The 72,089-nt window shown below is 33.7% G+C and overlaps 2 protein-coding genes, 2 long non-coding RNA genes and 1 other non-coding gene across 6 annotated transcripts; all 5 read right to left on the bottom strand.

The window, feature by feature from the left end:
- Positions 1–16,286: 16,286 nt before the first annotated feature.
- On the bottom strand, positions 16,287–24,995 carry LOC116109851. Its single transcript, XM_031396094.1, has 2 exons — positions 24,377–24,995; positions 16,287–16,701 (listed from the first exon to the last, which is right to left on the bottom strand). The coding sequence occupies exons 1-2, from the start codon at positions 24,882–24,884 to the stop codon at positions 16,622–16,624; spliced, it is 588 nt and encodes a 195-aa protein (XP_031251954.1). The 5' UTR covers positions 24,885–24,995; the 3' UTR covers positions 16,287–16,621.
- Positions 17,344–17,607, bottom strand: LOC116109852. The gene is made up of 2 exons (XR_004124805.1): positions 17,500–17,607; positions 17,344–17,418 (listed from the first exon to the last, which is right to left on the bottom strand). It is a non-coding gene; the product is annotated as an uncharacterized LOC116109852 (long non-coding RNA).
- A 5,026-nt stretch (positions 24,996–30,021) lies between the features above and the next one.
- On the bottom strand, positions 30,022–31,253 carry LOC116109831. Of its 2 annotated transcripts, none has more exons than XM_031396068.1 (2): positions 31,062–31,253; positions 30,022–30,970 (listed from the first exon to the last, which is right to left on the bottom strand). In XM_031396068.1, exon 2 carries the CDS (start codon positions 30,959–30,961, stop codon positions 30,128–30,130), a length of 834 nt encoding a protein of 277 aa, XP_031251928.1. In that variant the 5' UTR covers positions 30,962–30,970; positions 31,062–31,253; the 3' UTR covers positions 30,022–30,127. The 2 variants fall into 2 exon arrangements, with proteins under 2 accessions (XP_031251928.1, XP_031251927.1); XM_031396067.1 differs by having other exon boundaries at positions 30,022–30,962; positions 31,062–31,249.
- A 1,019-nt stretch (positions 31,254–32,272) lies between these two features.
- LOC116109832 lies at positions 32,273–33,727 on the bottom strand. Its single transcript, XR_004124804.1, has 2 exons — positions 33,575–33,727; positions 32,273–33,472 (listed from the first exon to the last, which is right to left on the bottom strand). It is a non-coding gene; the product is annotated as an uncharacterized LOC116109832 (long non-coding RNA).
- A 20,508-nt stretch (positions 33,728–54,235) lies between these two features.
- TRNAN-GUU lies at positions 54,236–54,309 on the bottom strand. The gene has a single exon. It is a non-coding gene; the product is annotated as a tRNA-Asn (tRNA).
- Positions 54,310–72,089: the final 17,780 nt, after the last annotated feature.

The raw sequence follows: 72,089 nt of genomic DNA, 5'->3' as shown, positions 1-72,089 counted from the left end.
CTTAAAAAACGGGTGTCAGATGAAATTAATTATATTTTAATTTCTACTGCTTTTTGAACCTTTCGCCTCCGGCTATCAAAATTGCTATTATCTGGTTCTATGCTGTAGGGTCTCCATCTCCACGGATCCAACAATCTGTTGAGAATGAGTTTCTGCCTAGTACTTAGAGTCTGAAATAACAACATGAAGGTTACACTAACACAGGTCTCACACAAGAAAACGTTTTCGGTCTTCGATAATCTGTGCAAAAGATCCAACATGAATATTACTGTACTGCAATTGGACTAGAAACCGGAAAATTTCTAAAAATTAAGCACCTCTTCAATCTCGTAACTCTGTTAATGCCATATGGAAGCATGCTCCAGTTATTTGCCAGGCTGCAACATCATAATCTCTAATATCTAAGAAGCTAATCCATCATCTCCACTATCTCTAAACCAGTCGTGTCGCTGTAGGCCTCCCGTTTAAACAGATGACATAACACGTATATCAAACAGGAAATTAAAGAAATTGATTATCTGTATAAAGTTACAAGCAATATCAGAACTCAGTGTTAGCAGATAACTGTAAATCCCATTAAGAAATCAAAAATCCTTGCATTTTTCTGATGGTTGTTTAATCCGGGAAGTATCAAGGCTATCAAGAAGTACTCTCAAAGTAGTATATAATAAATAAAAATTATCCCACAGAAATTTGAAATAACCCAAGCATACAGAATATAATGATATTCAAGTAGCTATAATTTTGCACCTTTAAGAACATTGTTTGAAGGAAAGAAATCTACCTAGACCCCAGGCTCAGTACTGAAATCATTTTCTGCAGAGTTTTTCTTTGACAGGACATCAATTTATTTGCTAATTATTCAACAATGTTCCCTGTCACCGAAAACCATGAATTAACGAAAATTCTAGATTATAGTATGGAACAATTACATTTTTACATAAATTCTATGAGTAAAATGAGAGAATTGAATTTAATTATCCTGATTATTTAAATTTTTAATTAATTAATATATAATAAATGACTTTTTCATGAAAAAAAAGTACCATTAGACGTATAATGTCTTAGGCCCTTTGGCCATCATGTAATTGCGCTGGCCCGGCTCACCAGGATTCTGAAAAGGTGGGAGATATAAAAATCATTACTTTAACTCCTGATTAACGGCTAAAAATAATTTGAAACAAGCTCCAAAAAAAAAAAAAAAAAAAAAAAAAAAAAAAAACCTGAAGACAAGAATTTGTGTTTGTGCCACTTTGTAGGCAGGAACAAATGAGTAATACTACAGTTACTGAAGGACACATCGAATTCATACACTGAATGAAGTGGCGAAATCCTGACTGTCGATTATATTATTCTAATTAATCGACGGTTAGAATTACGTACGTCATTTGTGCATGAATTCGGTGCGCTTCTTTCGGTAACTGTGTTTTTCTGGAACAATTATGGCTCATGAACTTATTATGTTTCTTTCTATATACTTTGAGAAAGTTGTGGAAAATGCTTTTTTCTCTTGCGATTGATGAGCTCTCTTATAGACCTTAAAGATATTCTCTGTTGTGCTAGTAATATATTATATTATTTGTTTACTATAATTATCTTGCTTTTGCTTTTGTGGTATTCTGGCTATTTCAACTTTTTGCCTGCTTGTAATTTGTATAGCACTTAGACTGCTTAAAGGATAATCAAGGCTTGTTATGTGTTAAATTTGTATTTGTCTCATATCAATAAGTTTGTTGTTGTATGGTATATATATTTGGTTAGACTCTTTCTTTTTTTGAGTTGTTTTTGGGGTAAGTTTTACCTAAACCCATTTATCATGTATCAGAGTAATGTTTATTAAAATAGCCCCAACCCTACACTCCGAATGTGGTGGGTTGTAGAAAATCATAACTTATAAATTGCTATAGATAAAAATAAATATAAATTGATATTATTTTACTCTTTTTTTTTTAATCTTATTATTCATTCTCATTATTGAGTACTTATTGAATTGATAATATATATATATAAATTGATGTTATTTTACTCTTTTTTTTTAATCTTATTATTCATTCTCATTTATTGAGTACTTATTGATTGATACACACACACACAGATTTTATGTTATACTAGTAGTTTTTGGATCCTAGATTATTTTTAAGAGGGTTGTGTCAAAAGAATCGACCTAATTGGAATCTGAACTGACAGGTACCTAAGGTTTGGTTCCAATTCCACCCTATAGGAATCAAGAACCAGGAATCGAAATTGAACCCAGAATTAAACCGAGATCTAGGTACTCAGGTAGGACTGAGACTGAATTTGTAATTTTGTAGTATTGGGTGTGTATTATAATTTTTAGAGAGTTTATTTATTATTTAAAAACATAGGGGTAGTTAAAATTAATTGGATACCCGAATTGGAACCTATTTTTCAAGTTTTGGTTCAATGAATTTGGGCGGCTACTCGACTTGCCCACTCCTACAGTTTTTAAGTTCAATTAACTTTTGTCCAATCAAGTCATATCTTTGTCTTGTTCCAATTTTAAAGTAATGGTTCCAAAGAAATTATTAGAAAAAGGACAATATTTCAGTTCAAACTACTTTAAGGTCACTAACTATGGATCTTTTATTAAAGTGTGAATGGCTCAAAGAATGATGATGACCTATTTCTTCATGAAACTAATCTTGACTTATCCATAGGATGATTTGCGAAGATTCACCAAATATTCAGAGAACTTTTGATACAAAGATGCGGTAATATTTAGTGGGTTGACTGGAATTTCTTATTATAGGAAATTCTCTCTATCATGGAATATTGTGATCTTGGACAACTGTCTCACTTATTTTTTATATGGTTTGCTGGAATTCCGTAGTTAAAAATTCTGAAACTAAGTGTCGTATATATGCTCAAATTGTCAATTAATCATTGAAGGTAAACTGTTTTATCATCTTTAAATTTATTGAAGCTTTGTTGTCTTGTTTAGAGTACTCTTTAATAGTGCTGAGACAATTGTGAGAGTTTATTGTGGAAAGAAAATATTTGTAATAATTTAGAATTTTCTGAGCTAGAGGTGGAATTAATGAACAATGGTCATGAAATTTCTATTTTCTGAATTTATCAATCAATGTTGCAATCCCATATTTTAGAGGACTTCTCCTTGGTAGAACCTGAAGCTATTTTTTTTTCTTCAGGATGCTGAATGATTCGAGCAGATTCGGTCTTTTTATTCTTAAGAGGATTCTCACTTTCAAACTCTTATTATTATTTTTTTGTCTAGAATCCTTACATTGCTTCACAAGTCCAACAGGGGGAGCACGGTAGCGGGTAGAATTGGAACCTACAGGTAAATCGAACCGGAACCTACCCAGAATCGACACTGTGCAGATAGGTTCCGGTTACAATTTTTTGGAACTAACATTGTGTGAGTCGGTTTCGATTCCTACATGTAGAGGAACTGGAATCAGAATCGAATCGGAACCTGAGATGAGAACTGAAGCGGGTACTCGGTTTGGAACCTGCTTGGAACCAAGGTCAAGTACCCGATATGGAACCTATTTGAACCTAGGACTGAAACAAATATTTGTAAACAATGGGGTCTAGTAATTTACATATAAAAATTATAAATGGGACTGACACGTGTTTTTCATGTTAGATAAAAAATTAAAATTTTTACAATAACGTATTAATATATATATAATTATACATATAACTTCACCAAAATTTTTTTAATATATTTAATAACCTAATCAATATAAAGTAATATATACTTCACTATATATTATATTAAAATTTTTACATATAAAACTTTAATATATTATAATATTAAAGTTCTGATTAATTAAGTATATAATTAGAATTATGATCCTTAAAAGTGTTTAATGTTATTAAAAGAATTATTTTTTTAATAATAGTATATTTTGATAATAATATTTAGTTATTTAGTTCAATTATCAAGTTTCAGTATTCTACAATTAATTGATATGATAATTGATAAACATTAATACATATTAGTTAATGAGAGGATTTTAATTCTTGTGTCAAATTGAGTGACAACCAGATTACAAAAGGATTTCAAACAAGGACGCGCATCAGATTTATTTTTCAGAATATACACCCAAGTGCAGCAAGAGAGGTCGTCAACAATTGTGAGAAAAAAACGAGAACCATTGTGGTCTGAAATGTTGTGTGGTCCCCATAAATCACAGTGAACAAGATCAAAGCAATTAGAAGTAGAGTTGGTGCGAGAAGGAAATGGGAGCCTTCTTTGTTTGGCAAGAGGACACGTAAGACAAGGTAAATTTTCATTGATATTCATAAGAGTGGTTACATTGGTATCTTGTATGTGTAATATGCGAGAATAGGAAAGGTGACCCAATCGACAATGCCATAAATAATGCGCACTATCGAGAGGTTGTACAGAGGCTGAAATGGGATTTTGAAGAGCAAAATGCTGTGAAAAAGTATGGACTAAAGCTTGAGGTGAGACATCTTCTGTGTGTAAGTGATAGAGACCATGTAGCAGGCTACCCTTCCCAATCGTTGTCCAGGGAGAAAGGCCCTGTAAAAAACAAACATCAGAGAAAAACATGAGACAACAATTCAGTTGGCTGGCAAGTTTAGCTGCAGATAACAAATTAAAATGGAAATTGGGAACACATAAAACGTCATGGAGGAGAAGAGTTGTTGTCACTTTCACGGTACCAATGTGAGTGATAGTAGCTACTTCTCCATTTGGGAGTCTAACAAAATTAGAGGTGGTGGTGTTATTTTGGTGAAGAGGAGGGGCTCCAGATCATATGATCTGTAGCTCCCGTGTCAATGATCCAAGGTTGAGAAGAAGAGAAAAAAGAAGACAAACACAAAGAGGTACCAATAGCCGATGAAATATGGGGTTGAGTTGGAGGAACAGTTTGGAGTTGGTTTGCAGATGGAGAAGCAGTTGAGTTTGTCTTGTGCAGCAAGGCTATAATTTCTTGATATTGCTCTTTAGTTAACACCAGGTTTGGGTCATTGTTGGTTGCCAAAGAAGGGGCTTCCATGGAGACGGCATTGAGGCGTGGCTTGTGATACTTGTGTCTAGAGGGATAGCCATGAAGCTTGTAGCAACGCTCGGCAGTGTGGCCAGTCATCTTACAATGAGCACAAACAGGGGCTATGGCATTTCCAAATTTGAAGCATTGGGCCAAAGTATGGCCTGTGATTTTACAATGAGAGCAATACAGCTTGTCTCACTTGGGAGAAGATTGAGATAGTCGACGAGCAGCCAACGCAATAGTGTCAACTGGAGGGGCAGCAGAGGTGATGAGATGATGTCGTTCTTGTTGTTGAATGTAGGAAAATACCTTGTTGACAGGTGGTAGAGGATCAAGCAACATAATCTGGTCACGAACATTTGTAAACGAGTCATGGAGACCCATCAGAAATTGGATCACACAGTCTCATTGGTATCGGTCGGAGATGACTTTTGTTGAGTCACAAGAGCAAACGGTTAAGGGGTCATAGATAGAGAGTTCATCCCAGATGGATTTAAGTTTGCCATAGTAGGTGCTTGCCGTATCTGTTTCTTATGACAGATTGGCAAGGGTTTTCTTCAATTCACAGATACGGGGACCATTTTGAGGGGAAAACTGGTCCTGTAAGTCAAGCCACAATACGCGAGCATCATTAACAAACACAACCGATGGACGAAGAGAAAGGCTAATAGCGTTTTGAAGCCAGGACACAAGCATATCATTGCATCGTTCCCACAATGGGAGGAGTACGGAGGGAAAGGTGGGTTTGTCGATAGTTCCATCAAGAAATCTGAGTTTATTCTTTGCCCGCAGTGCTCGTTGAATGGATCTAGATCAAGTGGAGTAATTCTCGGTTATGAGATATTCGGTGACCAGAAAGGTACCAGGATTATCAGAGGTTTCAAAACGGTATGGGTTGTTTGGGTTGCTGAGGTCGGTAAGGTTGAGAGTGGGAGTTTCGACACCTGCTTCTAATGCCATGACAGTTAATGTAGAGGTCTGGTTTTCTGGAAGAAAAGAGAAACAGAGCAACGAAAGTAATAAAGAATTACTCTGAAATTTCTTTCTCAAAAAGTTGATGGAAAGGTGTACAGTGGCTTATTAATACAAGTGAAATAAAATAATCTTTACATGAGAAAACAGAAAAATGAATATACAATATTGCCCCCAAGCATATGTACAGCTCAACATGTCATGATCAAATCTGTTGAGAATNAAGGTGTACAGTGGCTTATTAATACAAGTGAAATAAAATAATCTTTACATGAGAAAACAAAAAAATGAATATACAATATTGCCCCCAAGCATATGTATAGCTCAACATGTCATGATCAAATATGTTGAGAATTCTGTTAAGAATTTGTTGGGCATGTAATGGTGTTGCTCTCTCGGTTTTGCTCTTTTTGTGTGGCAGTTGACTGATCATTCTTTAATACTCTCAGGCAGAGCAAAACTGATGTGTCATTATCCTCGCGAGACAGGTGTCTGACACCTACATGGATGAATTTGTATTTTTCTTCATGTTTTTCTATCGCTTCTGGGTTGAACAATTGAATTGGCTGTTGCCCGTGGGGTAGTAAAATGGTATCCTCAATAGTTTTGAAGGAATGATCTTTTTTGAAATTAAAAATGGTTTTTGTTTCATAAATTTCTTGTTTTGAAACTTTTGGAAGGTCCTAATCCTTTCCTTTCATGTAACCTGACATGTTATATTCTTCACTAGCAAGGAAAGGATATATATATATAGCAGGAAATAATATAAATATTTGCCTAAAGTGAAAAAGATCAAGAAAGCTTACAAGGAAACTCTTGTTTCAGATGATCGGAGAAAGATTTGATGCTGGTTTTCCTTGATGTTGGGTAAAAGCAGAACAGATTTTTGAAGGAATATGCTTGGATGCAGAAATTTTAAGTGTCTTCCTTTTGATTGAGGAGCTCTTTTTAAAGGCACTCGGTCTTCCCTGTTGACTGTAGTGCTTGTGATATTTTTCATATATTTTTTTAATTTAATAATCTTTTGCTTTCATAATTGTTCTTGGTCGCTTTAGTTTTTTGTTGTGTTCTGAGAGGAGAGGACTGTGGTTAAATTATCATTTTTATCATTTATAATAAATTAGATTGATAGTAAATACTCAGGATAATGGATGATTTGAACAGATAAGCCAAAATATTCAGGGAACTTTTGGTACATATTTTAAGGCAAAATATTCAGACGTTTGCACTGGAATTTTTATGAACATAAAAGTTGCTGTAAATAGGTGCGTTTGGTTTCCTATTTCTATCCATATTCCCAATCCTATTCTCAAAAAAATGTTTGGCACATTGTTTGAAAAATATTAGTCTATTTTTTAATTACTTTTAGACCCCTTAAGTTTATTAATTTCATAAATACCCCAAAAAAAGTTTAAAAATTAACAAAAACACCTCCACCCACCCATACTTACTAGATTCCGGCAACCACTATCGGAATCTGTCACAACCGCCTACACCACCACTAGAAATGGCTGGTAATTCATCGATCTGGTTGTTAGCGGTGGCCAAAGACTGTCAACAACGACCATATCTTTACTTTTCCGGCCGTAGATTTGACCTTTTTCGGCCAAATAGGCCATATCGACATGTTACGACACAGATCCGACCAGTCTATGTCATAATGCAATTTTTTGGCCAGATTTCGGTGGTGGTGGCCAGAATCTGGCACTATGGGTGGTGGGGGTGTTTTTGTTATTTTACAAAATTTTTATATATTGGGGTGTTTAATTAAAGTCACAAACCTAGGGGGTTTTTATAAATTTTTAAATTTTACCTCGTGATACTCTCCTATTCAACTACCCAATATTATTCCCAAAATCCTATCTAAAATAATAAAACAAACGAACCCTTAGCTTTTCCGGAGGATTCTCATCTTGGACTTTCCACTCCTCAGGAAATTGGATAACATCTTTACACTGCAGTTCTTCTCTCAGGATTCTTCAACATTTTAGACCATAATAGACCAAACGCAAAGATAACAGGCCAAAACTGATATTTTGATAGTATCAGCTTGTGCAGAATTAACAGTTGTGAAAACACACTGACAGATTGCACAAATAGACCCCACGGTATCCTTGAAGGTACCAAAAGGCTTGTAATTTTGTGATGCATTATAAAACCAAGGGAGACAACCCCTCCATCTGCAGATAATTTTTTCCTTTCGACCTTTATAAATGAGCTCAGTGATGCATATAAACAAGGCTGAAAATGATATTAGCATAGCAAATAGTGTGTATTGAGGTTTAAGCGCTGATGAAAGTTGATCGAGTACTACTGAGGGAAGCTCCAGAATGAAATTGGAGATTGCAAAGATCCACTCTAAAGAAACCTGTACAGAAACGAAAAAGGGAATTAATGATTATCTTGCTGGATTAGATACTAAAACAATAGCTTGAAGAAATACATAGCTTCATAAAAAAAATGTAATTCTAGTATATATTTTTTGAGGGATATTTGATAGAATCCTTTAAGAATCGTCCGATTCATCAAAATTTCCTTAAAAGAGTATCAAAACCCTGCTGAAAATATAGTTGTAATACTTTCTGAAAACAACGGGTGTCAGATGAAATTAATTGATATTTTAATTTCTACAACTTTTTGAACCTTTCGCCTCCGGCTATCAAAATTGCTATTATCTGGTTCTATGCGGTAGGAGTCTCCAATTTCCAGGGATCCAACAATCTGTTGAGAATGAGTATTCTACCTAGTAAGAGTCTGAAATAAAACAAAATGAAGGTTAGCACTAACAGAGATCTCACTACAAGAAAATGTTTTCTGTCTTGCGATAATTCTGTTGCAAAAGATCCAACATGAATATTACTGTACTGCATTGGACTAGAAACCGGAAAATTTCTAAAAATTAAGCACCTCTTCAATCTCATAACTGCTGTTAATGCCATATGGAAAGGCATGGCTCCAGTTATTTTCCAGAGCTGCAACATCATAATCTCTAATGTCAAAGAAGTCATATCCATCATCTCCACTATCTCTAAACCAGTCGTGTAGCTGTAGGCCTCCAGTTTAAACAGATGACATAATACGTATATCAATTAGGAAATTAAAGAAATTGATTAAAGTCCAGAGAAGTTATCAAGGCTAAGGCTATCAAGAAGTAGTCTCAAAGTAACATATAATAAATAAAAATTATCCCACAGAAATTTGAAATAATCCAAGCATACAGAATATAATGATATTTCAAGTAGCTATAATTTTTGCACCTTTAAGAACATTGTTTGAAGGAAAGAAAACCTACCTAGAGACACAGGCTCAGTACTGAAATGCATTTTCTGCAGAGTTTTCTTTGACAGGACATCAATTTATTTGCTAATTATTCAATTCAGTGATTCCCTGTCACCGAAAACCATGAATTAACAAAAATTCTATGATATATAGCATTGGAATAATTACATTTTTAACATAAATTCTATGAGTAAAATGAGAGAATAGAATTTAATTATCCTAATTATTTAAATATTTTAATTAATTATATATCATATAAATGACTTTTCATGAGAAAAAGGTACCATTAGACGTATTATATATGTCTTAGGCCCATTGGGCCTATCATGTAATTGCGCTGGCCCGGCTCACTAGGATTCTAAAAAGGCGGGAGTTGACTAAAAATCAGTTGACTTTAACCCCTGATTAATGGCTAAAAATAAATATGGCTAATGAACTTATTATGTTTCTTTCTTTATATCTTTGAGAAAGTTGTGTTAAAAATGCCTTTTCTCTCTGTGATTGATAAACTCTCTTATAGACACTTTAAAGAATATTCTCTGTTGTGCTAGTAATATATTATTATTATGATTATTTGTTGAATGTAATTATCTTGCTTTTGCTTTTGTGGTATTCTGGCTATTTCAACTTTTTGCNGGTGTTTAAAAGAGGTTAACTGAATTTTCGGTTTGGAAAGTTTCTCGAATCGAAATCTACGAAATCTAACCAGTTTTAGAGAAAACCGGTTTTTCAGTTAACCGTTTTAAAAAAAGTGGTTAACCGGTTTTCCCTTTTTTTTGATAAAACTTTTTTTTTTTTTTACATTTTGTCCTAAATTAAATTGTAAATATAGACAATACATTGGGAACTAAGAAAAAAATTTTGAGTTGGGATTTTAGATTGAGTGAATTAGGGATTTATTTTAGTTTAGGTTATTATTTATATATATATATATGAAAAACCGGTTTAGAAAACCAGTTTTCTGTTAACCGTTTCTAATTTTTCCCGAACCGGTAACCGAACCTAAAATTCGGTTTTTTGAATTTTTCGAATAGTAACCGAACCGTTTTTTCGGTTAACCGGTTTTTCGGTTCGGTTTGGTTTTTGTATTTTTTTGAACACCCCTACCTATTAGACGCTTTTTGGATTTCTAGCATGGTTTTAAAACTCGGCTCGACTTGACCGATTGAATTGATTCAATCAGGAATCGATGGCTAGATCGGGTCAATTTATATAAAACATCGGAAATAGCAATTGACCCGCTTTCACTCGCAGTTGGATCAGTTTTTTTGCAATGAACCATTGGTCAAACCGGTATAAACTAGGTATGCTACAGTAAAATATAAAAAAATTAAAAGTAACCCTTTTCAGTTTTTCTCTTCTCCCTTCCCCAATTTTATTCGACAAAACCCAACACCAACAGTGAAGAAAAATTAAAAAACCCATTACCAAAAACGAAATCAACTTCTACGGTCTTGTGCTTCTTTGATTCTGATTTCAATCATCAATATCTTCAACTAATCTTCAATCTTCAGGCCTTGAACGACTTCTAAATCTCTAATCTTCCATATTTGGTTTTGAAAGCTTCTTCTTCTTTGATCTTCGATCTTTGGCAGCTCCCACAAGATATGTGTATTTCATTGTTGTTAACTTGTTATTGTTATTGTTCTTTACAACTTTGGTTTTTATTTTGCAAAAATGGGTGTGAAAAAATGGGTGTGCAAAAATGCGTGTGAAAAAATGGGTGTGCAAATACACACTGCAATTTCGCACACTAGTTTAAAATGGGTGCAATTTTTTGTAGGTTCTAACTTCTAACTAATAACTTTCATTTATATTATTTAATTTAACTTACATTATTTAATTTAGTTTGTTAAATTTTATATTACATTAGTCAACTTAGTTTACAATCAAAACATTTAACTAATACTTTATTTTTGCTTGCAATTTTTTTGTAGATGCTAGTTATGTTGATGATGACAATGACAAAGACATCGACGAAGATGATTTTGATGTAAATAATTTTGCTTTTGGATCTGGTGCCCAAAGTCGCCTTGATTTGAATTAAATGGAAATGTAATAGAAATGTAGGATGTCGATTTCATTTTGATTATGTTGTTTTAATTTAATTTTAAACTACTTGTTACTTTATAATTTATAGTTTATAACTTGGTATGTTGTAGACTTGTAGTTTTAATTTCATTTCAGATTTGAATATATTTGTTACAGGGACATTTTTATTATCACTATTAAAAATTAAAAATTGCATTTTTTTATTTTTTTTGTTTTTTGCTAACGTCAGCATGATGATGTTACGGTCTGACCCGTTGGTCGGACCGTTCGACTCGTCAAACCCGTGACCCAGTGGCTTGGCCAGGTTGGCCCCCAAGTCGGGTTTTAAACCTTGATTTCTGGTGATTGTTTTATAAAAAAAGCCTTTTTCATAATATTATATAATTAAATATTATATTATTATACTATATATTATAATAATATTAATATATTATTAATTAAGGGTAAAATCGTAACAAAATTAAGATTATAATCTTAGAATACCAATTTCTTAGGTGGTATTTAGATTGCTTTTATACGATCTATTACTTTGATATTAAAAGATTACAGAAATATTTTATTCCCTCTTAACCAAATATGGTAATGACAATAATATAAAATGACATTATTGAGATAATAAATATTATTTCTAATTAGGGGTGCATACGAGTTGAGTCAAACACCACAGTGTTTAAAGCTTAGCTTGTGAAAATTTAGCGAGCTCAAGCTTGGCTCGTTTAAGTGTCACATTTTGGCATTTTCACAATTTTATATGCAAAATGGTAAATACAAGACCCCTAGAAATTTCAAAACTTGCATATACCCCCTCTCGAGCTTGGTTAAGTTCGCAAGCCACTCGAGCTGAGCATCAAGGAGCTTGAGCTCGGCTTGACTAAGGACTTGAGACGCTTGAGCTCTATTCGAGCCCGAATTACTCGCAAACAGTTCTGCTCGGCTACACCCCTACCCTTAATCAAACGCACCCTAAAAAGTCATTTAATTAGTTTGAAATTTCCCATTCTAACTATCCTAGCCGCTAGCACTTTCTCATCATGTGTGATATCGAGGCTCTGGTCAGACAGCTTCAATTCTGTCTGGTTGAATCACGATTAGTGCAAACTAATATTATATTGATACAAATGGTTGCCTGATCAACTTCTAATATATATTGAAGTTTGCTCCTGTTCTACTATAATAATATTCTTCTGAAGTTGAGAACCAAAGGCTCTAACTAATTAGATGAGGAAACTTGCATATTCAGGTTCCTAATACAAAAAATTTAGATGATTATGTCACTTTCTTTATTACGTAGCTTTCTGAAGTCTTTTGCTTATGATTGTCCTTTCCCAGGCCAGCTGGTCTAGTCTTTTGTTTATTACTGGGATTAGGTCATTGGCTTTTGTATTTGGAGGAGTGTTTTAACTTATATCGATGGAGATAGATTCCATTTCAGTCATCAATTTTCTTTAACAATATCTGCTCCTCAGAAAGGGCTTGGCTTGAATCCCTTTCACAAGGCATTTGGAAAAAAAATTATCATTATCTTCGTCAAGGCATAATATAATAAACAGCAAAAATACTTTCATAAAAGAGAAACCTGAGCAAGCTTACAGGCTAACACAGTAGGGAACATCTGATACAACATACAAGGTTTATACAGAAAATATTTACAGATTTTTTTCTGCAGAGGATTTTTACTGCTTTTTGTGCAGAGATTTTTGATTTCACCCTGGACTGTCGAAACGCTTCCCTTTTATTCCAAATGGTTATGTGCTTGAGTTGAAAACCGAAAACAAATCCGAGAAATTCCCGGGACAGAATCCATGATAAGATGAGTAAAGCTACATATCCCAAGTTTGTATCCCAGATTTTGCATGGTGAGACACATTATTTACAATGCAAAAATTAGTATACAATCTTGAAATGTATAGCAGTACTCTGATGTTTCAGAACTGCGGCCGGAAGCCACCCTGAAACTCCATTTTTGGAGGAGATGTATATTCTTGTGACTCTAGAGGGTTTTCATCTCAGAGTTTCCATTCCTCAGGAAATTGGACATCACTCCATTTAATGACCAAGGATTTCAAATTATTATTTTCACAATAATTTTTTCTTGTAACAACTGTTCGACCACAATAGGATTGTCTCCATGTCATGGTTGTGATTCTGGAAATATTTGGACTTCTAACCTTTGTTTGATGAAAAAGGGTTTCTCCCATACGGCTAGATTTTTTCGCCGCAGGGTTAATTGGGTTCGGCATACATTTGTAATGAACTCTATACATCAGAACAAATGGAAAAGAAGTCCCTTGTATTTCCAAATTGTTAAACTTGATATAGAGTGACAGGACATGCAAAATATTTTGATCTTCAAGAGAAAGCATGATGTTTGGATAATAATTAAAATGGACCGGTCCATCTGCAAGAGGATATTCAAGAACGCTCAATATGGAAGAATAGAAATCAAGCATTCTCTTGTCTCTCAAGCAAAGTAAAATCGATGTGTCATTTACCTCATGAGAGAGCGATTTGACACCAACCTGGACTAATCCAATATGCAAAAATTTGTACTTTTTCCTGTGTTTTTGTATGGCTTGTGGATTGAATAATTGAATGGGTTGTTGGCTGTGAGGAAGTAAGATGGTATCTTCAGTAGTTTTGATGGAATGGTCTTTTTTGAAATTGAAAATGCTTGTTTTTGTTTCATAAATTTCTTGTTTTGAAACCTTTGGAAGGTCCCAATTTTCTGCCAAAGAACTCGTCATGTAGCAAGAAATAACACAAAAATATACGCGTAAAAGTAATAAAGACCAAGGAAACTTACAAGGAAGACTCTTGTTTGAGATGATAAGAGAACGCTTTGAGGCAATTTTGCTTTGATTTTTAAAGGAATATGCAGATATTTTAAGTGTCTTCCTTTTGATTGAGGAGCTCTTTTTAAAGCACTTGATCTTCTCTGTTGACTGTAGTGCTTGTGATCTTTTTCATATTTTTTTTTCCTGTTTTTTTTTCTTTTCAATTTGGTAATAATCTTGCTATTGCCAGTCTTTTGCTTTTACTTTCATGATTGTCCTTGGCTGCTTTAGTTTTTTGTCGTATTGCTTGAGAGGATTATGTGGATTTGTTAGTGGTTATCATTCGAAGTTCAAAACCATGCATTTTATCATATTTTAGATAAATTAGGTTGATTATAAATACTCAGGATAATGGATGATTTTGAGCAGCTTCGCTAAAATATTCAGGGAATTTTGGCACATATTTTAAGGCAAAACATTCAGACGTTTTCAGCAGAATTTATAGGCAGAGCAGAGAATATTTACTGTTATGCTCGAGAACCATTTCTTTGTAGCTTGTTTGCGAGGAGATTTTGCCTCTCCAGCTTGAAGGACAGTCTACATTCATCTTGATTGATTTGAAGAAAATTAGTTGACATGGCCTCATGAGAATTTAAAGAGTAATATTACGCCTACAATATTTTCTCATAAATTTTCTCTCACAACTCTGATGTGGGAGCTCGTGATTGATTAACTTATAAATGAATCCCGTTTGCTCACTCTGGGTCCCATCCACCCATCCATTTGTGAACTGACAAATTTCGAGTTATCAAGTCAAGGTTGTGAGAGAAAGTTTGTGAGAAGAGATTGTTAACGTAATATTTTTGTAATTTAAATTGTCATGCTAAATTTGAGGTATCATTCATTTTTATGTATATACAAGTTCATATCACAAAAACCAGGCTGAAGCTTTTACATTGAATTAAAATTTGCTGTAAAATAATTTAGAATTTTCTGAGCTAGAGGTGGAATTAATGAACAAATGGTCATGAAATTTCTATTTTCTGAATTTATCGATCAATGTTAGCAATCCCTATATTGTAGAGGACTTTTTCTTGGTGGAACCTGAAGCCATTTTTTTTTTCTTCAGGATGCTGAATGATTCGAGCAGATTCAACCTTTTTATTCTCAAGAGGGCTCTCATTTTCTGACTTTTATTATTATTTTTATGTCTAGAAATCCCGTACATTTGCTTCACAAGTCCGAAACTGGAGTCTCCAACAAACCCTGCCATTGCTAGGAAGCAGTTAAATATGGTTTTATTGGTTACATAGATGTCCATGAGAAGGCTTGAACCCGAGACCCTGTGGAAGCAAATTATCTGATCATCCGGCTAATTCCTCACGGGTGTCACTCTTGGACTTTCCGTTCCTCAAGAAATTGGATCACATCTTTACACCGCAGTTCTTCTCTGATATAATTTGAGGTGGGCCTGACTCCTCACCCAATAAGGCCTTGTTGAATGGGAGGATTACCCTCTCCTATAAATCAGTAGGCTTAAGCGTGCCTAGTCGATGTGGGACTCCAACACTCCCCCTCACGGTCAAGCCCATATGTTGGGTCATGCCTGTTATTGGAGGTAGTTGCTGGCTTTAACTCCTCACCCACTGGTCAAGTGCTCAGGTCAACTGAACCTGGGCTCTGATACCATGATAGAATTTGAGGTGGGCCTAACTCCTCACCCAATAAGGCCTTATTGTTTTTGATGGAGAACCTTTAGGCTCTAATAAATTAGATGAGGAAAATTACATATTTTAACTTCTTAATTCAGAAATCATATGATGATTGTGTGACTTCTTTTTCATGTTGCTTTTTGAAGTCTTTTGCTTGTGACTGTCCTTTCCCAGGCCAGCTGCTTTAGTCTTTTGTTTATTACTGTAGTAATTAGTTCATTGGTTTCTGCTTTTGGAGGAGTGGTTGGACTTGTATTAATGGATATAGATTCCATTTGAGACTTGACTCATCTTCAAAGCATAGTATTGCCAGCACATTTTCTGCATTATCATCGTTGGCGACATTGTAGTTGAAATAAAGATTTCTTCTATCCTTTTCTTATCATAACTATTACTAAGAAAGGGCCTACATTGAATTCCTTTTTAAAGGCATTTGGGAAAAAAATTGAGCAAACTAATAACAGAAATCTTATATATAGTACATGGAAAAACAGAAAAAAAATACTTTCATAACATAGAAATTTGAGCAAACTTACAGGCAAACACACTACGAAACTTATGATACAGATAGTTTCTGATACATGATTAAGACACAAAATATAAGCAAACTGTGATTCAATTCATTATTGTCAGACAACATACTCTCTTAATACTGCTACATCCTTCCTCTTTCTGTTACAGATGATCTTCACTGTCAGGCCTGTGAACCAATTCCATTTTGCTTGTTTGTGCATAGATTTTTGCTTTATAGACTGACAACATTATTTAGGAAGCAAAAATTAGGACACAAAGTTGAAATGTATAGCATTACTCGGATCTTTTAGAACTGTGGGCGAAAGCCACCCTGAAACTCGATCCTTGGAGGAGATGTATACTCTTGTGACTCTGGAGGATTTTCATCTCGGAGTTTCCATTCCTCAGGGAATTGGACATCACTCCATTTAATTGTGGATTCCATATTTTGCATAACTGTTTGTGATGGTACACAAATACCGGAACCACGCAACATAACGAAGCTGACTGTTCTTCTACCCTTGTGCCGAAAACAGGTTTCACCAGTGCGGCTAGATTTTTTGGCTGCGGAGTTGATTGGGTTTTGCATACATTTGTAATGAACTCTATACATCAGCACAAATGGAAAGGTAGTCCCTTGTATTTCCAAATTGTTAAACTTAATATAGAGGGACAGAACTTGCAAAATTTTTGGATCTTCAAGAGAAACGATCATGTTTGGATAATAATCAAAATGAACGGGACCATCAGCTAGAGTATATTCAAGAACACTTAATATGGAAGAATCAAAATCAAGTATTCTCTTATCTCTCAGGCAGAGCAAAACTGATGAATCGTGATCCTCACGAGAGAGGGATCTGACACCAACCTGGACTAATCCAATATGCAAGAATTTGTATTTTTTTTTATGTTTTTTTATGGCTTCTGGATTGAACAATTGAACTGGTTGTTGCCCGTGGGGTAGTAAAATGCTATCCTCAGTAGTTTTGAAGGAGTGATCTTTTTTGAAATTGAAAATGCTGGTTTTTGTTTCATAAATTTCTTGTTTTGAAACTTTTGGAAGCTCCCAATCCTTTCCATGCAAGTAATTTGTCATGTTATGTTCTTTACTAGCAATGAAAGAAAATATATGGTTAGAAATAATATAAATATTTGCCTAAAGTGAAAAAGATCAAGAAAACTTACAAGGAAACTCTGTTTTCAGATGATTGGAGAAAGATCTGATGCTGGTTTTTTTTTGATGTTGGGTAAAAACAACAGAACAGATTTTTGAAGGAATATGCTTGGATGCAGAAATTTTCTGTGTCTTCCTTTTGATTGAGAAGCTCTTTTTAAAGGCACCCAATCTTCCTTGTTGACTTCAGTGACTATGATATTTTTCATATATTTTTTTAATTTAATAATACTCTTGCTATCGTCAGTCTTTTGCTTTCGCTTTTACTTTCATGATTGTCCTTGGGCCCTTGGCTGCTTTAATTTTTTGTTGCGTTATGAGAGGACTGTGTGGACTTGTTAGTGGTTATATTATCATTTTAAGTTCAAAATCATGCATTTTATCATTTCTAAATAAATTAGATTGATAGTAAATGCTGGGGATAATGGATGATTTGAGCAGATTAGCCAAAATATTCAGGGAACTTTTGGTACATATTTTAAGGCAAAATATTCAGACGTTTGCACTGGAGATTTTTATGAACAAAAAAATTAACATTACAAAAACCAGGCTGAAGATTTCACATGGAAGTATAATTGCAGTAAGGGCATCTCCAACCCACGCCAAAATGGTGCAAAAAACACCAAATTGGCGTGGGTTGGCAGTCCAACCCACGCTAAACACTGCGCCAAAATGGCGCAGTGCTACAGTGCTGCGCCAAATTTGGCGCAGCACTGTAGCACTGTGCCAAAATGGCGCGGTACTGTAGCAAAAAAATAATTTTTTTTTAATTTTAGTTTTTTTGTTTTTTTTTTAATTTTGTTAAATTAATTTGAGTATTAAATTTTACACCAAAAATCACACCAAATTTGAGTATTTGTACTTAATTTAATTTGATTATTATTTATAATAATAAATTTATAATAATGATATAATTTAAAAAATGATGAAAAATTAAAAATAGAACTTTATTCAATGCAAATATTAAACTACAATAACTCAAAATAAAAATTAACACTAATTTAAAAACACTAAAATTAAAAGAAAATATAACATAAACTAAAATAACAATTTAGTATTCCGGTAGATTAGTTCCGGATCCAGTAAGATCATCAAAATATTGAAAAAAACTTGAATAGACAACACATCTTTTTTTTTTTGTATCATTTTATATTAGATGTAATGTTTTTCTATATTAAATGTAATGTTTATTTGATTAAATAAATGCTTAATTCTATTAAATTAGTATAATTTTCAAAATAATTATTATTTAATAAAAATATCATTCCCAATATTTAATTAATATATACAAAAATAATGAGTGAAATAAATTAATTGTTGATTATTACAATAAAAGAAAAAAAGAATATTCTAAAGAATATTCTAGGGAATATTCTTTTTAGTGCAATATTTGGTGTTGTGGGTTGGAGATGGAATAGTGTTTTGCACCAAATTTTGCACAAATTTGGTGCAAAATTGCACCAAATTGGTGCAATGGGTTGGAGATGGTAAGTAGCTTAGGTTTTCCGGAGGATTCTCATCTTGGACTTTCCACTCCTCAGGAAATTGGATCACATCTTTACAACTATATATTCAGAGGGGTTTTGATACTTTTTACGGGAATTTTGATAAATCAGACTATTCTTAAAGGATTCTATCTAATATCCCTCAAAAAATATAAAATAGCATTACATTTTTTTTATGAAGCTATATATTCTTTAAGTTATTGTTTTAGTATCTAATACAACAAGACAATCATTAATTTCCTTTTTCATCTCTGTACAGGTTTCTTTAGAGTGGATCTTTGCAATCTCTGAGAAAATAAGTTGACATGGCCTCATGATAATTGAAAAAGTAATACTACACCCACAACCTTTTCTCTCAAACTTTTTCTTATAACTCCGATGTGAGAGCTCGCGATTGGTCAGCTCACAAATAGGTTCGTTTGCTCACTATAGGTCCCACCTACCAATTTGCGAACTAACCAATCATAAGTTGTCACGTCAAGGTTATAAGAGAAAGTTTGTGACAAGAGATTGTTAACGTAATATTTTTGAAATTTAAATTGTCATGCTAGATTTGGGGTATCATTTATTTTTATGAATATAAAAGTTCATATCACAAAAACCGGCTGAAGCTTTTACATTGAATTAAAATTTGCAGTAAAATAATTTAGAATTTTCTGACCTAGAGGTGGAATTAATGAACAAATGGTCATGAAATTTCTATTTTCTGAATTTATCGATCAATGTTAGCAATCCCTATATTGTAGAGGACTTTTTCTTGGTGGAACCTGAAGCCATTTTTTTTCTTTAGGATGCTGAATGATTCGGGCAGATTCAGTCTTTTTATTCTCAAGAGGGTTCTCACTTTCAGACTTTTATTATTATTTTTATGTCTAGAAATCCCTTACATTTGCTTCACAAGTCCAACAAGGGTGAGCACGGGTAGCGGGTAGAATTGGAACCTGCGAGTAAAACCGAAACCTATATGGAATCGACACTGTGCGGGTAGGTTCTGGTTCTAATTTTTTTGGAACTGACATTGTGCAGGTTCGGTTCTAGTTCTTATATGTGAAGGAACTAGAATCAGAATCGGAATCAGAACCTTGGATGAGAACTAGAAGCGGGTACCCGGTTTGTAACCTGCTTGGAATTGAGGGCGGGTACCCGAATTGAAACTTGCCTTGGAACCGAGGTCAGGTACTCGGTATGGAACCTGTATTTTAACCTGGGACTGAAACAAAATATGTGTAAATAGTGGGGGGTCTATGTAATTTTACATATAAAAAATTATAATATGGGACTGACATGTGTTTTCATGTTAGATAAAAAATTTAAATTAACATAATTAAATATATATACAATTATACATATAAACTTCACCATATAAAAAACTTTAATATATTATAATAACCTAATCAAATATAAAGTACTATATACTTCACTATATATATTAAAGTTTTTACATATAAAAAACTTTAATATATTATAATATTAAAGTTTTGATTAATTAAGTGTATAATTGGAATTAGGATCCAATTAAAAGTGTTTTAATGTTATTAAAAGAATTATTTTTGAATAAAATAGTATATTTGAATGAATAATATTTAGTTATTTACTTCAATTATCAAGTTCTAAGTATATCTACAATTAATTGTATATGGTAAATTAATAAACATTAGTACATTACTAGTTAAATGATTACTTAATTAATTATAACATTATATTATAGTTAAATATTTACTTAATTAATTATAACATTATATTATAGTTAAATGATTAGTTAATTAATTATAAGTTTATAATATTACATTATAAACATTAGTAATCTATTACATTAGTAGTTTAGTAAATTACTTAATTAAATGATTAGAAATTTAATTAATTATAATATTACATTATAGATTTATGATCTGATTACTTAATTAATTCTAACATTACATAATAAACATTAGTAATTTACTACATTAGTACATTATTTAATTAAATGATTATAAATTTAATTAATTATAACATTACAATATAAAGATTAGTAATTTACTATATTAGTACATTACTTAATTTAATGATTATAAATTTAATTAATTATAACATTACATTATAAACATTAATAACTTACTACATCAGTACATTACTTAATTAAATGATTAGAAATTTAATTAATTATAACATTACATTATAAACATTAGTAATTACTTAATTAAATGATTACAAAGTTAATTAATTATAACATTACATTATAAATTATGATGAATTGATTGAATTCAAGTGTTGCCTAGAGATTAGGGGATATATGAGTCACATTGGACACAAATGAATGAGTAGTCAAAAGTTGAAAACTACTAAATGCATGTTTTGTTAATTTGTTAAGGGTGTATTTATAAACTTTTAAGGTATTTTTGTCATTTTTTAAACTAACAGGGGATAATTATTTTTATAGGGTACCCAGGTAAGGAACCCGAACTTGCATTTTAGGTTCCGATTTCATGAATTTAAGAACTGGAACTGACAACTTTCGGTTCCTTTTGCTTAGAACCTGCATTGTGCGGTTTTAGTTCTAGTTCCCCCAAAAATTGCAAGATACCTAGAACTACTTACCTCTACAAATACGAAACTGGAGCCTCCAACAAACCTTGCCATTGCTGGGAAGTAGTTAAATATGGTTTTATTGGCTACACCGATGTCCATGAGAAGGCTTGAACCCAAGACCTTATGGGAGCAAATCATCTGATCATCCGACTAATCCCTCATGAGTCTTACTCTTGGACTTTCTGTTCCTTAGGAAATTGGATCACATCTTTACAATGTAGTTCTTCTCTAAGGATTCCCCAACATTTTAGAACACAATGGATCAAAAGCAAAGATAACAGGCCAAACTGATATTTTAATAGTATCAACTTGTGCATAATGCCATAATTAACTATTGTGAAAACACACTGACAGAGAGCACAAAAAGAGTCAATAGTATCTTTCAGGGCATGTTTGGTTGGGGGTAATTCCAAATTACTGAGATAATGTCATCTTTTATTACTTGATTATCATGTTTGATTGTTAAGTAATATAAGATTCCAATAATCTTCCATAACCAATAGTAGTTATTATTGGTAATATAAGAGGTAATCTAATTACCTCAATTTTTTTAGGTATTTTAAGATTACTTGGTAGTCTTATTTTTGTTACAATTTTATTCCTTATTAATAAAATTTTGGACAATAATGCCCTTATTTTGAAATTAATTTACATTAATATGTCATTACAATTTTACCAATATTTAATTAAATTTTTGAACAATAATGCCTTTATATTTAAAACAAATTGCAGGCCACCCATGACCACCGTTGCCCACCAGCCACCACCACCGGCAATTGGCCAACCACCACCGACTGTTGCCCGAAGTCGTCGAAAGTCTTTAAAAATTACTGCCATCCGTCGATATGGCCGCAGATCTGGTCGAAAATGGCCAACTTTATTCTGGCTGTTTTCGGCCAGATCTACGGCTTTTGGCCATTAACAACTAGATAGAAATGGCCATATCGGTGCACGGTTGGCTAGATCCAGTTGTTTGTGCATCGTTAAGGCCAGTACCGACGTCGTCGATGGTGGTGACAGGTGGCCGGTAGTGACTTTGGGTGGGTGGGGGTGTTTTTGTTAAGTTTTAAAGTTTTCTAGTTGCTAGGGTGTTTTAGCAATATCTCAAACGTAAGGGGTTCTAAGAAATTATTCAAAAAATAATAATATATTAATATTTAAAAATAAAGGCAATTTAGTAAAATTATATAATATACCCACCAATTTATTCCTCCTAATCATACATATTAATATAATATAACTACTAATTTATTTTAATCAATCAAACACATTTCCTTAAATATTCCCAATAATCATCAAGGTAATCTAACTTTTTATTAATATAATATTTTTAATAATACAACATTTTCTAAACCAAATACACCTTTAAAACACCAAAAGGGCTGTAATTTTCCGATGCATTATAAAACCAAGGATGGAGACAATCTTATCTTATGCGCTTGTGATGTTTGTGTCGCTTTCTGAGTTAGCTTGTTTTAGAAGGGCTTCTGCTTTTTGAGTAAAAAAGTTTGTGTCCACTTCCTCATCTAATTTGTTTTACATGGGCTTTTTGCTTTTGCTTTTTGACTTAAAATATTTGTGTCACTTTCTCAGTTAACTTGTTTAAGAAGGGGCTTCTACTTTTACAAAGATAACTTCTTGTAAAAGGCTCGACTTGTTTTAAAGTGTTTTCTTTTATTGTTCAAAAAGTCTTTTCATTATTATTTGATAAAATAGGGTTTTGGGTAGAACTCAAAACCAAAAACTCAATCTCTCTCTCTCTCTCTCTCTCTCTCTCTCACACACACACACACACACACACACACACATATATATATCAAGTTGGTAAACAACTTCTAATAATTATATCATTTATAGTTACCACAATTTATTTAAATAAAGTATAATAATATATTATATCTGATCAAAATATCTTATATGTTATCAAAATCTTATATGGGATGACTAGCAAATTGTTTTTGATGTAGAACCTTTAGGCTCTAATAAATTAGATGAGGAAAATTACATATTTTAACTTCTTAATTCAGAAATCATGTGATGATTGTGTGATTTCTTTTTCATGTTGCTTTTTGAAGTCTTTTGCTTATGATTATCCGTTCCCAGGACAGCTGCTTTAGTCTTTTGTTTATTAGTGTAGTAATGGATATAGATCCCATTTGAGACTGGACTCATCTTCAAAGCATAGTAGTGCTAGCACATTTTCTGCATCATCATCGTTGGGGACATTGTAGTTGAAATAAAGTTTTCTTCAATCCTTTTCTTATCATATCTATTACTAAGAAAGGGTCTAAATTGAATTCCTTTTTAAAAGCATTTGGAAAAAAAATTGAGCAAACTAACAACAGTAATCTTATATATATAACATGGAGAAACGGAAAAAAATACTTTCATAACAGAGAAATTTGAGCAAACTTACAGGCAAACACACTGGGAAACTTATTATAAAGATAGTTTCTGATACAAGATTAAGACAGAAAATATAAACAAACTGTGATTCAATTCTCTCTTAAGACTGCTACATCCTCCCTCTTTCTGCTTCAGGTGATCTTCACTGTCAGGCTTGTGAACCATTTCCATTTTGCTTGTTTGTGCACAGATTTTTGCTTTATAGAATGTGCAGAAAGATGAATAAAGCTACATGTCCCAAGTTTTTATCCCAAATTTTGCACATATGACACATTATTTAGCATCCAAAAATTAGGATACAAAGCCGAAATGTATAGCATTACTAAGATCTTTTAGAACTGCGGCCGAAAGCCACCCTGCAACTCGATCCTTGGAGGAGATGTATACTCTTGTGACTCTGGAGGATTTTCATCTCGGAATTTCCATTCCTCAGGGAATTGGACATCACTCCATTTAATCATTTTGGATACCACAGGTATCCTAGTTCTGCCAGTTGTTGAATTCCCACTAAAGACTCTGACTGGTCTTTTAACCTTTGTTTGCTTAAAAAGTGTTTGACCAACGCGGCTAGTTTCTTTGGCTCCGGAGTTGACTGGGTTTTGCATACATTTGTAATGAATCCTATACATCAGGACAAATGGAAAAGTAGCCCCTTGTATTTCCAAATTGTTAAACTTTATATAGAGGGATAGAACTTGCAAAATTTTTGGATCTTCAAGAGAAACGATCATGTTTGGATAATAATCAAAATGAGCGGGGCCATCAGCTAGAGTAGATTCAAGAACACTCAATTGAAGAATCAAAATCAAGTATTCTCTTTCTCTCAGGCAGAGTAAAACTGATGTGTCATGATCCTCGCGAGAGAGTGTCTGACACCTACCTGGACAATCCAATATGCAAGAATTTGTATTTTTGTTCATGTTTTTCTATGCTTCTGGGTTGAACAATTGAATTGGTTTGTTGCACGTGGGGTAGTAAAATGGTATCCTCAATAGTTTTGAAGGAATGACTTTTTTGAAATTGAAAATGGCTTTTGTTTCATAAATTTCTTGTTTTGAAACTTTTGGAAGGTCCCAATCCTTTCCTTTCATGTACCTGACATGTTATATTCTTCACTAGCGAGGAAAGGATATATTATTTATAGCAAGAATATATAAATATTTGCCTAAAGTGAAAAAGATCAGAAAGCTTACGAGGAAACCTTGTTTCGATGATCGGAGAAAGATTTGGGTAAAAACAGAACAGATATTTGAAGGAATATGCTTGGATGCAGAAATTTAATGTGTCTTCCTTTTGATTGGGACTCTTTTTAAAGGCACTCGGTCTTCCTGTTGACTGTGTGCTTGTGATATTTTTCATATTTTTTTTTAATAATATCTTTTGCTTTCATATTTGTTCTTGGTCGCTTTAGTTTTTTGTTGTGTTCTGAGAGGAGAGGACTGTGGTTAAATTATCATTTTTATCATTTATAATAAATTAGTTGATAGTAATACTCAGGATAATGGATGATTTGAACAGATAAGCCAAAATTCAGGGAACTTTGGTACATATTTTAAGGCAAAATATTCAGACGTTTGCACTGGATTTTTATGAACATCAAAAAGTTGCTGTAAATAGTTTAGCTTTCCGGAGGATTCTCATCTTGGACTTTCCACTCCTCAGGAAATTGAACATCTTTACACTGCACTTCTTCTCTCGGGATTCTCCAACATTTTAGACCATAATAGACCAAAGCAAAGATAACTGCCACTGATATTTTGATAGTATCACTTGTGCATATTAACAGTTGTGAACACACTGACAGATTGCACAAATGACCCCAGGTATCCTTGAAGGTACCAAAAGGCTTGTAATTTTGTGATGCATTATAAAACCAAGGGAGACAACCCCTCCATCTGCGATAATTTTTTCCTTTCGACCTTTATAAATGAGCTCATAATGCATAAACAAGGCTGAAAATGATATTAGCATAGCAAATTTGTATTGAGGCTTATGCGCTGATGAAAGTTGATCGAGTACTACTGAGGGAAGCTCCAATGAAATTGGAGATTGCAAAGATCCACTCTAAGAAACCTGTACAGAAACAAAAAGGGAATTAATGATTATCTTGCTGGATAGATACTAAACAATAACTTGAAGAATACACAGCTTCATAAAAAATGTAATTCTATTACAATATATCTTTTGAGGGAAATTTCCTTAAAAGTATCAAAACCCCTCTGAAATATAGTTGTAATACTTTCTGAAAAAACGGGTGTCTGGTGAAATTAATTGATATTTTAATTTCTACTATTTTGAACCTTTCGCCTCCGGCTATCAAAATTGCTATATCTGGTTCTATGCGGTAGGAGTCTCCAATCTCCACGGATCCAACAATCTGTTGAAATGAGTATTCTGCCTAGTACTTGGAGTCTGAAATAAAACAACATGAAGGTTAGCACTAACACAGGCTCACTACAAGAAATGTTTTCTGTCTTGCGATAATTCTGTTGCAAAAGATCCAACATGATATTACTGTACTGCAATTGGACTAGAAACCGGAAATTTCTAAAATTAAGCACCTCTTCAATCTCATAACTGCTGTTAATGCCATATGGAAAGGCATGCTCAGTTATTTGTCAGGGCTGTAACATCATAATCTCTAATATCTAAGAAGTCATATCCATCGTCTCCACTATCTCTAAACCAGTGTGTAGCTGTAGGCCTCCTGTTTAAACAGATACAAATACGTATATCAATTAGGAAATTAAAGAAGATTAAAGTCCGTTATAATGTTAACAGCAATATCAGAACCAGTGTTAGCAGATAACTGTATAAATACCATTAAGAAATACAAAAATCCTTGCATATTTTCTGATGGTTGTTTAAAGGGCGAACACTGGTACAACCCAAAGTTTACTGTAATGACAAGTTGTACTTAAAAGGTTTTGAAACGACAAATAGGTACCTTCTAGGGGTGTTCGGTTCCGGGTACCCTGCACTTTTTGAAGGAACCGGAACCGGAACTAACCGACGGTTCCTTGAAATTTGGAACCGAACCGGAACCGACGGTTCCGGTTCCTAGGTACCCAGAACCAGAAACTGTAAACGGTTTCCGGTTCCGTTCTGGGTACCCTGTAAAATTATATGACCCCCAAAAGTTTTTAAAATGGCAAAAAAACTCTTAAAAACTTACAATACCTCCCCACCTGCACTTGTTACAAAAATAAAATTACAAATTATAATTCAAAATTACAAACTCCTTACTTTGTAAAGGTAAATTCTCAAAAGTCAACCAACTTACTTTAAATGTTATAAATATAAATATAATGTATCACATTACTTTTTCTACAAAAGTTTTTATTAACTCCCCTACTTTAATTTTATTTTATATTAGTCTCGGTTCCTGGTTCTTGGTTCTGGTTCCGGTTCCTAACTATAGGAACCGGAACCGGAACCGCACAGTAACGTTCCAAAATTTGGAACCGGAACCTACCATTGACTACTGGTTCTTGAGGAACCGGAACCAAACCCAGGTACCTGTCGGTTCCGGTTCCAACCGGTTCTTTTGAACACCCCTAGTACCTTCCGTCATATTCTGTTAGTGATTTTTGTTTATTAATAGTGAAAAGACTAAAATGCCCTTCAAAGTTTCAATTTTTGTTTTTTTTAAATTTAAAAATTTCTAAAAAACCCCCTAGGTTTGCTAATTTAATTAAACACCCCCTATAATAAAAAGTTTGTTAAATGACAAAACACCCCCACCACCCCATGCCATTTTCTGGCCACCATCGCCGGAATCTGGCCGAAAAACTGCATTACGACACAGATCCCCATCGGATCTGTGTCGTAAAGTGCCGATGTGGCCTTTAAGGCCAGATCCGCCACGGATCTGGCCGGAAAAGGCCAATCTGCCGTCGAAGCAGCAGCCAATCTGGCCGTCGACGCCGCAATGGAGTTTTGCGGCGTCGACGGCCAGATCTAGCCTAGATCTGGCCTTTTCCGGCCAGATCAGCCACGGATCTGGCCGAAAAGGCTAATCACGCGTTACGACCACAATCCGACGGGTCTGTGTCGTAACGCAACTTTCCGGCCAGATTCCGGCGGTGGTGGCCGGAATCTGGCACTTGCCGGTGGGGGTGTTTTTGTTATTTTATAAATTTTTATATTTGGGGTATTTAGTGAAATTTGTAAACTTAGGGGTTTTTTTGAAATTTTTAAAAAAACTAAATTCAAACTTTTAAGGGTATTTTAGTCTTTTCACTATAATAAACATAATAAACAGAAATCACTAACAGAACATGACGGAAGTACCTATTTGTCATTTCAAAACCTTTTGGGTACCAACTTGTCGTTACAATAAATCTTGGGTATGTATAAGTCGTTCTCCCTTGTTTAAATCCAGAGAAGTTATCAAGGCTAGCAATCAGAATAGTCTCAAAGATATATAATAAATAAAATTATCCCACAGAAATTTGAAATAATCCAAGCATACAGAATATAATGATTTTCAAATAGCTAATTTTTGCACCTTTAGAACATTGTTTGAAGGAAAGAAACCTACCTAGAGCCACAGGCTCAGTACTGAAATGCATTTTCTGCAGTTTTTTCTTTGACAGGGCATCAATTTATTTGCTGATTATTCATTCAATGTTTCCCTGTCACCGAAAACCATGAATTAACAAAATTCTATGATTAGCTTGGAATGAGAGTTGAATTTAATTATACAAATTTTTTAAATATTTTAATTAATTATATTATCATATAAATGACTTTTCATAAAAAAAAAAAAATACCATTAACGTATTATATGTGCCGATCAATGTTCTAAGCCCGTTGGGCCATCATGTATTTGTGCTGCCCAGCTCACCAGGATTCTGAAATGGCAGGTGACAAACTGAAAATCAGTTAACTTTAACCCCTGATTAATGGCTAAAACTAAATATTGAAACAGTTCCAAAAAAAAAAAAAAAAAAAAAAAAAAAAACCCTATCAGCCGAACAATATAGTTGAATCAGCAACTAAAATAGCTTGAATCTGTGCTGGAAATGTAAGAGTCACAGCTGAAGTGCCATCTTTATTGGCAGGAACAAATATGGGTAATGAACTTATTATGCTTCTTACTATATATCTTTGAGAAAGTTGTGTTAAAAATGCCTTTTTCCCTCTGTGATTGATGAACTCTCTTATAGACACTTAAAACAATATTCTCTGTTGTGCTTATTATTTGTTTAATATAATTATCTTGCTTTTTCTTTTGTGGTCATTTCTTGGCTACTTCCAACTCTTAGTCTAAGTCAAGTCAATATCTTTGTCCTGTTCCAATTTTAAAGTAATGGTAAAGGACAATATTTCAGTTCAAACTACTTTTAAGGTCACTTATTAAGAGTGTGAATGGCTCAAAGAATGAGTGTTGACCTATTTCTTCATGAAACCAATCTTGACTGACCCATTAGAATGATTAGAGAAGATTCACAAATATTCAGAGAACTTTTGATACAAAGTTGAGATAAAATATTTAGATGGGATTACTGGAATTTCTTATTATCGGAAATTCTCTCTACCATGGGAAATATTGTGATCTTGGAGAACTGTCTCCACTTATTTTTTTATATTTTGAAGAAAAGCTGACATGGTTTGCTTGAATTCCATAGTTAAAAATTCTGAAACTAATTGTTCTGTATATGCTCAAATCTGGTCAATTAATCATTGAAGGTAAAACTGTTTTTATCCATCTTTTAAATTTATTTAAGGCTTTTATTGTCTTGTTTAAGAGTACTCCAAGTGCTGAGACAATTGTGAGAGTTTATTGTGGGTTGAGATTTAAGCTTGTAATACTTGGTTGTTTAAAAGGTGCGAACGTGTTGCCTCTTACTTGGAATTCCTGGTTTGGTTAGCTTCTGCACACAAAATGTTCAATAAATTTGCCACACTTCATTTTACAACTCTTATGGGTCATTATTTTTTTGTTACATAGTTCTGAATTATCATTGAACCATTCCATTTAAGCATCTAATTTAACTTTTTATGCTATCAGTTTATATTTTTTATGAATATAGTATTTCACATTACACACCAAGCAGAAGAATACACATAAATAATATAGCAATACATAATCTAGGATCATATGAGCTAACAAAAATCCGGAACTAACAGACAACTTGATCTTGAAATTTCTATTTTCTTAACGCGGTATTTGCCAAACCGAGGAGGATTCCCCAATCTTTCTTGGTGGAAACACTACCCGGACTGAGCCATCAGGATGCTTAATGATCCGACCGCCTTCAGCTTGTGTATTCTCCGGAGGATTCTCCTCTCGGACTTTCCATTCCTCTGGAAATTGGACCTCACTCCATTTGATGATTCTGGGAACATCAGCACTTGGCCTTTTGATGTTTGTTTGAAAAATGAGGGTTTTGTCAAAGCAGCTGGATTTTTTGGCAGCAGTGTTGAAAGGGTCTATCAGGCATTTGAAATAAACTCTGTATATCAACACAACTGGGAAAGAAGTTTCATTCATTTCTAAATTCTGAAGCCTGATGTTTAGTGCCAGACAATTCCAAACAATTGGATCTTGAAGAAAGAACATGATGTTTGGATAACAGTTGAAATAAACAGGACCATCATCCAGGCTTGATTGAAGAACTCCTAATAAAGATTGATTGAAATCAAGCAATCTCTTGTCTCTCAGGCAAAGCAATATCGAAGTGTTGAACCCTTCGCGCGTAAGGGGTTTGACACCAACCTGGACTAATCCTACATGCACATATTTATATTCTTCTCTGTATCTTTTTATAGCTTGCTGATCAAACAAACTGATGGACTCAAGCTTGTTATTCAATGAAATGATGCGCTCAGTAGTCTGAATGGAGTAATTTTTCTTGAACTCAAACATGCCCTTTTGATAAACCTTTTTCTTGGAAACTTTTGGAAGTTTCCATTTCTGCAAATCGTTTTGATGATTAGTATCCGAGGTTAAATTAGGCAGCACTGATCCAACTGAAGTTGAAGAATCCATCCTGAAAGACTATTGTGAATTTCTTAATGATAAATTTAATAAAGCAAACCATTAAAGTATTTAAACATTGAAGATGATAACAAAGTCTGAGTGAACTTACAAGATAACACTAACTTGAGATGATCAAGTTGATGAAAATTGTCTTCAGAGTTGATTCAGAAAAGATCTCAAGAGAAAATGCAGAAGCTCTATGAGGAATATTTTCTGAGGGGAACTGTCTCTTAGAACTGCTTCATATCTTCCGAGAGATTTGCTTATAAAGGCACTGGAGATAATCTTATCTATTGGATTGTGATTGTGATGTTGATTTGCTTGACTTTAGAGTTAACTTCTTTAAGAAGGGCTTCCGGGCGTGTTTTTTTTTTTTTTTTTTTAATTTTTTTTTCTTAACTTCTTGGAGAAGGCTTTTCAACTGTTAAGTATTTTGTTTTATTACTGAGGTGGCTAATGAGTTGGCTTTTGGAGGACTGTTTCCATGATGAATCATTCCTTTGTCGGTGCCTAGTGGTCAGAGTATTAATTTGCATTTTCATCATCATCTGCTCTCAATTCAGAGAAAATTTCCAGTATCTAGCACTTCATTATAATTTGATACTGAGAAAGCTCTTATGAGATTTTCTTGAATGCCTTTTTTTTCAGCTACAAATTTTGAAACCAATGGCTTAGTACCAAAGAAGTTCCTCATCAGGTGAAACTCAAATCAACCATAATCTGAAAGATTTTCCCAAAGCAGTATCAAAATTTTTGGCAAAGTTTAATCTCAAGATATATTTGGTCTTGGTCAAAATTTATTCTCATAATAGTATTTTACTATAGCAGTCTGGTTTCTGCTTGTAAGGTATTTTTTTATGGTAAATTTTCTCTGAGAAGTTATACTGCAGTGAAAATATTTATTTTGCTTTTTTTAGTGCAAAAATAAGAGTACTTTTTTTTGCAGATGAGCTGTTATGAAATTAACAGGGGATTTATACTCCTCAATTTGTATCAAGAGTATGGGATCTTTTCTCTGATTCAACTCTTTTAGAGGCTAAACCTGTCTAAAGAGCTTTGGATTCTTAGTTTAGTTTAAGTTTTTTTCTGGATTAAATGGAGTTTTAACGTGATGTCAGAACTAAAAGTCTGAAATTCTAAGCTCAAATTTCTTCTTGGTTGAGGAGTTTTTCTGAGAATGTTCACTGTAATGCTTGTGAGCCTTCCCCTGTTACTTGTTTGTCCTAGGGTTTTTGCTTTAGCCCCTGGAGAACTGACTTGACTCCTTGATTGATTTTCCTGAGAAAAAGCTGATACATCTGCAAGAATTTTCTACTTTACTGAATCAAAAAATTCTGTTAACTAATGGCTCAAAGTGGTTTTTTTACAGCATATTTCTGCATGGTTATTGAACCTTCCTTGGATTCCTCTAGTCCCGGTAGGTTCTTTTATAAGTATAATTTGTACACAATCCAAACCACATACCAAACAAAATCAAAAACATAAACTAGTATTCACTGAGCTAGAGATAGAATGAGAAACTTGCTCTATAACACTTAATAACATTCTTCATTAATTGATGACAAATCCTGTAGAAGACTCCCCATTATTTCTTGATATGAACCGAATCCGGGCTACTCCATCAGGACACTGTATGGTTTGGGACGATTGACGTTCTTGTTGCTCCGAGGATTCTCATCCTGGAGCTTCCATTCTTCAGGAAATTGGATTTCACTCCACTTGATGACTCTAGGAATGTCAATACTTGGCCTTTTGATTTTTGTTTGGAAAAAAAGAGTTTTATCTCTGGAACTAGATTTTCTGGCAGCTGTGTTGAATGGATCTACTAGGCATTTGTAATGAACTCTATACATCAACACAACAGGGAAACAAGTCTCTTGGGTTTCCAAATTCTGAAGCTTAATATTTAGTGTAAGAACATGCATAATATTCGGATCCTGAAGAAAAACCATAATGTTTGGAAAACAATTAAAATAAACAGGACCATCAACAAGGCTTGATTGAAGAACACTTAATAATGAATTATTGAAATCAAGCAGCCTCTTGTCTCTAAGGCAAAGCAAAATTGATGTGTTGACTCCTTCATGTGTGAGCGGTCTGACACCGACCTGGACTAATCCTATATGCAAATACTTGTATTTCTCTGTGTGTCTTCTTACAGCTTGCTGATCAAACAATTTGATGCATTCAAGCTTGTTACTCAATGGAACTTTTCGCTCGGTTGTTTCGATAGAACAATCTTTTCTGAAATTGAAAATGCTTGTTTCATAGACTGCCTTTTTTGAAAATTTTGGAACTTTCCATTTCTTCAAATGGTTTTCTATGTTTGAGTTTTCCATGTTATGTTCGTCACTATTTACACTGTTTTTATTATTACTTGAGGTTGATTTAGACAGTGATCTTATCAATGAATTCATCCTGAAATCAATAATAAAATCAACTTAATAAATTTAGGCCAAACACCAAAATACCTCTCTCAGGTTACCTCTGCAACTTACTGCCGAGTTTGGCTCAATCTCACTGCAAAATTGAGTTCAAAATAGTATATATTACAAAATATTATATATTAATAGATGATATTAACAGAAAATAATGTAAATAAAAGCCTATAAGTGAACTTACAGGTTTGATTTGAGGCGATGAGGGGAGGATTTAAGCAAGTAGTCTTGATTCAGGATTAATGCAGAAAAGATAGAAGGGAATTTGCATAAGTTTGATTTGGAAATTCTTAACTAGGGGAAACTTTATGCTTATTAAACTGCTCTTATCTTTTTAAAGACTCTTTATAGGCACTGAAGAGATTCATATCCTTTGTGATTCTGATCCTTGTATGACTTTTTGAATAGTTCCTTTTGTTTTCATGATTGTCCTACTCTGCTTTAGCGTTTTGTTTTATTAGTGAGCTGGATTCCATTAGAGTCATCTTCAACAGTGAGAAAAGTTTTTGCTATTATTTCTCTGTATCACTATCAACATTGTCCTGGTCATGGTCATGGTCAACTTTGTCTTTGATTTATTCTAATTAATTGAAACAAGAACTTCAATAGGAATTTCTTAACTCGCCCTTAAAACCGGCTTATAAAGGAAGGAAGGATGTCCAAATCTTATAAAACCAATTATCAAGCTAGCTAGACTCGATTGACTTGATCATGACCCCGGAGGGGGTTTTGAGGCTTGATCATATAACAGTCATTCTGTGAAAATTTTTTAGATTTTTTTTCCTTCAGCCAAGTCAGTATTTTTCTTTTCATGAGTAATTAGGAGAGGTAGAACTAGTTATATGTTATAGGGTATGAGAATTTAAACGCATCTTAATGGGGTGATTGTCGATATCATGCACAGTAAATTTGTAGCTTTGCCAAATGTAAGATGAATCAATACATAATATGAGCAGCAAAAATATTTGCTCAATGCAGAAAGTCTTGAGTGCACTTACTGAATTGATGAGATAAAGGAAATTTTGATACAATAGTATACTTTTAAACTTTTTGATACTTGTTTGAAGACAGAAAATTTTGCTGAAGTTTTGAGTGGAATTCCCTACCAGGGGAATAGTCACTTTAATTGATTGCTTTTGCTTTTGTTTTGGAGGACTGTCAGGACTCAATCTTCATTGATCAATTCCAAAACAGTTTTCATGAAATTTGATAGAAAACACTAGAGCTCTGAGCATCTCCACGATCATCTTGATTTTTTTTTTCTTTTATTGAGTAAACAATTTTGTTAACACTTGCCAAAGCCTCTAAGATTGCATCACGATCTATTTCTTCGTGGAAATTGAATTTGGACTCTCCCATCTGGATGCTGGACGATTCGAGGAGATTCTTGTTCTTGTTCTTGTTCTCATGGAGGAATCTCATCAGGCAGTTTCCATTGCTCAGGAAATTGGATTTCACTCCATTTGCCATTTGGTACTCTCGGAAGAGACAACATCTGGCCTTTTAAGGCTTGTTTGGAATAAAAGGGTTCTATCTCTTGTGCTTGTTTTTTTGGCACCACTGTTAAAAGGGTCTATCATACATTTGTAATGAAAGTCTCTCTCATTTCTAAATTCTGAAACTTAATGTTAAGTGTCAAAACATCCTTAATATTTCTGCCCAGAAAAGAAATCATAAAATTCGGAAAATAATTAAATAAACCGGACCATCAACCAGACTTGATTGAAGAACACTTAATAAAGAATCATTGAAATCAAGCACTCTTTTATCTCTCAAGCAAGTTTAAGTGAACTTACAAGGAAACTTATGCAATTAGTCTTGGATCAGGATTAAAACAGAAAGATTTCCTTGGGAATTTTCTCTTAACTGCTATTATTTTTTCCTATGAAAATTTTATAGGAATGAGAAGAGAATCTTTTGACTGTTTACCGTTTGATTGTGAATTTAATGATTTCATTTGCAAAGCTTTGCTTAATCATTGTCCTGGCTACTCCAGAGTTCAGTGTTTGTTTTGTTGCTCAGATAGCAAATGGGATATGCTTTTGAGGATGTTTTTTGGACCATTCTTGGTTGAATGGTTCCATTAGAGTCATTTCATTCCTTTTGAGCTCTTGGGAAGAAATTTTTTTGATACAATGGATGCACATGTACCGCCATTAGAACAGGCGTGCATACCACATGTCCTAATGGACACACCTCGTTGGGCAGATGCATAAACATATGTATTCAATATGAGTTTCTTCATTGTGTTAGGCTCTGAAGTGAATCTTGTTTTACTGTTAGGCTTGTGATTTCTTTTGCAAGGCCGTTCGCTTTCATTTGCTCAATGATTGTACTCAACTTCAGAAGTTGCTCAGATTTCACATGCGTTTGCTGTTTCTGTTTCTACTTCATCATCATTTGAAACCAATAACTCTGTTAAAAACTCCTCTACCCTTTTTCTATAATAATTAATCTGATTTTAAGTTGTACACACCTCGTAATCTATAATGACAAGTTAGAATTTCACCGTCATGATCACCTATTTAAATCTTGGAAGTAGGGGAATTCAAATTTTAGACCGTGCATTTTAATCACACTTTTCAATACTCGTCTTACTACTTGAGCTATCGAAGGGTGGTCTTTGAAATAAAAGTTCTAAAAACCAATGGTTTAATTAGTGGACTGATTATGATCACATAAGTTAAGGGTTTAAAAAAGAGTAAACCACTTTTTCCTCCGAAATATGGCGTAACGACACTTTTCACCCAAATATTTTATAATACAATTTTACTACCCATAACAAATTTCTGTTAGTAAATTTCATTGAAGAGGGAAAAAATGGTAAAATTCCGTTAAAGGATGGGCAAAATGATCAATTAATATTTTGTATAAAAAAAATCAAAATTTTTAAATTCAACTGTGGGTAATTGTAGGCTGAATGGTTGTCACGTTTTTTTTTTTTTTTCATCCTTCTTCTCTCATCTCTTCTTTTTCTTTCCCTTTTTTTCCCTTTCATCCTTCTTCTTTCTTTAGTTAATGATTATTTCTCAATCCAAAACGGCCATTCCTCCCTCACTTCTCCTCGCTTCACTACGCCTCCCACTACCTCCCCTCTGTTGCTCCACCCACCTCCAACTCGCTCCACTTCCCCACCACCTTCCCTCCCCGCATCTCCCGCATAGCAGCACCAACCCACCCACTTCACTTCTCACTGTCACACCACACTACACCCCTCACTTGCTCTTCAAAACACACCCACACAGTCCCCCCCCTGCTTGCCAATTACCACCTGCGGGCCTTGATTATTATACTGTATTTCGGGTGATTGTTGTTCTGTATTTTCGGATTTTCTTGCTGTGGCTTGTTTTTTTGATGTTGATGGAGTATCTAGAGTTTGTATTGAAGTTTGGGTGGTTTTGATTGTTTATTTGGAGTGTTCTTGTGTTTATCTAGTCGGATTAACCCTATCAGTCACTGCCGTTCACTCCCGACCCATCTAACTTTCCCTGCTGTTTTGGTCGGATGGTGAGAAATTAAGACTTTTTAGAAGGAAATTTTGATGAGAATTGTTTTTAGGGAGGCTTTCTTTGGTGAAAAAAAATGTTACTCGAAATGTTATTTTAAGTAAGTACCTGAGAAGAAATGAGAAGAACTGATATAGAAAAAGAGAAAATTGTAAATGAGAGGAAAGAAGAGAAGTGGAGAAGGGATGAAAAAAAAAAGAAACAATTAGGTTTTTTTTTTTTTAATAAAGAAGAGAAGAATAAATATTTATTCTTAATTTATATTATATGAGGGCATATTGTAATTTAAATTAAAGAGTAGGTATATTAGTAATTGAAAATGACATAAAAATAATTTAAGTCAATGATAAAGGGTATTTTGTCTACAATAATAAATATCCCTATAGTTAACATAAATTATTAATAGATATAAAAAATTATATTTTAAACGTTTTGAGTGAGTATGTAGTTCACACTTATTTGGGTGGGAAAAAGTCATTTACTCTTAAAGAAAGCCACTGAATATTAAATCATGTGAATCATACCTAAATAAACAAATCTGAAATTCACAATTAAGAAAATTTATAATTAAGAAGTTGTACATGAACTATGCTAAAGCATGTCAAAAAGCTCATTTCAAAGATCATCCATATGAAATATGAGGTGGAGAAAACCTTGATATGATACCACAGCAGTATTATTTCAACCATTTCATCCTTGGACCTTGACAAGATCATTCGACGTCTCGAACCTTAACAGGATCATAATCATTCAATTATTTGAGACATTTGATTATTTCCAACATTATATCCTCGGCCTATTTAGTGGGGATATGATTCTTCTCTCTTACTCAACACTGTTCTTTTTAATAAATAGTTAAATACACGTGCACTCCGAAACTCGGATTTTAAGGGATGCGTTTGGTTTATTGTTATTATCCATATTCCCAATCATATTCTTCAAATGTTGTTTGGCACGTTATTCCTAAAATATTAGTCTATGTTTTAAATTATTTTTAGATCTCATAAGTTTATTAATTTCATTAAATACCCCCCAGAAAAAAAAGTTTAAAAACTAACAAAAAAACCCCTACCCACCAATACTTGCCAGATTCCGACAACCACCGCCGGTGGTAGCCAGAATTTGTTACAACAGTCACACGACCACCAGAAATGGCCAGTAATGGCCAGATCTGGCCGTTAGTGACGGCCAAATCTTGGCCATCATTGACAGACAACGACGACCATATGATGGCCTTTTTCGGCCGTCGAAGGTGACATTCGGCCTTAGATCTAGCCTTTTTTGGCTAGATCCGTGATGGATATGGCCAGAAAAGACCATATCGATCGAATACCCCCCAGATCTGACCGGTATATGTGGTTATCCAATTTTTCGGCCAGATTCCGATGGTGGTTGCCGGAATTTGGCACTGTAGGTGATAGGGGTGTTTTTATCATTTTACAATATTTTAATATATTCAGGTGTTTATTAAATTAGCAAACTTTGGGGGCTTTTTCATAAATTTTTAAATTTTATCTCGTAATACTCTACTATCCAACTATCCAATACTATCTCCAAAATTTTACCCAAAATAATAAATCAAACGCACCCAATAATATTTCTTTGTCCTTATTGCAAAGATTTTCATTATAACTTGGGCGAACATGAAGAAAAATCCTTATCAGACCCCACTTAATGCTTTGCCACGTAGCTTGGCTTCCATTGCTTTTGCCAAATTCCAAGAAAAAGCTAGCCATTAGATTATCAAACCAATCCTGACCGTCCAAACTCCTCCGTTTCAAACGCAACCATCCATGCCCTCCAGCCTATTTAAAGGACTGCCTCGTTTCTAAGTATTCGTAAATCATAAGCAAAGAGAAGAAATATGGGAAGATTGAGCTGGAGAAAGTTTTTGGAGATGGGAGAGATGGAAACAAAAAGTTTCTCAAAATAATAATAAAAAAATTGTTTCCGACTCCTCCCATTCCAATGATTTCCCTCGGTTCCTTCCTCTTATTTTTACTCTAAATATGCAATTACTTGAGAATTTTCCTATTTTTGTATTATGAGAGTTGATGAATATGTAAAAGTAAGAGGGAAAGGGAGAGATAGTTGCAGGGAATTTATAGTACGGAAGTCATTGGCAGGATCCGTTCTTTTCCTGCAAAAGAAAAATTTTCTTTCTCAAGATTCCCCGTGCCAATAAATTCCAGCTGTTCATCCCCTTCCCTGCCTTTTCCTCAGTATGCCTCTTAAGGGTAAGTTATGGTAAGCACCTTGATCTTCTTTTAATCTTCATTATTAATGTGTTTAAAAGTATAAATTTATTTTTAAATTTTGAGTAGAAATTTTAACAGTCAAAATTTTACAGCCCCAGCTCAGTTCCTCAGGTTTTTGGACCAGAAGAATCCTTGGCCAGGGTGGTTTTACCAAGTCCTGTTTCGATACTCTATATTTTATGTAAAAACTGAAACCGAGTATCGGGAGGAGGATTAGGTAACTTTTCTTTAAATTTTGATAATTTGATTATCATATAAAAATTTGTGGATTTTCATATTCTTAATATCTCCCCTTTTTTCATGCTAAGAGAACTTTCTTTTAGTCAATTAATTGTTTTTTTTTTTTTTTAATTTTTGTTTTTTATAACAAGGAGTTTCTTTTTTCATACTTTACTGACGTGCAGGTTAAGAGAAAAGGGAGAAAAAAAAAATGTAAAGAAGATAAATATTCTAATTATTTTTCAAATTTTAATGGTGATAATTGTTTTTTTGAGGTGGGCAAAAAGCTTGGGACCGGCTCGAGTCTTGGGGATGGGTGACTGGGCTGAGGCCGGTCCCTCCTCCAAGGCTCGAGCCCGATTAATTTTAGAAGACCCCTAACAAATAACCGAAACCCCCATGACAAATAATTACAACTAGGGGTGAAAGAAATTGGTTAACCGAACCGGTTTATTCTATATTTGAACTGAACCGGATTTCGATTCAGGTGAAAAATCGAATCGAAATTGGACCAGTTTTTCACTTAAATCGATTTGTAACCGAATCGAAAATTTGATTTGATTAACCGGTTTTTTAAAATGGCTTGGACTAGTTGGCCCAATTCAATAAAACCTTCCTCTTTGGCTCAATTTACTATCTCAGAATGCTATTCACCCACTCAAGACGGTCTTTGATCGGATCAATAAAAGGGAGATCATAGTTTTTTAGGTTTTTTTTGGATTGGAGGTTGAGTGGCAGGTTGAGATGATGAAACCGTGGTTGGTGGTGCTTGTACAGGTTACTTATGGTTTTGATGATGATGTTTTATGTGGAGTATGGAACTGAAAGGAAAAAGATAGAGAAGTGGATGCCAATTACAATCTGTATTTGCAACGAGAGTGAGAGTGAGAGAGAGATAGAGGAATTTAATAAAAGAGAAAGATGGAAAATCGAGAAAGAGAGAGAGAGGTATTTAATAAAAGAGAAAGATGAAGAAATCGAAAAAGAGAGAGAGAGTTATTTAATAAAAGAGAAAGATGAAGAAATCGAAAAAGAGAGTGAGGGGCATTTAATAAAAGAAAAAGGTGGAGAAATCGAGAAAGATAAAGGTATTTAATAAAAGAAAAAATATATATTTTTTTTAAAATCCGGTTTAACAATCCGGTTTCGATTAATTAGTTTATTTTTTTCTAAAAACCAAAACTAAACCGAATATTCGGTTTATCCATTATTCCGAACCGAATATTCGGTTTACACATTGATCTAGATTTTTGGTTTGGTTTTTGGTTTTTTTTACACCCTTAATTAAAACCCTTTATAATATGCGAAATACATAATAAATTTAGGGGTTAAAATATAATTTTTATCAGGTCTGCATAGGACCCGTCCTCACACTAGTACTGTACAGGTCCGGACTTGGGATCAATCTATGCTCTTACAAAAGTGATGGGTTTAAGACCGGTCTTAGCCAATTTGGTTCGATCCCTCAAGGACCAGTCCCAAATTGGGATCGGTCTTCGAGGATCTGGGCTTGGGATTGCAATGGGTCCAACTTTGCCCACCTCTTTTGCCTAGGCCCAATTGTGGTATGACACCTCCAGTCATATATATATATATATATATAACAACGAGGTATAGTATCCAAATTTAGAGGTGGGCAAAGTTGGGCCCTCATGGTCCCAGGTCTGAGCCCTCAAGGATCAGTCTCAATTTGGGACCGGTCTCGTAGGGATCGAGCCCAAAATAGCTAGGATTGGTCTTGAATCCGTCACTTTTATGAGGGTCTAGATCGGTTTTAGGTTCGGATCTAGCTTTTATAGGGTTGATAAATATCTATTTAGCCCTCTAATTTTTTTTTATATATTTGTGGGGGTAATAATAGTTATGTAAGGAAGGTTTTGTAATTTATCAGGTGGTGATTTGTAAATTTATTATGTATTTCATATATTTGTCGGGTGGGATTTTGGTTATTTGTCAGGGTTTTGGTTATTTGATAAGAGATATTCTAAAATTAATTTGACTTGGGTCTAGGATCGGTCCCAGACCTCAACCCTGAAGGAGGAACCGGCCGGTCCTCCCAAGAAGGGCCCGGGCATTTTGCCCAGCTGTATCCAAATTCTCCATTAAATGATGTATATGACTACATTAAATTGTCTTATCTATTAACAATATATAAATTTATTCTAAAAATATTTTTAAAAAATTAATATGAAATTAAAGAAAATGGAGTCTGAATCAGAAAGAAAAAGAGTGATTTCCCCCCGAAAAACGCATAGAAAGCAGAGAAAAGTAAACAAATTGTTGGTTGGTTCCTCAATTTAATGGAAGTCTAGTCAGATTCTCGCCAACCCCTTTCTCTTTTTCCAGCTTTCTTTCCGGAGTTTCCAAGAAGCTGGTTTCACAGAACAATTCCCTGAAAAACCACTCGACTACGTTCCTTCCCTAAATCACTCTTAAGCCATCTAGTTTCAGCACAAAAACAAACTGGCTCAGGCCAAGGGAGAGAGAGGGTTGCTTGGAGTTATAGGTATGGAGGGATGGGGCAGGATGACCCATTGCTTCATTTTTTAATTTAATGGGGTTCAGTTCTTCCCAACACTTCCCATACCCTTAATTTCTAGCATTTCCCCCCAACTTTCCTTTGTGTGAAATCTGCTTTTGATCTTGACATGTTCATTTTTCCACTTGATTTAAAGCTTATTTTCTACATTTAACAACTCCCTACTCAGTCTCTCACGGCTCAAATCAACCACTCAGAGAAGCATTCACAATTTAATTAAGATTTGACTTGATTTAATATTTTTTCCAAATTGAATGCGATTGGTGGGTTTGAATACTAAATTTATCTTTCAAAAATAGAGCATTAAAAGGGTGATATATTTTTTCAAGTCTTTTTTTTCTACATTCAACAACTCCCCACTCAAGTCTCTCACGGCTCAACGCAACCAATTTAATTAAGAGTTGACTTGACTATGTCATTCATTGTATAGTTGCAATTAGAAATCTAAAACAACACTGATTTTCTCTGAACTTTCACCACATGAGTAGTATATATAAAGTGATTAGATAGAGAGGAAGGAGCAGCAAATTGCATTAACTCTCTGAATATTTATTAATTAATGGCCTTCTTCCGTTTCTTGATTCAGTCTTCCACCCTTTCATTATTGATTATTTCTACCATCTTGGTGATGCAGTTGGCTTTGGTGAATGTTGCAGGTTCGTTTTCGGTTAACTTATTTCGTTAATCTACCATTTTGGCTGTGAATTAATGTTACCTAAATGCAATCGTAATAATGGTTTGAAGGGTTAGAATTGGTTCAAGATTATATTTTGATATCTTAATCTAGTAGTATAAAAGGTTGATGGATTGTCGACAACATGATAAGATTATTAGGTCTTTAATTTGAACAATTGGATTAAACAAATGAAGGATGAAAATTTGAAGTACAAAAAGATCTTATTCCCTATATATATATACACACATAAGACACAACTATGTACAAGTTTAGGCTTGTAAATATTTAATATAATTTCATGTTTCTGGATTCCTGTAGATGCAAATCCGAGGCAGCTTGGCGGCCGGAAAATCCCCTCCAGTCATCCTCCTCCTCCCAACATGGCCCAGAGGCCGCACACCAAGCCTGTTTGCTGCGTTCCTCCCTCCGTCGTGTGGTGCTGCGCACCACCCCCTACTCTCTCCATCCCTTAAGAGATGCTCCTTTTGCAATGCAAAAATGGTTGGTGAATTGTAGTTCTTTGTGAAAGATAATATCAACTTACTTTAATCAGATGAAAAATCTTGATTTTTATTTCTAGAAATATATGAATGCTTATAGTAATTTTTTAAAAAATCACAGAAATAATGCCCATGAGCCTTTTCTCTCTCTCTTTATTATTTAGTTTCCCTTTTCCCCCTTCTCTAGCAAAAAAGACTCCCAACTAAAATTAAATGGTATAAATATTCTTGAAAAAGTAAATTACAAATTGATAATGTTGATATCAACAGAGCTTGAACTCTTTCTTTTATGAAGGAAAAAGTATAGAGTTTCATAATATTATGAAGTTGGTAAGATGGCTATGAAGTTGGCGTCTAGATTTTTCGACTTTGTATTTAATTTACTTAATTCAGCCATATAATTCCATACGGAAAGATGAATATGTTTTTAAACTCAAAACGGCAGCATTTTGGAGTGAATAATTGACTGCAAAACGGCAGCACTTTGGAGTGAAGAATTGACTGCCCTTTGGCTTGAAAGAGGATAATAAGCAATGTAAAGTTGTTTTATCACATCTGTAAGAAATAATAACGGCTCATTCAACTTTTGATGAAAATTTTTTAGTCCTGAAAAAGTATTTAATTACATTTATTATCCTATCAGAAAAGTAGGTGAGATTAGACATAAAAGATAAGCTTTAAATGTAAGGTAAAATTCGGAATTAAATTAAATGAAGCAGCCTATTAAATTAACAACCACCTTTTTGTGTAGACTTCAATTTCTGTCACTTTTACTAGCCAACGAAACTTGTTCATGTTTAAGGCAATAATATCTCTGAAAATCTTTCTTGACTGCCCAGAGCTCTTTTAAAATTTACTCTCCCTCAAGGAAGTTTTGAATAATTACGGTTACTTGCTACTCTTGAAGTTTAATATATAAAAATTTTCTCCCTTCGCGTGTTGAGGTCCACCAAAGATATTTAAGTAATTTGGGGTCTCTTAACGAAACTGAATGTCCAATGACATGACCCAATTCTGGTTGAGCTCACGCTAGGATCCACTCTACAAGTCAAACTCATTCCACGAATGTGATTGCTTAACTGGATGGATTGTTCCACAATCAAGGTCACTCCATGAGTTGGACATTGTTAAAACCCCATTTGACCCATAGCTGCTTCAAAGAACCCAAAGTTCTATTCATATCCTAATTCATCTATACTCTATTTTATCTATATCCTAATTCATCTAAGATCCTGAATCTTACGTGAATTAGGATTCTTATTCCTACAAAGACAAGTAAATCAAAATATTTATATTTATTACAACTCCGCCATTATGAACTCATATTATTACTAGGATTCAAGTTCCTAGGCTCACTACATAAACAAAGGTATGACCTCTCATTATGCAATCAATCTCAATACCACCTACTTGTTCATAAAGTTCTTGCTCTAAAAAACCACTGCTATCTTCGCTGTAGTTTTGTCATAGTTTTAGTCTCCAACGAGACTCTGGTAACCTTTCCTGCCCTTAGCCCTCAGTAAATTGCCTTGTCTACCCTCGTTGACTTGAGTTCGGAATGCCCACGACAGATACCACATTGGCTTTCCCCATGAGTTTCGGGCTTACTTCTTTGCGTGTGCAGGTCCAACGGATCGTCAATGATCTCAACCTCACAAGATCCATCCATTTCATAACCGTAGATTTTTAACGTCTACAATTATCTAACAAGGGATGTTAATATTCAAAACTATGTTATAACTACATAAAAATCAAACTAAATAAAATCTTATTAGGGAAATGTTAACATGTGTCTGTTAAAGATCACAAGATGTTTTCAAATTACAACTTTGAGATTTAGCAAGACCTGAGGGGAAGTCCTAGGGGATTTTTTTATTTTTTATTTTATAAACTTTCAGGTATTCGTTCGGTTTCCACAAACTTCAAGGGAGGTCATTGTAAATTTCCCTAAACTGAACCCCAACCCAATCTTCCGATTCTCTTTTATTGAGATGTTTATGTATTAGTTTAAAATAGTATATTCGTCAGGCCATTACAAATGGCTGCCTTACCAAACTTGTTCACATTTGGAAAACAAAAAAAAAAGTTTTTCTACTCTTTTATATTTGCATTTTTGGCCTATTTAACCACTTGTTATAGAGATATTTTTTTAAGAAAACCTATGCCAATTGGCCAGAAAGAACAACAAAATAGTATTTTCTTTGAAAGAAAATCTTCCTTTCAACTCTCTTCATTCTTTAAACTTCCTAAATTGTTGTGAGAAGAGAAAAGAAAGAGAGGAACAAGAGGTAAAGGAAGAGAAAACTGCATGAAATTTAAAGGAAGAGAAAAAAATTCTGCTATTTGCTTTCTAGTTGTAAAATATATCTCTACCTTTTAATTTCCTAGCCAATTGACAAATTCAGGTTGCATTAAAGGATTATATTTTGCTTTGTTGTTGTGTGAATTAGAGGGGTTTTATTTTCTCTTTAAATCAACATAAGCATGTGGATTTCTTTTTTATTATTTGTAACTTCATTTCAAGTTTTCAATATTTGTTCTTAATTATAATATATATAAAAAAAAATGGTGAAGAATCAGTGTTTGTAAAGAGACCTTATAAAAATTATAGATAACCAAGTTAGAATTACGAATATATGTACAAATCGGATTGAAGATGTAAATAATAAAAATTAATGGATTATAGTTTGTCTTAAAAAGTCTAAGAAGTCTATTTGTTTCCTCAAAAACAAAATATTAAAATATATATTTTTATTTATTTACTCGGTGTTATTATTATTATTATTTTTATTTGTTTCCTCAAAAACAAAATATCAAAATATATAATGGATAATTTTTTTTCGACATCTAATTATACAGGTTGTGAATAAACCCAAGTTTTCTTGGGCTTAGATCCTGAAATTCCAAGCCACAAATTGGGCCCATTTAGGGTTTCAATATGACAATGATTGCTTGATATCAATAACTCTTTAGGCCCATTTAGGTTTCCAATTTGATAAATGAATATAAAATGAAAAATATTAAACATTAAACTAAATTTTAATAAATTAACACATGTCAACTTCTAGATTTTCTTATTAATAAATTATCAAAATTGTCATTTTGGTTATAAAGAGAATAACACTATTCCATATCTTCTACCATTAATCTAAAATGGTAAGTTAGCTGTATATTGGTATTATTTTTTTACCATGTAAGAGAGTTGAATAAATTTGTTAACAAAAGCATATTCTTAAATTAGAAAATATTAATTTATTGTTTTAATTTTTTTTTCTAAATATTAAGAGACCCAATATGCAATAAAAGCTAGAAAAAGTAAGTTATTTATTTTTTTAAAACAACAAATATCTAACTAAGAGGTAACGTATCCAAATTCTTCATTAAATGATATACATGACTAAATTAATTAAATAACTATATAAATTTATTCTAAAAATATTTTAAAAAAAAAAGTTAATATGAAATTAAAGAAAATGAAGTGTGTTAAATAATCAGAAAGAAAAAGAGTTTTGATTTCCCGAGAAAAACGCATAGAAAGCAGAGAAAAGTAAAGAAAATTGTCGGTTGGTTCCTCAATTTAATTAAAGTCTAGTCAGATTCTTACCAACCTCTTTCTCTTTTTCCATTTATCATTTGTCCCCATTCTTTACGTAGTTTCCAAGAAGCATTTTTTCCACATCTGGTTTCACAGTACAAGTTCCTTAGAAACCACTCCACTCCCTTCCATAAATATCACTATACTCTTAAGCAAAATACAAATTGGCTCAGGCCAAGCGAGAGAAAGAGGGTTGCTTGGAGTTATAGGTATGGGGGGATTGGGCAGGATGACCCTTATCTTATTTTTTGTTAATTTAATGGGGTTCAATTCTTCCCAACACCTCCCATACCCTTAATTTCTAGCATTTTCCCTCAACTTTCCGTTGTGTAAAATCTGCTTTTGATTTTGTCATGTTCAGGTTTTTGGTGTAGTTTTCCTGCTTATTAATTTTCTTTATGTGATGTAACTTGTTATTATTTTTGTTTCTTGTGAAAGGTAAAAGGAAATGGCTTCTTGGAATTGCAGCGGCCACATGTTGAAGCTTCATCAACCAACAGTTAGAGTTGTTTTGAATGATTTCAAAATAATCAATCAGCTTCACCTGCAGATTATTGTTGAGCAATTTTTTTGTTTGAAATCATTGAGCATTGTTTACTAGCATCATCTGAAATAACTTCATTTCAAGGCATCTCATTATTAAAATCTGAATTCCAACGAAAAACAATTGGATTCTGAGAATTTGTACTGCGATTGTAGGAAAATAATGTTAATTGTTAGGCCCTTTATTTTTGAAGTTGAACTACTGTTTCATCCACCTAGCCATATACGGCCGTCATTCATCCTTTTTCTTTACCAAATACATTTCAAGACATAAACTTTATTTGAGCCAAATTTTCTGTGGAGGTAATTTATAAGTTATGTTTTTAGCTTTTAAATTCTGAGAATTTTGCTTAATAAATTGGGTGCTGGCTTTTGTTTTGGAAACATGTTTTAGAATTTCTTCATAAGCTTGTTAGAAGCCATGAATTTAAATTTTTAAATAATTTCAGTGTAAATCTGATTTGGTCTGTATAAATTTCTATTTTATGTTTGTTTGTACTTTGTAGTTCATTTTTCTTTTCACCATATGCAAAGCTTGTCAAGATAGTAAAATATAACCCTTTATTCTTATTCTATTTTCCTATTATTATTCCTTTCCAATTCCTCTTATTCCTATTCAGTTTATCGCATATCCTATTCCTATTCTAGTTTATGTTCATGTTCTAATTCCGGTTCTTATTTGTGTTCTGGTCATTATTCATGTTTCAGTTTTTATTACTATTCGGGTTACTATACTTATTCCTATTCAAGTTCTTATGCCTAAACTCGAAGTGGAATAGATATAGTATTTGGAATAGAAATAGTAACTAGAATAGCAATAAGAACTGGAATAAGAATAGTAATGAGGATAGAATAAGAATTGGATTAGGAATTGTAGCTGGAATAAGAATAGTAACTGAACTAGGAATAGTAATCGGAATAGGATTCCAATTCCTTTCCCTTTCCCTTTCCCATTCGCATTCACATTCCGACTCCCATTCTCATTCTGATTCCCATTCCGACTCCTATTCTCATATCGATTCCCATTCCCATTCCGACTCCCATTCTCGTTCTGATTCCCATTCCCATTCCCGTTTCGATTGCCGTTCCCATTCCCTTTCCTATTTGCATTATGATTCCCTTTCTCGTTTCTATTCCATTTCTCATTCTGATTCCCTTTTCTTTTTTCCCATTTCCGTTTCCATTCTGATTCTCATTCCCATTAATATTCCTATTCTTATCTTCATTCCAACAAAATTGTAATTTAGCAAGTGAGGTTTCATAAAGTATGGTTTATTATATTGCTTCACATAAATTATAATTTTTGTTCGACCAATTAAAAAGTTTTTCACTATTGTAACTAAAAGAAGACAATCTATTTACTGATTGCATTATGATTTTAATTAGCAAATCCAAAGTATCAATAATAATACAGTAACCATATTGTTTTTAGTATACTGATTTTTTTTTTTTTTTTGGTGAAGTTATGTGTGTTTGTGTATTTTTGTTACAACTTCTAAAACACATTGTACATAACTACCAATATATATATTTTTGTACTCATAAATATTGTCATTCTATTGGATATCCTATAAACATATATTATTGTTAATATTCTTAAAATAATTTTATCACCGTTTATAATAGTAGTAGAAGCAATATGAATAAAATTTATTAATTAAATTATATTGATTTTAACAAATTAATATGTATTGGGTCAGATCTACAAGGCCCAAAAGCCCATTTTTTGAGTAACAAGAGACGATTCAAATGAAGAAAGTGATGCTGATGAACATGTTTGTAGGGAAGGGAAAGGAGAAAGTGTATTACAATTATGAGTGGTGTTATTCTATTTCAAAATTGATTAAAAAAATTATGTTTAAATAAACTTTATTTTATTTCAAAATTTTCCTTTTTCTAATCTTTTTAACTTACTTCTCTTCTTTGTTATGTCTCAAAAGTTACGCTTATGTCAGCCCAATAAATATTTTTTTGTACTAGCTGTCAAACCCATATCTCCTCAAAGATATTCATACCAACCTTATCTCATTTTAAGAGATGAATGGACGAGAGTCTTTCATGTGTCAAGACAACTTGCAAAACACTCATTACATTGAGTGCAAATGTGTATAAATTAACACTTCTTTTTTCGAAAATGGGGTTGAGCATATGAGAGCTAACAATAGATTTGAGCTTAAATTTTTCTATCTGTAAATACTGTATTTCTTTATCTTTGTATGCTTTACGGGCAATATCATAGAAATAGTCAGAGATCAATAAAATAATAGTGGATATAAGATTTACTTTAAGCATCCGAACCACTATAAAAACCTCTCTTGTTAGCCTATTATTTATGTTTTCTGCAACATATATAATCTCAGCTCCATATTCAAATCTCATGGATCCATCACGTGTAATTTCTAAGGCTCTTTTAGCACTTTGAATGTGCGAGTCCTTGGCGTCCAAAATCAAGCGTCAACACTAATCATGGTGAGAAACAAAAAACTAAATGATAGGATTTCATAAAGAAAAAATTATCATTGTGCTTTCATTATTATTTTTTCTTTATTTTTTGATTACTTCTTTATAAGTGAATAAAATTTTTACGCAAATAAATTTGTTTTTTAGAAGCAATTGTGAAATCCAATAAAAGCAAACAAAACTAAGTAATTTGAAATGGTTTACTTAAACCAAAAGTTTTTGACAAAGTAGATGAAATTAAAGGTAAAAGGATTTTCGAAGAGTTTCTTAAACATTTTAAGAAGTTTATTTAGTAATTAAATCGGAAAAGGAAGAATATAATTAAATTAAATTAAATGATTCTAATCTTAATATTTTTTTCAGTGAATCTGGGAAAACAAAAACATTAAATTGATATGGATTTAGGACAGGTTTAAGATTTTCTTCAATGGGTTTGGGATACTTTTATTATTACACATTTTTTAGATTGACTTGGTCAATGCTGCGCGCGCTAGGTGGGTTTGAACTATGGGAATACTAATTTTACCTTTGAATAATAAAGCATTAATTAAGAAGGTGCTAAAATCAATTAGCTAAGTTTTCCACTTGATTTAAATGTTCCCCACTCAGTCTCTCACGACTCAAGTCAACCACCTAGAGAAGCATTCACAATTTAATTTAAAAAAAAAAAAAAAAAAACTGATTTTTTCTGAACTTTCACCACATGAGTAGTATTAAAGTGATTAGATGGAGAGGAAGGAGCAGCAAATTGCATTAACTCTCTGAATATCAATTAATTAATGGCCTTCTTCCGTTTCTTGGTTCACACTTGCACCCTTTCATTCTTGATTTTTCTACCATCTTGGTGATGCGTTGGCTTTGTGATGTTGCAGGTTCGTTTTCGGTAACTTGTTTCGTTAATCTACAATTTGGCTGTGAATTAATGTTACCTAATGCAATCGTAATAATGGTTTGAAGGGTTAGAATGGTTCAGATTATAATGAGATATCTTAATCAAGTAGTATAAAAGGTTGATGGATTGTCGACAATATGATAAGATTATTAGGTCTTTAATTTGAACAATTGGATTAAAAAGTGAAGGATGAAAATTTAAAGTACAAAAAGATCTTATTCCTTATGTATGTATATATATATAAGAATAAGATCTTTTTGTACTTCAAATTTTCATCCTTCATTTGTTTAATCCAATTGTTCAAATTAAATACACACACACATAAGACACAACTATGTACAATTTTAGGCTTGTAAATATTTAATGTAATTTCATGTTTCTGGATTCCTATAGATGCAAATCCGAGGAAGCATGGCACTCGGAAAATCCCCTCCAGTCATCCTCCTACTCCCAACATGGCCGTTCGGTCGCACCACACTGCTTTCCGCGTTCCTCCCTCCGACCTATCGTGCTACCCACAACCTTGTCTTCCCTCCATCCCTTAGGAGATGCTCCATTGCAACGCAAAAAAGGTCAAGTCAACTCCCACTCATGCAAAAAAAATTAATACGCTAGAAGGAGTAAGAACCGGAATAGGTATAGTAACTGGAATAGGAATAAGGACCATAATAGGAATAATAACTAGAATAGAAATAAGAACCGGAATAGGAATAGTAATCAGAATAGGAATAAGAATCAGAATAGGAATAGTAATTGAAACAAGAATAGTAACCGAAATAGGAATAGTATCCAGAATAGGATTCTGATTCGTTTCCCATTCCCATTCCCATTGACATCCCCGTTCTGATTCCCATTCTCATTCTGATTCCTAATCCGATATTGATTGTCATTCCCATTCCCATTCCCTTTCTTGTTTCTATTCCAATTCTCGTTCCGGTTCCCCCCTTTTTTTTTTTTTTTTTTTTCATTTCCATTTCGATTCTCATTCCCATTAACATTTTGATTCTTATCTTCATTCCAACAAAATTGTAGTTTAACAAATGAGGTTGCATAAAGTATGGTTTATTATATTGCTTCATATAAATTATAATTTTTGTTCGACCAACTAAAAAGTTTTTTACTATCGTAACTTAAAGAAAGCAATCTATTTGCTTATTGGCATTATGATTTTAATTCATAAATCCTAAGTATCGACAATAATATAGTAACCATATTGTATTTAGTATACTTTTTTTTTTGGGTGAAGTTATGTGTATTTATGTATATTTTTGTTACAACTTCCAAAACACAGTGTATATAACTACCAAAATATATATATTATTATTAATAATCTTAAAATAATTTTATCACCGTTTATAATAATAGTAGAAGCAATATGAATAAAATTTATTTAATTAAATTATATTGTTTTTAACAAATTGATATGGATCGGGTCAGATCTACAAGGCCCATAAGCCCATTCTTGAGTAACAAGAGGCGATTCAAATGAAGAAAGTGACGCTGATGAACATGTTTGTAAAGAAGAGAAAGGAGAAAGTGTTTTAGAACTATGAGTGCTGTTATTCAAGCTCCACTCAAACTCTTTGTAAGCCCCAAATTTGATTAAAAAAATTATATTTAAATAAACTTAATTTTATTTCAAAATTATCTTTTTTCTAATTATTGATCTCTTCTTTCTAATCGTGGTGAGTGTTGTGTGTGATTTTGCCAAAAAGCTCGCAGAGATGTAGTTCGACTTAGAATCAACTCGACCCAAGATCAAGCTCGATCCAGAATCAGTACGATCTAGAGTAAGCCCGATCCAGTTAAAGCTCGTCACAACGACTAGTGTTTGACATAATCAAAGATAAGCTTCAATCTCGGATACTTCGGAAATGATAAGATCTACATCGCTAGCAGCACAATCTCAATGCTCAATCACGAAGATCACAATATTGCATATCAAACCTGATCGTAATCCCGAACTTATTTGTCTTTCATTTTATTAAAACTTGTATAAATATCCTCCCAAACTATGAGAGAAGGGTTATCAATTTGTTCTAGGCAATTCATATATTTCTCTTGTAAGCTCTCTAAAGAAATAAGAGAACAGTTGACGTAGACTTAAGTTTTAACTTGCCGAACGACTTTAAAAATTATTTATGTTCTTTATTTTATCGTATTTTACTTTACATTGCTGGTTTACATTAAATTATGCACACATCCATTCCGATTCCGTCAGTGTCAATCAGATCTCTTTAGTTGGTACGTGTTTTTGTATCTATAGTGAGAAACAAAAAACTAAATGATAGGATTTCATTTGATTACTTCTTGATAAGTGAATAAATTTTTTGCTCAAATAAATTAGTTTTTTAGAAGCAATTGTGAAATCCCATAAAAGCAAACAAAACTAAGTAATTTGAAATGGTTTACTTAAACCAAAAGTTCTTGACAAAGTATATGATATCAAAGGTAAAAGGGTTTCAGAGGAGTTTCTTAAAAATTTTAAGAAGTTTATTTAGCAATTAAATCGGAAAAAGAAAGAATATAATTAAATTAAATTAAATGATTCTACTCTTAATATCTTTTCCAATTAAAAAAACTGATAATGAGTCTCAACTAGAGTTATGTGGGGCTTAAATAACAACACTCTGAAATTAAATATCGTAGTTAAAAGAAAATCAAAATAGACTTGATGGTTTGGTCTCTATCAGTGAATCTGGGAAAACAAAAACATTAAATTGTTACGGATTTAGGACAGGTTTAAGATTTTCTTTAATGGGTTTGGGATATTTTATTATTACACATTTTTTAGATTGACTTGATCAATGCTGAGTGTGCTTGGTGGGTTTGAACTATGAGAATGAATAATGCCATATCAACAATTCTCTCTCACAACCCTGACGTGGTAACTCGTAATTAATTAGTGAGACCCGTTGTGAACTAACCAATTGTGAGCTGTCATGTCAGTGTTGTGAGAGAAAGTTCATGAGAGAGAGTTGTTGGTATAGTATTATTCGTATGAGAATACTAATTTTATCTTTGAAAAATAGAGCATTAATTAAGAAGGTGCTAAAATCAATTAGCTAAGTTTTCCACTTGATTTGAAAGTTCCCCACTCAGTCTCTCACAACTCAAGTCAACCACTTAGAGAAGCATTCACAATTTAATTAAAAAAAAAAAAAAAAAAAACACTGATTTTTTCTGAACTTTCACCACATTAGTAGTATATAAAGTGATTAGATGGAGAGGAAGGAGCAGCAAATTGCATCAACTCTCTGAATATCAATTAATTAATGGCCTTCTTCCGTTTCTTGGTTCACACTTGCACCCTTTCATTCTTGATTATTTCTACCATCTTGGTGATGCAGTTGGCTGGAAAGAAGTCCCCTTCAGTCATCCTTCTCCTCCCAAAATGTCCCTTCCATCGCACCACAGTTTGTTGCGTTCCTCCCTCCCACATGTCGTGCTGCCTACCACCCCCTCCTCCCTTCATCCCTTAAGAGATGCTAGCTCCTTTTGCAATGCAAAAAAGTTTGAATCAACTCCCTTGTTACGTTCCTCCCTCCGACCTGTGGTGCTGCCCACCACCCCCTCCTCCCTTCATCCCTTAAGAGATTCTCATTTTGCAATGCAAAAATGGTCGAATCAACTCCCGCTCGTGCAAAAGAATTAATACGCTAGAAGGAGGGCTTGAACCTCTGACCTTGTGGTTAACAGCCACACGCTCTAACCAACTGAGCTATTCCAGCTTTCGCTACTCCTGCTTTCGCTACTGTTTATAATTCTATAGATATTAATAACATATTGAATCATGAGTCACATGCCTAAGGATGGGTGCGAGGTGGGGTTGGGATCCTGTTCCCCGTCCTCAATCTCAACTCCCATTCTCATCCCCGGCCCATCCCCAAGCTTGGCCCATGGGGATGGAGCCACTCCAGTCCCCGTCCTGCCCTGTCCGGGGTTTTTGCAAGGAAATTCCCTCGCGGGGATTTATCCTCGAATGAGGAATTATCCTAGTAGGGATTTTTGCCCCGTAGAGATCAATAATGATCCTAAAATTGCCAATATAATTGAATGGAATTTATTTTTTTGTCATTTTGTTTCTTAATTAGTTTTTTTTTTTTTTTGTTTTTTTTTTGTTTTTTTTTGTTTTGCTATAATTAGCATTTTACCCACTATAAATAAAGCTTATTTTTATATGCAGATTTTTCTATGATTGAATATTGTTAAGAAGTATGTGTTTGGAAAGTTTTAAGTTCATAGTCACTATTATGTCAAAGTATGCTAGGTTAATCTGCAAGTTTTAGAAGTTAGATAGCTTTAGTTACAAATAAGTAAAATGTAATACACTGTCGTTTTGTACGGTGTAACAAACTATAAATGCTTCGATTTTCTGTTAAAGATTCAGTTAATAAAAATCAAAGTATTCGTCTTCTCCAGTTCTCTGTTTTTTTCTTGTTTTCTTGAATCTTCTCGATTCTTCCTCTAAACTCTGAAAATCTTCATTGTATCAGAGCCCTAGACAAGCTTCTATGGTTAATATCAGCTTTGAATCCTCAAATTTGGACTCACAAATCACAATCAACAGATATGGATATTGTTAACACTAATTTTGCTACCTTAAACACTACACCCTATTTACCAATGATTTTAGTGAAATTGTTGGAGAAAAATTACACGTTTTAGCGTTCGCAGGTCCTACCAGCTCTGGTCTCCCATGGAATTGATGGTTTCGTTACCAGAGAAGGAACTTGTCCTCCTCCATTTGTGTTTGATAAAGCCGATGAGCCTGGACAAACTATCAAGAGGTCAAACCCTAACTACTTCTCTTGGAAAAAAATCAATCAATTTTTGGTGAGTTGGTTGTATTCTACTCTTTCGGAATCAATGTTCCGTCATGTAGCAAAATGTAGCACTCTTATGAGATTTGGAACACCTTAGAGCTCCATTTTCAATCTGTTTCTAGAGCTAAGACTCTACATCTTAGAAATTTGTTGCAAACCACTAAGAAAGAAGCTTGTAGTGTTAGTGAATATGTGTTGAAAATGAAGGAGTTGGGAGATGAACTAATAACTAGCGGAGTGAATATAACTGATGAGGAGTTGTTACTCTATATATTGGATGGCTTAGTGCAGGAATATGATGAAGTAGTGGCCAATTTAACCTCCAACAGTAGTCAAACGACACTTTAAGAGGCTTAGTTTTTATTACATAAACATGAAATTAGGCTTGAAAGGCAATGCAGTGTGTTTTCTAATTTCCATGAAGCTCTTATGGTGTCAAAACAACAAAGTCAAACAGATTCCTCTTTTGGTCCTCATCATGTCAATTCTACCTTTACTCCAAATTCTCAACCTCAACCATTTTCCTCGCAATTCAGCCCTAATACTTGTTAGTTTAATGGAAGTAATATGCATCAAGGCTTTACTAGATTAGATTTTGGTCTTCCACATCAACAACCACTCCCTCAGTTTCCATTAATTGGTGAAGGTTTTAATCTCTTTAATCAGTACCAGGTTTACAACTCATAATTAGTTCACAGTAAGGGACGAGGAAGGGGTTATTTTAGACCCAAATTGATCTGTCAAGTCTGCGGTAAAGGTGATCATTCTAACTTGCAATGTTACCACAGATTTGATCACACGTATCAAAGTTTTGGAGTTGTTGGAGTTGGTTCACCTGGCTATAATGTTGAATCTGGTCCTCAAGGATCTTCTCACTTTAATGACTCACAAGGTCCAACTCAATTTACTCAATCTAATAATCTAACCCAAGCACTTCTGGTTACAAAAACCATGGCATATCAATTCTACAACAAGTCAGCCTCTACCTCTCACAATAATTCTAGACTTTTTGGAAATTATTAGCAGTATAACAATTACCCTCAACAGAATACGACCTCTCAAGTGTTTTCACCCATAGTTGGATTCTCTAGTGTCATCGTTTTACTTGAAGGAAATCACTCTTATCATTCCTCTGCACATACTTCTCACAATATACCAGTTGCCACCCCTCATACAGTTAGGGATTAGACATGGCATGTTGACTCTGGATCAACTAACCACATGACAGTAGACATGAGTAACCTGGTTATCAAGGACAATTATCAAGGTGGTTCCACAGTCCAAGTGGGAAATGGATAAACAATTCTAGTCTCCCAAACAGGTGTGTCTTTTCTCAACTCACAAAATTCTCCTAGAATTTTGCATCTCAAGAATTGTTATGTGTACCACATATAGCTAAAAATTTATTAAGTATATCACAAATAACTAAAGACAATGGAGTTATTGTTGAGTTTCATTATGACCATTGCCTTGTAAAGGATAAGTGCACTCAACAGTTACTGCTGCAAGACTTCTTGAAAGATGGTCTATATTAGTTGAAACGTTCCTGCTCATCCGTGGCTTCTTCTCTTAGAGGTGCTTTTGGTTCTAAAGCTTTCTATCATGTTGTTGTTGTCACCAATACGAGTACTAGTGCTAGTAGTAGTAATAAGAGGATATGTCATGTTCTTGATGTTTCTAGTATCACATCCACTGCTAATAGTTCTAATAAAGAGAGTGTATCTTCTATAAGCAAGTCTGATGTATTATTGACAAAACAGTGGCATGCTCAGTCTCATGGATGTTATGAATAAAATTCATGTACATGGCTACTTTGATAATAAAATTTTTTGATAGGCATGTCAATTCGGCAAAATGTCACATGTTTCTTTTCCCATGTCTACATCCAAGTCCACAAAACCTCTTGAGTTGATGTATTCAAACTTATGGGGACCTACTCCAATTTGCTCTTCCGAAGGGTTTAAATACTATATATTGTTTGTGTATGACTATAGTAGATACATGTGGATATATCCACTAAAGCTTAAGTTTAAGGCATTCAAAGTTTTTACACATTTTCATAAGTTTGTTGAGAATTAGCTAGATGCTAAACTTAAGACTTTACAGACTAACTTGGGAGGTGAATTTAGGTCATTTACTGAATATCTAAAAGAGCATGGTATTAGTTTTAGACACCCATGTCCTTACCTACACCAATAGAATGAGAGAGTTGAAAGGCGGCATAGAACAATCATATAATTTGGCTTGACACTTCTTGCACATACTGGTATGCCCTTGTGCTTCTGGTGGCAAGCCTTCTGTACAGCCATGTATGTTGTTAACAAACTCCCTTCATCTGTTCTCTAAGATATTTCTCCCTATCAACGATTGTTTCAGTAAGAACCAATGTATGATGAGTTAAAGGTATTTCGCTGCTCATGTTACCCTTACATCAGACTATACCAGAAGCAAAAATTCTCCTATCACACTGAAAAATGTGTTTTTATAGGCTATAGCCTTACACATAAAGGGTATAAGTGCCTTACTCCCTTCATCTGTTCTCTAAGATATTTCTCCCTATCAACGATTGTTTCAGTAAGAACCAATGTATGATGAGTTAAAGGTATTTGGCTGCTCATGTTACCCTTACATCAGACCATATCAGAAGCAAAAATTCTCCTATCACACTGAAAAATGTGTTTTTATAGGCTATAGCCTTGTACATAAAGGGTATAAGTGCCTTTCCTCCACAAGTAAGATTTACATAGTAAAACAAGCAAAGTTAATTGAGACTTCTTTTCCATTCAAGCTTGGTTTCAAATGTTTTCTCTTTAAGGATGAAGGTATAGAAAGTCTCAACTCTCAAACTAGTACAAATAGTTTTTTGTCCTCATGGAATCTTGATCATTACTTGAACAAAAGCAATGTTTCCTCTGCTACTATGACAGACTCGTATGAAGCTACTGATGTAATTCAAACATCTCATTTTTTTGTTCTACAGCAGATGTTCATGGCAATTCTTCACAGCCTCTAAGCTCACTAGATGACACTGCTTCTTCAAGGTCAGTATCCCTGAGTTTTGTTGCTACCTCTTTTAAAGTAGGTGCCCTAGAGCCAATCAATTATTGTAGAATTGATTCTTTGTAATAATGTTCATTGATCAATAAAAGGCATCTTATTCTATATCGCGTAAATAATTAATGTATGTATTGATATATGTCTTTAGAATGGTAGAACCGTGATGAGGGTATCAAGTGTTTCAAATCTTGATAGTGAGAACCCTATGAGCACATATGGTGGCCATTCTAGAAACGTTCGTGGCCCTAGTATTATTCTGAAGTAAGGGCACAGATAATACGGTAAGGCTATCATAGTGTTGAACGACCTTGTCGAAAGGCAGCGACTGATCTCACTTGTCAAGGTTATTTGGTGATAACCTGGTGTAACACATGAGTGCTTGTTGTAGGCAAGTTCACAGGACTTACCCACCAGAGAATTCCATATAGATGGTAACCCAAGTGTCTATGGAACAAATCCTCTAATGAATGGTGGTGTATGTGATCCTTAGACTTGAGATCACCAGAGCGCCTTGTGTACTGATTGGTGCAATTTGACACTAGCCCAACCCAGTTCTATTTAGAGCTATCAATACGGTAGTGATTGGCTACATCAAGAAGTGTATCAAGACTATGGTGGATCGATAGAGGATTCATCACTCCCGGGTACGGGAGAAGTTATCTCACGGTGCAATTCAGTAAATGGTAATGACTCTAAAACTGTGGCCACAATGGGATTGAGTTGTTGCTCTATCCAGTTTATAATTCCGGTCATTGGACTAGTAACTGAATACATACATATCGAGAGTAACTGAGGTTGACACTATTTTTATGCCTCGATCTCGTTGAGATAACAGATGATGAAAGTATTGAATTGTATGATAACCATATCGTTGACAGGTAGCTACTGCGCTGAAACCGAATCTATCGGGTGGCCATGATGCCTTGCTAGGGGCCAATCTTGGTCTGTGTATAGTGAGACGATTAATTGGTGTTAATCGCGATACTACACACTACCAGTATGATAAAGAGCCTATGGGTCACACACATAGAAGATAATTTAAGAGCCAGTTTATAAGAAGGGCGTTTTCGTCTTTTTAGGTGAAAGGGTATTTTGGTAATTTTACAGTGTAATTAAATTTGCTAAGGTCGTAACCTTTATTTAATTTGTTAATAAAATTAAATAAGTGAAATTATTTTAAATATGTGTTCGCATATATTTAAATAAATTATTGTTATTGTTAAATGTTAATATATATAAGATATATATATATATTAATTGAATTGAATTGATATTATACTAATAATAATAATAATAATAATAATAATAATAATAATAATAATAATAATAATTAAAATATCTAAATAGGGCTGTTTGGACATAGGGGTTGTTTGGGATGGTGCCCAAGCCCATTCTATGATGGAATAGGACATAGTGTGCACTATATAAGTGCAACACTTTGTGAAATTATTTAATTAATTTTATTTCCTTCAAAAGAAAAACCTCCAGCCCCCTTTTCTCTCCCACACCAGGTTTCCTTTTTGCTTGAAACAAAATTTGCTTGATTTGTTCTTGGTTCTTAATTAAGGCTAAAGAAGATCTAGCAAATCCCTCTTTAGTTCCTTGGGGTTATCTTCGTGTGAACTACATTGGTTTGATCCTACTCTTGGGTCGGTAGCGAAATCTGTTCAGAGACAAGTTACAGGAGCCTCCAAACATGCGTATGATTCTATAACTCTAGACTGAATTTTCTACAGATTCTAATTTATTATATAAACTGTAAATTTGTGCCCTGATCTTGGTTCTAAGGAACGATCCATGTTGTAAATAATTTTTGTTTTTCGCTACCATGACTTGATCGTTTCCTAACAACCTCTTCATCAGGAGGACCACCAGTGAACATTTCCAGAAATAATCCATTGGAACCTTCTTCCACTCAGCCTTCTTCTTTAGGCATTCATCTTGAAGTTGTTCTATAATATCTCACTAGACAAGTATTCACTAAGTATCTTATAGAGAGAATCTAGAGAATTGCTAGCTTAAAAAAGGGTGTTCATCTAAAATATTTATCCTTAATCCAGTTATAACATACTATTACACAATGACTATTTCTCACATATATAAATCCACATTAATTCCTTCACTGAGACAGTGTGTGCAATCCTCTTGCCAGCTTGACGTCTCCTCGACCACTACAATCTAATACCTGCAAAATAAAGAAAGCAACGGGGTGAGTTATAAATGCTCAGTAAGTAAACCAAATCTAAATATGCTCTTACTCCGTTGTCCCCATTGTCGCTGTACTACTTCTAAATTTATGTTTGCTTTCTCTCTTTATTCTCAGGCGTACTACTTAGTAGTCTTCTATTTTTCTCAAATCTTTCTAAATCCTTCTAGTACTGTGCTATTCTTTATCATTTTATTTCTCTTCTCTACTAGATTATAACTTTTTGTTTCTTTCTCTACTCAACAAATCGCTAAGTTTCCTTGCAATTTGTCATGTTTCTAATTTCTGTTCTTTTCTAGCAGGTATCTAATTTCTGTTCTTTTCTTGTATATCTCTAATTTCTTTTCTATTCTAGTAGGCTTCTATTTTCTTTTCTTCTCTATTCTCATGGGTTTATATTTTCTTTTCTTCTCTATTCTTATGGGTTTCTATTTTCTCTATTCTCATGGGTTTCTATTTTATTTTCTTCTTTATTCTCACGGGCTTCTATTTTCTTTTCTTGGCTATTCTCATGGGCTTCTATTTTCTTTTCTTCTCTATTCTTATGAGCTTTTATTTTCTTTTCTTTGCTAGTCAGACACGCAATAATAAGATAAACTCTTTAATGTATGCATAAATGCATAAGATGCAATGCACATAAAATGTTTAATGCATATGCAAATGATCATGTTTGTATTCTTTTTGAAAATTCTTTTCTAATTCTTAATGAAATTCTTCTCATTTCTTTCTGAAATTCTTTCTGTTTTCTATTTCTTATTCTATTTTTCTTTCTTTATGAAATTCTTTATGTTTTCTATTTCTTATTCTATTTTTCTTTCTTTGAAACTCTTTCTGTTTTTTGTTCTGGTTTGCCGATCGGACTAGGCTGAGGCATGGATTTGGAACCCTGGCTGTGTAAGCGTATTCTGAAATTCTTTCTAGGTACAATCCTCATCCACATGCACTTCTAGCGGACTGTATAATTCTGTTTTCTATTCTAAGGCCGCTCACTGATGGCGGCATGCATGTAGGAAACTTTTGCATCTCTGTCGCCACTAGCTAACACAGCGAATGCTCACAGGTTCCTTATCACAATAGTCCTCTGAAAAACATGATTTGTAAATCTGCAAAATAATTAGCTAGACATTTTCCAATAATTTTAAAATTTATGAAATATTTGCTATACTATGTCATGCATTTATATGCATGATCCCAAAATACATGTTTGACTCTGGCATGTATTCTATTAATTCTAAGGCTTTTATTTCTATACTTTTCTGGAAAGCCCAAAGTTCTATTCTAATAACACACTTAACTTAAACATTTTCTATTTTATTCTTTATTTTTGAATTCTATGCATCGTGTGTACGTACGTGATTCTATAATTTCTACATAATTCTATAATTCTTCAATTCTATCATGCTATGTAAAATGTACACGTACACAATTATATTATCTCTCACAAATTCTACTCTCTAGTATTTTCTAATGTAACAAACATGCCTTGTACAACTTTCTAAATACAAATCTTAATGCCATAAATTTTCATTCTCTTAACGTGACCATCAACATTGTTATACATGCCCTTCTTTCTTCTTTTCCTTTGGCTACATTCTATACATTAATCTATATTACCATATTAATCATTGTAAATTCAATCTAACATATGACACAACATATATACTTCGGCTAAATTCTAATTTCTTTCTAATATTCTTAACTAAACTTTTGGCCAGTATAACATATTCTCAAGATCTTCTAGCACAATTCTATAGCTTGTAATATATAATAAGGCATGAAAACTATACTCATACCAATCCAATCAATTTCTAAAATGGTCATGTATTTAATACATAAACTAAACTTCTATTTCTTTGATATTTATACTTGGGAAAACTTTTCTATTCTTTATACAATAAATCACTTATTACATATTGTTTATAACTAATCTCAAAACAAGAAACAACAATATACTCATTTGGCCAAGCCATTCTTTGAATGATCTTTCTAATTTCAAGCATACAAGCTTGACAATTTATTGTGGCATATTGTAATATTATAATATAATCACCCATGTTTTACTATCATCAATACTACACTATTGCAACAATTTAATATGCAACTCTTGCCATCACTTTTCTAAAATCATAAGTTTCAAAACTCATAATTCAATGACTAAATACAATATGTCATTTAAACTAATGCTAAAAGTTCAAGCAACTTGAACCATGCACTCAAGGCCATTCATTTCATTAAACTAACATGACCAAGAGATATTCTAAATTTTGGCATAACAAAATGCACTCTTGAATACTAAAACTTACACTTGGTTAAGCCTAAGATAACCTTTCAACTCCAATTCTTTCCTTTCTCAAACAATTTCTTAATAAGATTTAACAAACTCATGCATGCATTTCTCTTTCAATTTTCATTAAACAATTCACATGCCTTTTAAGCTTGCTAACTCACAACCTCAAGGCTCTTCTGGATGCCCATATCTTTCTACCCTTTCCATTATAGTTGAACCAAAAGATTGTCCCAGAAGCTCTTCTGATTCCAGAGGGGAAGGCAATAATGAATGATGAATTCTCAACACTTATGAGAAACAAAACTTGGGAATTAGTTTCTTTCTCTTTTGATATGCATGTTGCAGGATGCATGTGGGTCTTTAAAACCAAGCTGAAGTCTAATGGCACCCTTCAAAAATACAAGGCAAGACTAGTGGCTAAGGGCTTCCAACAAACTCTGGGACTGGATTATTTTGACACATTTTCTCTAGTAATTAAATCTGCCACTATAAGGATCATATTCTCACTTGTTGTTTATAAAAGTTGGGATATACAACAAATTGACATTAATAATGAATTTTTAAATAGAGATCTCACAAAGACTATGTTCGTGTTTCAACCTGAAGGTTTTATTGATCATCAACAACCCAAACATGTTTGTAAACTCAACAAGGCCTTATATGGCTTAAAACGAGCGCCAAGAGCCTGGTTTGACAAGTTAAAGGCATCTCTCACTGATTGGGGTTTTCTTGGTTCAATTTTTGACACTAGCTTATTATTCTTTAAAAAGGGGTCTCACATAGTGTGTCTACTAGTGTATGTGGATGACATTCTCATTACTAGGAATGATCCTGCATTGATTAATCAAATTGTTATAGATTTGAGTAACAATTTTGCTTCGAAGACTCTAGGGCCTGTAAACTACTTTCTCATCTTTGAAGTACAAAGAGATGAATCATGTTTTTTGCTTTCTCAATCAAAATATGCTCTTGATCTATTGAACAAAGCTGGAATGGCAGAATGTAAGCCCTGCAATACACCTATGGCCACTAGTACAAAACTGATAAAAGAAGACAGTGAAGTTTTTGATCAACCTTCTCTTTATCGAAGTCTTGTGAGAGGTCTCTAGTACTTGACATTGTCTAGACCTGATTTGTCCTTTGCAGTGACCATATTGAGTTAATTTCTGCAGTCCCTTACTACAAATCACTGGACTGCTTGCAAGCGAGTACTTCAGTATATCAAAGGAACTATACAACATGGTTTACCCTTCCAAAAACATCAAAACTTTGCTCTAGAAGGCTATGTTGATGCTAACTGGACAAGTGATGTTGGTGATATGTGATCCACAATAGGCTATAGCATATTCCTTGGTGGCAACTTAGTGCAATGGGTGTTTAGAACACAAAAAGTGGTGTCTCTTTCTTCAATTGAGGCTGAGTATCAGACTCTTAGTCAAGTAGCCACTAAACTTGTTTGGATCCAAAATCTGTTCCAAGAACTTGGCATACAAATCAAGAGTATTCTAATTTTGTGGTGTGACAATATGAGTGCAACAGCACTATCTTCTAACCCTGTTTTTCACGCCAGGACCAAACATATTGAGATTGATGTCCATTATGTGAAGGAACTGGTCATTGACAAGAAGCTTGCTATTCAGTATGTTTCCTTCGAATTTCAAATTGCAGATGCATTAACAAAGGCACTTCTTGCTCACAGGTTCCATGGTCTTAAAGAAAAGTTAACTGTTATGCCTTTTTTGCCAACATTAGCTTCTACAACTATAGACCAATTATCACTTAGAATAGATCAACTTTGTGCAGATGAAGATAATGTTCAACAGTGAATTTCTTCTGGTAAAGACTAATCAGTCTTACGCAATATGAAGTTAGTACATTGCAGACAGCTGTGTTTAGAGAGGAAGATAGTGTAGCTTACAGAGAAATGTTGAGGAGGAAGAATGGTAAAAAATAGTAGGAGTAAAACTGTGTTTAGAGAGGAAGATAGTGTAGCTTACGAGGAAATGTTAAGAAAGAAGAATGGTAAAGAATAATAGGAGTGTTCTGTTTACGGGGAAATGTTAAGAAGTCTGTGTTTGGAAAGTTTTAAGTTCAGAGTCACTATTATGTCAAAGTATGCTGGTTTAATCTGCAAGTTTTAGAAGTTAGATAGCTTTAGTTACAAATAAGTAAAATGTAATACACTGTCGTTTTGTACAGTGCAACGAACTATAAATGCTTATGTTTTCTATTAAAGATCCAGTTAATAAAAATCAAAGTATTTGTCTTCTCTAGTTCTCTGTTTTTTTTTTCTTGTTTTCTTGAATTCTTGATTCTTCCTCTAAACTTTGAAAATCTTCATTAATCAAATATTTTGGCGTAACATCCTAACTCTTTTGGCATATTCTACCAAATTGTTTTACTATAAATCAATTGCATGCAAGCTTAGGCATTATTAATTAATTTCATAGAATTAATATAATTATATTCAATCTTAACATAATGTACTAGGTAAATTGATTAATTATTCAATTGTATGGAGGCTTAGGCTTAGTCAACCATATTAATTAATTAATTTTTCATAAAATTAATATAGCTATATTCAATCTTAACATAATTTACTACGTAAATTGATTAATTATTCAATTGTATAGAGGGTTGGGCTTAGTTAGCTCCCTTAACTAATTAATTTTTCATAAAATTAATATAATTATGTTCAATCTTAACATAATTTACTAGGTAAATTGATTAATTATTCAATTGTATGCAAGCTTAGGCTTAGTTAGCCTTGTTAATTAATTAATTTTTCATAGAATTAATATAACTATATTCAATCTTAATTAGTAAATTGATTAATTAATTCATAAAGCACTATCTCCACTATAGCTAATAAAATTAGTCCATCCATTTGTGAAAGGGACAAATCCTATTATCCCAACTTCCCAACATTGATTAAGTTTAACATCATAATTAATTGATCAATCAATTAATTAAAAGGATAATTGAATTTGTGTAATTTGTAATTTGTTAATGTTAAGCAATTGTGTAAATTCTATATTGGTTTTGTAATAATCTAATCTAATTTATTTTTGGGGCATATATACATTTATTTAACTATTAGACTCCATCATTTAAATTATTTTTTTTTAATAAATTTAATACAAATATTATATAAGTAAATATCATAAATTTAGATACATTATTTAAAACCATGATTCTTAAATCATGGGACCCTAACTTTATTTACAATCTCGTAAAGGAAAAAAAAATATAAAATCCTTAATAGAAGAACCATATGCGGGGCAGGGTGGGGTTGCATGGGTGGGTCTCCACAAGGGCGGGATTGATGGGGCAGGCCAGGGATTGCAGAATCTCCTCCCCCGTCCTGTCCCCGGGGTCAAGGAATTTTTAGTGGACCATCCCCAACCCCATCCTCGACTTTTTCGGGGATTCCCTGCCCCATTCGAGGTTGGTCAGGTGAAATGCCCATCCTAGTCATAGCTTGGTGAATTTTGATGACCAAAAATTTATTTTGATGAATTATACTTCTTTATGAAAGACGATATCAACTTACTTATATGAGATGAAAAATCTTAATATTAATTTCTAGAAATATATGAATGCTTATAATATTTTTTTTAAAAATCACAAAAATAATGCCCATAAGCCTTTTATCTTTCTCTCTTTTTTGTTTAGTTCTTTTTTTGCCCTTTTCTAGGGTCATGACTCACGGCTACTCTAGCAAATAAAGAGAGTGTATATTTTCACTATAGAACCTATGATTGGTATTTTTATGAAATGAAAATTATACCCTTTTACTATGATATGCCAACATTGATGGGGACATTCATTCTAAGACAAGAATAAAGGTAATTTAAGTACAATCAACTTAATTGCATTATGGCATTGACGTTGATCAAGAACGTAATATTTTTCATCCTTCAAAGTCTAATATCTTGCAATGATACACCAACTACACATGATATGATTCCATCAATAATATCACTATGGTAATTTGCAATACATACATGATTTATATTTCCACGATTTTACATAATTTCATCACGTCATATAATAACTTATGTGTACCACAAAATCGGCTAGCATATTATTCTTGATACAAATTTAGAATATTTCACATTATCAATTTTATTTGATTTATTTGATCTCGGTGATAAATTCTTTTATTTACTTTTTTTTCTTTTCCATAACAATAAAATCATTTATCTAAATTAAAGTCGTTAATAAGAGTAATAAAACACAAAGACTTGTGCGGTAAATCAGGAAAGGATGATGAAAGGAAAACAAAATAGGGCAGAAAACAGAGAGTATAAAAAAGGAAGAAGATAATGTGTTTATTGTATTAATGCATAACAACAGAGCAGTGATTACAACTTTTATATTAGGTTGCAGTATTAACTGATTTAACAGTAATTAGTTGTACAAGAAACGGCAGCATATTAGTCAATTACTTTATATCAGATTTTGACTTTTATAGTCAGCATGCTCCCTCAAACGTGATTGCATAAAACTTCAATAGCTTTTCTTCCATACTTCAACAACTTTTCTTCCATCCTTCTTGTACTTTAATATGCTCCCATAAACAAGACATCATTAAAAACTTCATCATTACTTTACTGATATGTGATTACTGATTAGTACTCAAAATGCTTGTTGCAAGTGTCATTAGTCAGAATCAGAACAGAATTTGAGTTGCCTTTGAATCTTCAAATTAGAGTGTTGACATTCTGAATGTTTACTGCTCTATAGTGTTTGTTGCTACTGAAATAGTTGGAGCAATTGGAGCTAAACAATCAGAATTAGAACAACAAGCTGTGGACTGCAAATAACAATCTTTCCTAGCTACAACCTTCACCAAGTATAGTGACATTTAACTTTGCCCTTAGATCATTGAATTGACCAACTGATAAAGTCTTTGTCAGAACATCAACTATTTGTAACTTAGAAGGAACATATTGAATGGTCACCTTTTTGACTAAAAATTGCTCCCTAATGTAATGAGCATCAATTTCAATGTGTTCGGTCCTGGCATGAAACATAAGATTAGATGCAAGAGCTCCAACACTAACATTATCGCACCGAATGGTTGGAGTAGTGTCAAAAACCAGGCCTAATTCAGTAAACAAACTCTCCAACCAAGCAACCTCTGTTGCTGTATGAACTAGGGCTCTATATTTAGCTTCAGTGGAGGAAAGAGCAACTACTTTCTGTTTTCTAGAACTCCATTGAATCAAATTTGGTCCTAGATAAACACAATAACCATTGGTTGATCTTCGATCTTAAAGATTTCCATCCCAATCAGCATCAACATAACATTCTATATGTAATGCCTTTGCTGGTTTGAAAAATAAGCCATAGTGGATAGTACCTTTAATATACTGTAGCACCCTCTTGCAAGCTTTCCAGTGGAGTTTAGTGGGGGCTTGTAAAAATTGACTCAGTTTGTTCTCGATGAAACTTAGATCAGGTCTTGTAAGGGTCAAATATTGTAGTGCACCAATCATACTCCTGTATAAACTAGGATTCTGAAATGGTTCACTATCAGTTGAACTCAATTTTATCCCAACATTCATGGGAGTGGAGCAAGCATGTGCTTCCATCATCTTGATTTTAATAAGAAATCAGAAGCATATTTGGACTACTTTAGATGAATACCAACAAATGTCCTAGTTGCTTCCAAACCGAGAAAGTATTTGAGTGACCCAAGGGTCTTTAAAGCAAAGTCATTGTTGAGATCTTTCATCAACTTAGTGATAAATGTTGCATCTGAACCAGTGATTAGTATGTCATCAACATACACAAGTACATAGGTAGAACCTGCAGCTTGCTGAAGAGTGAAAAGACTTGAGTCTGAAACAAATTTTTGGAACCTTTTTTGCTAAATAGCAGTTTTCAACTTTTCAAACCATGCTCTGGGAGCATGCTTAAGACCATATAAGGCCTTATTTAACTTAAAAACAGCCTTTGGAAAGGATTGATCTTCAAAACTTGGAGGCTGCTGCATAAAGACATTTTCTGTTAGTACCCCATTTAGAAATGCATTATTGACGTCAATCTGTTGAATATCCTAGCCATTTGTAACTGCAATGGTTAGAATAATTCGTATAGTTGACGGTTTGATCACTAGACTAAAGGTCTCAAAGTAATCAAGGCCAGGGGTTTGTTGAAAACCCTAGGCAACCAATCTAGCTTTGTACTTCTGAAGAGAACCATCAACATTGAATTTAGTTCGAAATACCCATTTATTTCTAACAACATTAATATTTGGAGATAAGGGTACAAGAGTCCAAGTATTGTTATGAATAAGAGCATCAAACTCGCTTTGCATAATAGCCTTCTAATTGCGATTGCTAAATGCATCAGAAACTGAATTGGGTTCCGGTTCAAGAGCTTCAGATCTATCAACTAAGTAAGCTAGCCAGATGAATATCATCTTGATTATGAGTTGCCAACTATAATTGACTGTTGAGTATCAGAAACTGAATTGAATTCTGGTTCAGGAGCTTCAAACCCCATCAACTAAGTAAGCAGATGAATATCATCTTGATTATGAGTTGCCAACTATAACCGAGTAGCTAATTTAGCTCTTGTAACCATGGGATGCATGTTTTTAGGTGCCGGAGCGACATGAGAAACAACAGAAGATGCATAGGATATGTCAAGAGTTGAATTATCCAAAATGACACCTATATTGACTGGGAACTAATCATGTGAACTGTTGTGGTTCAACACACCTTCTATATAAGGGATACTGGCTTGATTATCTGAGGACTGAATATGGGATTTGTTACAAGGAGAGGTAGCTGTTGTGTTAGGAAATTAGAAAGATGTGAGATCAACTATAAGTTGACAAGGTTGAAAAGGTGAAGCTGTAGTGTTTGTTGTAGTGTTTATGTTAGTGGTATAGGGAGATATTTGTTGAAGTGTATCAGTGGATACCGTATTGTTAAGAGAAGATTCTTGCCATTTGTTGCATGATCTGAGCAGCACTTGTCCATGGAGCAAGGTACCGTAGGTGAAGTTGTGCCAGCTGATGGTTGAAGAGAATTGGAAGTGACCACAGGAGGAAAGAATGAAACTAATGTGGTGGTTTGAGTGTCTAGAGTGGAGGACTAAGTTTGAGATGAAGAGCTTGGAGTAGTGAGGGCAAAGGGAAACTCAAACTCGTTAAATTGAACATTAGGAGTAATGACAATTTGTCCATTAGGTTTTAAATACTTATATCCTTTATGGATTAGGCTGTAGCCTACAAAAGTACACTTGACCGTATGGAAATCAAACTTGTGCTTGTTAAAGCTCTTAAGGTAAGGAAAACAAGAACAACCAAAAACTCTTAAGCTATCATAAACAGGAACTTTATGAAATAATGCTTGATAGGGTGAAATATTGTGAGGTGTGGTAGTAGGCATTCTATTTATGAGGTAAACAACTGTCTCAAAAGCAAGCCACCAAAATGTCAAGGGCATAGATGCATGAGCAAGGAGTGTAAGACCTGACTCTACAATATGTCTATGCTTTCTTTCACTCCTACCATTTTGTTGATGAACATATGCACATGAGTATCTAACTTGAATACCTTGTTCAGACAAGTATGGAAGAAGAGCCTTATATTCACCTCCTTGGTTAGATTGCAAGCTCTTAATTTTACAATCAAATTGTCTTTCAGCAAGATGATGAAATTTGATAAAAACTGACAAGCTTTGGTTTTGAGAGGGAATAGCCATGTAAATCTACTGTAGTCATCTAGGAACTAAATATAGTATCTAAAACCTTCAACTGAAGTGCAAGGGGCTAGACCCCAAACATCACTATGTATTAATTCTAAAGGGGCAGTGGCATTAGATTGTGAAATGAGAAAACTGTTTTGGTGCAATTTGCCTAATTGGCAAGCATCACAAAAGGTAAGGTTAGAACTGGATGAGGTGTTTAATTTGGAGGGAAATTTGATATGTAAATCTGATAAAATTTGTTGATGGATTTTGGAGTTTGGATGTCCTAACTGTTTGTGCCATAGCACATAATCAAACTGATGGGGGTTGGCAATTAAATAAGACATGTCATTTGTATGTGAATGAGCAAATGTAGTAAAAGTAGTCTCATTCATAGAAGCATCATAACTTAATCAGGATGAAATAACATTATCAAAAGCATGTGAACAATCAGGTGTAGGAGATGCAATATTATTATCAAAAATCGTAAAGCTATCATCCTTAGTTTTATTATCAATAGAAGAGATACATTGAGAACCATTAGTGACACAAGACTCACTCGATATAGTTTTATAACAGCTTTCATTATTTGACACAATAGATGAAACATCAGATAAACCTTTAAGGCAATTATTTGACTCGAAAGAACTAATTGTCTTATTACAGCACATGGACTGATTCTGAGAATTAGAGTAAACTAGTTTGATTTTGTTAACAGAGTTAACATAGGCTAGTTGAGAAGAAATTTGATTTTTGGTCACAAAGGGCTGGAGGAGGTCTGAATGGGGAGGAAATTCAATTGATACAGGCCACCTTTAAAGTCCCCTTGCAGCAACATTGCTCCTATGGACTTGTCCTTTACAATACAACAATTAGCATCAAATTCGACTATCACATTGTTATCTTTGGTAAACTTGGAAATGCTTAACAAGTTTTTTGTGATTTTAGGAACCCAAAGAATGTTTTTAAGATGCAAGCATTTAGAATGCAGGTTACTAGGAATAAAGGTATGACCTGTATGAGAAATGTTGAGATACTCACCACTCCCAACCTAGAGTTGATCACCTCCATTGTAGTTCTTACTGATATGCAGGTGGTTCAAATCTGCAGTGACATGATTAGTGGCCCTAGAGTCCATATACCACACTGGATCAGTTGGGGTTAGTGATGTTACAAGAGTGAACTGATGATTCTGTTGTGTGGGGAGTTTTGCTACTGTATTATTATGATGTATAGATGGTATGCCAATAGGATGTGAGTAAGTTGTAGATCCAACAGATGCAAAATGAGCTTGACTTGAACCAATAGGCTGTTGGCTAGGAACTCCAAATGTAGTAGTGTTGACAGCACCAAGAAAAAGATGAACACCAGTTTGAGCCCCATATTGTGTATTGTGTGTTTGCTGAGCACCAATTAATTGATTGTA

The sequence above is a fragment of the Pistacia vera genome, unplaced genomic scaffold, assembly GCF_008641045.1.
Source record: "Pistacia vera cultivar Batoury unplaced genomic scaffold, PisVer_v2 Contig59, whole genome shotgun sequence".
In the NCBI taxonomy this organism is placed as follows: domain Eukaryota; kingdom Viridiplantae; phylum Streptophyta; class Magnoliopsida; order Sapindales; family Anacardiaceae; genus Pistacia; species Pistacia vera.
The sequence above is the reverse complement of the archived record's forward strand: the minus strand, read 5'-3'. Positions and strand labels throughout refer to the sequence as shown.

Coding starts and splice junctions, on each gene's coding strand:
- LOC116109831 (XM_031396068.1), bottom strand. CDS start 30,961: ATGGATTCTTCAACTTCAGTTGGATCAGTGCTGCCTAATTTAACCTCG.
- LOC116109851 (XM_031396094.1), bottom strand. CDS start 24,884: ATGAACAAAAATACAAATTCTTGCATATTGGATTGTCCAGGTAGGTGT. Junction 16,702..24,376: donor TGAGGAATGGAAATTCCGAG/ATGAAAATCCTC, acceptor GGAAACTCCGAG/ATGAAAATCCTCCAGAGTCA.